This window comes from Coregonus clupeaformis, chromosome 5 (genome assembly GCF_020615455.1).
Source record: "Coregonus clupeaformis isolate EN_2021a chromosome 5, ASM2061545v1, whole genome shotgun sequence".
Lineage (NCBI taxonomy): Eukaryota > Metazoa > Chordata > Actinopteri > Salmoniformes > Salmonidae > Coregonus > Coregonus clupeaformis.
Genome location: NC_059196.1, coordinates 4,942,846 through 5,013,796, shown reverse-complemented (window position 1 = coordinate 5,013,796; position 70,951 = coordinate 4,942,846). Strand labels below are relative to the sequence as shown.

The 70,951-nt window shown below is 42.1% G+C and overlaps 1 protein-coding gene across 5 annotated transcripts; it reads left to right on the top strand.

Annotated features, from left to right (window-relative positions):
• Positions 1-15,524: 15,524 nt before the first annotated feature.
• Positions 15,525-70,355, top strand: LOC121559201 (CD166 antigen homolog A). 5 transcript variants are annotated; one of them, XM_041872492.2, is made up of 16 exons: positions 15,525-15,784; positions 58,366-58,472; positions 60,017-60,218; positions 60,338-60,402; positions 60,854-60,941; positions 61,227-61,385; positions 62,332-62,456; positions 62,710-62,842; positions 63,406-63,518; positions 63,851-63,977; positions 64,256-64,377; positions 65,864-65,996; positions 66,598-66,627; positions 68,558-68,669; positions 68,779-68,928; positions 69,346-70,355. In XM_041872492.2, exons 1-15 carry the CDS (start codon positions 15,733-15,735, stop codon positions 68,891-68,893), a joined length of 1,683 nt encoding a protein of 560 aa, XP_041728426.1. In that variant the 5' UTR covers positions 15,525-15,732; the 3' UTR covers positions 68,894-68,928; positions 69,346-70,355. The 5 variants fall into 5 exon arrangements, with proteins under 5 accessions (XP_041728426.1, XP_041728430.1, XP_041728450.1 ...); XM_041872496.2 differs by having other exon boundaries at positions 69,036-70,355; XM_041872503.2 differs by having other exon boundaries at positions 15,526-15,784; positions 68,567-68,669.
• Positions 70,356-70,951: the final 596 nt, after the last annotated feature.

Genomic DNA, 70,951 nt, shown 5'->3' with positions numbered 1-70,951 from the left:
GAAGACTACACCTCATCCTCCATTATATTGATGTAAAGACTTGGGTGGCAGGCACACAATGCATCAGTTTGAGCACTTTACTTCACTATCATGGTGCTGGCCATGGGCCTCTTTGCTGGTATATAGACTAGGAATCAGATCCCCATGGGTACAAATATATTAAAATCACAGTAGTACCACACTCTTCAACACATTTACCAAGACCTGAGTCAGAGAATTAAAGAGGGTTCAAATAGATTTCGTTTATTTTGGGAAAGCCATCACAGTGTTTGATATTGGAATTGATAGATTCAAGTTGTTGTCATGCAGCAAACATCCTCAAATAATCGTAATCGGGAGAATATATTGGATTCCATTTCTTTGTCAGCTATTTTAATATCAGAACATATTTCCCTATGAATGAAACAAAATTGCACAAAATAACAGTTTAAAAAGAACATCAAATAAAATAAACAGTTTACCCATGTATAATACTTACAGACAATACTTTATGTGACTACAGGCTACATATAAATGATTTGATTATTTTCAGATGTCTTACACTGTCTGGTTTCCTACAACAGGCCTAGTCATCAAACATTTACATATCCTGCTTCAAAACCACTGTACCATCACAAGGCTTATCAAAGGCATTGCTATTTGGAGGAAAATATTGCCAAGATGAGCTTTACTGTTACCTGCTACTTTTTCAGAGACAAATAATCTCCTCTAGAAACAGGTCATCAATTTCATAAAGATTATGTTTCACTAGAGCCGGTTAGGTTTGAATGGCACAATTAGATAATCTACAAAGTTAAATTGTTTCAAATAGGCCATTGAGGGAGGCAGTGTAGGGCGTGGTGAGTGAGAAGGCACCAGAGCAGGAACATAGGGCTCGCTCAGTCAAGTTCTGAATTACTTAGAACCCCCCCCACATAAGCACCATTTTAAGGATTACATGAACTGCAGCTTCAACAATTTTTTTCTATGATGAATCAATAACCGAAAGGCAAGATGATTCATTCAAGTCAATAGGATCTTAGCTCTGTCTGCTGACGTCACACACAGTTCTTCATCGGGGGGGGTTAACATATGTGGCTCAGGATCTCAAAATATGTTTGTGCTAGAAGGCACTGCACTCTAATAAATTCCCAGGTTTTCTAGAATAACACAAACAATGAGCTTCAAAGTATATCTCCAGGCTTATATGATGCTAAGTTTCAAAGTGTAACCTGCAGCTTGTGTTTACTCTTAAACATTAATATATCACCACACAGAACAGTTGCTGTACACACACATTATATGCACATCACCTGCTGAACAGCCTCTTTTAGGCCATATAGCAATGCTTTGTCATGGGCTCTCCGCATGAGTCTGGGGCGCATTTGTTTCCAAACAGTATTCATTGCCATGCTAATCTTAGTTTGTTTGGAGCAGAGCTGTGAAAGAGGCCCTCCTAATTGTGTTCTCATAGGTTGTAAGAGGGCAGTCAGAGCATGAAGGTACTGGCCATCATGTTGTTATTCAGCGCCCAGGGGTGTCAGAGAGAAAGAGATAATGTCAGCCTGGCCGGGGCCATCTTTAAAGCCAAACAGACTCCGGCTCCTCTCTTCCACATGACTGTTGTAGAAAAACAAAACTGGTATTTCTACTAGTAACAGGCCCTTGGGGCTTAAGCCACACAAATCCCCCAGATTCAAATGTCACGGGGCTTACATTCTCTGCTGTTCTGCTCTGCCCCTTAGGCCAACCATCAGTGGCATGTATTCATGGATGTCAAGGGAACCCAGGCTTCCCCAAAAAATTGGCCAAGAATTTTCCTTCGATTCCCAAGAGGCTGAATGTATTTCACCGGAGAAAGCATCCGAGCAAGCGAAACAGCACCCCTCTGTCTCTGTATGTGTAGGCCATCTATCTGATGCTGTCTGGTTCTGAAGAGTATGACATTGTTACCGCCCGTAGCATTGAACGCAAGAGAAGCCAGTGAGCATTTGGCCTCACTTGATAAAAAAAGAATAAAATAATAGCAAATCAGCGTTGAGCTAAACTGAGTGAGCTCAACTGTGAATGGTCCACCAAAAAAGGTGTCAAGGGAAGCCAGTTTGGATTTGGCTTCACTCCTATCACATCGCATCAAGAGAAATACATCATTGACAGAAACAACTTGAATTGTTGCATTTCGTTGTGTTGTTGTCCTCCAGTGGCTAGCTAGCTAGCTAGCTAAAATGGGCCCTTTCCTAAATTAGGCATGGATGGAGATAGGGATTTGGACTTTTAGTTTTACTTAATTCTCCGTACTGGCCAATGATTATAACGGTGATTCTGATCCAATCATAAATTCATACATTGTACCCAGGGGCGGCCTGTTCAATAGGGCGATATGGGCGACGCACTGCCAAACGGGAAAAGGAAGGGATTTTTTTTCTAATCAATTATATCACGGCAACAGTAGTTATCAGTGTTGTAATCTATACGTCTGATCTGCCACAGTGCCACACTGCCACTAAATGTCGAATCAGGCTAAAGTCGTGCTTCAAATGGCTCCCCCCTTTTGGGGCGATTTCAGTCAGGTTGAAAATCGCCCAGAAGTCTGTAATAGACTCCCATGTAAAATCTATTTTTTTCAAATTTCAGAGCCTTCAATACAATCTCAATGGGTGTCTGTGGGCTTGCACTTACGCCTTTCGTCATACGTTACGTAACCATGAACGTAACTGAGAAAAGAGTGGATTGTTTGAAAGAAGTTCCTTTTTGTCGGCGATTCGCGAACAAATGAAGATAAATTGGCAACGAAACAATTAGGACCTCCCAGACCAAATTTAATAATTCAACAGGTTTCTACTAAAGGCGGAAAGTCCTACACCCGAGGATTTTCCAAAAATTGGTACGAACGAAAAAGACATTGCCACTCACTCAACTGGATGACGAGGGATACAGGCTAGCTGTCCGCCGCCACAACGATGAGGTTAGTGTTGATAATCACAAGTTTACTGGATGTGGATATGGTGTAATAAAGGCAGTTTATTCAGAGGTAAATATATCTGGAATCGCGTTCACGGACCCGTTCGTCAAACTCTTAGGGAGCTATAAATTAAGCCCCATTACTTACCATATCAGATAAGAGAAATTGCTGAAGCTACATATATTTTACATCCTGGCCCTACATAGTTCACTATTTGCATCACTTACCAAAATATTACATGTGGTCATATATGCTTGGAAAGTGGAGATGCCATAGAACGTCAAAAAAGTAAACATTGCTGGAGACACATTGCCGTTTTGGAGAAGACATCGCGTTTGCTAGCGAAGAGATTTGTTGTGGCAAATGAACTTGGGCTGGGAATTGCCAGGAACCTCACGATAAGATATATGCATCAGCATTGCGAGTCTCATGATTCTATACGTATTGCGATTCGATACTGTGATTTTATTGCGCACCATATGTCTGTTGCAGAGGGATCAGAAAGCCATGAGAACGAGTTTTGATCAGTCATGGAAATAAAAGTGCTGAAAACAAATTTGCTCCCAATGTGAAAAGATTGAGAACAAGCTATGAAGGAACAATAATGGTGTTTTGGTGCAGGTACAGCCAACTAGCGCTAAAATATTGCGATATTGTCAATACAGTATATCGTAAAGTATCACTATGTAACTCGATTTCTTTCACCCCAATCCCTCAAATTAACGGTAAATAACTGAATTGTTTTCCCCACATTTAGCTAAAATGATTAGCTAGCCAGCTAAAATGTTTTATTTAGTTAGCAGTCGCATCTACAATAGTTTACTGTCAATAACATGTCTCCAAAAATGACGTGGTGTCTCCAATTGTGTTGACATTTTACAATTGCAATGCGCATCCATGAGTATCCACTTTCTGTAGCTCAGCTGGTAGAGCATGGTGCTTGTAACGCCAAGGTAGTGGGTTCGATCCCCGGGACCACCCATACACAAAAATGTATGCACGCATGACTGTAAGTCGCTTTGGATAAAAGCGTCTGCTAAATGGCATATTATTATTATTATTATTATTATTATTATTATTATTATGTGAAGAGAGCCCCGAAACATTGTGTGCAGACATTTTATGCAATAAATGAAGTAGGTTCAATCTAGTAGTTCTGATCTTCTGATTGGTCCTGATGAGTTGGGCGAGGTCCCCTGCAGGCTACTGTCACTGTTGCATTGGCTCTGAGTCGGGTTCTCTGTCTTCAAATGTTCAGCCTAAGAGAGGGGATTTTTGTGTGTGTGTGTGTGTGTGTGTGTTTAACAGTGATGATGTGTGTGTGTGTGTGTGTGTGTTTAACAGTGATGATGTGTGTGTGTGTGTGTGTGTGTGTTTGTGTGTGTGTGTGTCCTCAGAGCAAGAACTCGTGAGTTGGAAGAACTGAGAGGCCTATGGCGTGGGTGTTGTCCTTGGCCACCTGCTGACAAGGCTGACAAGATAGGACCCTTTTGTCCATTGTTATTGGATAGGAACAGAACTTATAACCAGCTCCTGACCTAAATAGATCTTAGCACAACATTTTACTCAACATATCATATTCCATATTCACTATAACAAATATATTTACTACGACATTAGCAAGAACCGCCACATCCTCAGCCGGCTAATCCAGTGTGTGAAGTTTTGCGGAGTGTTTGAGTTAGCTTTGCGAGGCAAAGATGAAACTGAGGGCTCCACCAACCCTGGTAAGCCAACACTTTTGAGATCAGTCAATAAATGCTTCTGGTATTGACTTATATGCTGCCCCTGTCTTCATGTTGTTGCTGGACATATCTTTTTTTAAATGTGTGTAGGTCACCTAAATCATCAGAAAAATTGCCCCTCCTGAGAATTTTTTCAGGAGCCGCCACTGATTGTACCCCTGGACTGAGAGGATGGAAGTTCAATATGTAGCTAGATGTAAAGGCTAACGTTAACTAGCTAACGTTGCCCGTGAAAGGAAGTTAGGCTAGCGAGCAAGCATTTTAGCCAGGTAGCCTAGGACAACAAAAAATAAAAGTGTGTACTGTATGACAGAGTCATAGACCGTTTCGTTAACATGAAAGAGAAGAGGATGGCATTGGCGTTTCTCTACAAGTAAGGTGAGTGAGTCAACATGTATTTTTCTACTTGCACAAACGCACGCACACACACACACACACACACACAAATCAGAACCATGGACAGCCACATCATATTTAGCTTACGTTGATTGGACTAAATCGTTTTTGGTATCTTTTAGTTGTCACTGTATAAGACTAAGCATAGGTGATTTGATGATGTTGAAATGGTGCTGGAATAGTGGAGGCAGCTCCTGTTTTCTTTGCGACTTGCGGTAACTCTCCTCGGTTCTAAATCAATAGTTGTTGAGTAGTCCGAAAATGTTGGAAACATTAACTTGCTTGACCATGCTGTAGGTCATGTAACTGTTTGTTAAATGCAATATGCTTTGTGGACTTCACCGGACAGTGTTTGTTCTCCGGTTTTGTGATGAAACAAAGATGCGGTTGAATTTGTTCTGCCACTGTGTCTTCTTATTGTCTCAACCTTAGGCCTATATATCACGGTCGCAAGGCATATGAATTAACAGGTTATTTTACCCACGCACCGCTACTGTCAACCATAGAGTGAACTGCCTCTGTTGAACCAATCTATCAATCAGTTATGTTTGATTGAGCCATTGACAGAAAGTTGAACTGGATCAGGTGTTACCTGGCTATAAATTGAGAGAGGGGGTTGGAGGACAGGAGTTCTGTACAGTCATCCCCTCTGGCGCTGGACAACATGTTCTCCACAGGTTCTCATAACACCTCTTGTCATGACAGTAACAGATTACTTTTGACTTTGCAACTTTGGAATTCCTGTTACCTAACCATTACATAACTTCAGTTGTTCCATGAGAGCTAAAATACTTAATTAGCTAAAATTAGCTTAATTGCCTTTCACATATGTTTTCTTGCCCACACCATCATGGTACAGTAGTCCACTTATATGGCAAGAATGTTAATCAACTAAATCATATAAATACTTTGGTGCTATTTTCACAAGTATGTGGTGAATTTCAAAACAGCAAGTCTCATATTCAAACTTTTTATTGTGCATTAATTTTGTTAGAAGACATCTTTCACCACACAACCATTGATGCAAAATATACATTTACTGTGAAATACCATGAGAACATTGATTTAATCGCCAAAACACAACACAATGATATCTTCTCAATTTTGTTATTTTAACAACCAGTTAATCCAATAGCAAAAAATGCAAGATGTTTCAAAATTGCCCTTTGAATGTAATATGCTAAAGTACTGTAAATGACAGTAGATTACACAATTTTCACATTAGGCAGTACACTTGCACTACCCATTAAAATTGACTGAAAATCACATTTCCATCATTTATATCCCATTTCTGATCAAAGGTGTGATCATTGACGACATCTTTCACAATCATTGATGCAAAAAATAAATGTATTGTTCAGATATAATTACAACATAGGTGTACTGTAATCAAATGAAAGAAATGAAAGAAACATCATGTTTAGCAGGCACTAGTTTGCATAAAGCCTGTGTTGAGCATTTGGCCATAGGTTCTCATCGACATCGTAGTAAATTGCCTCATTGTTCATGCACATCGGGAAAAACCTTTGTGCATGAACAACCTGACATAGGTTTGGATTGATGTCATTGCATGCATTGGGGCGGCAGGTAGCTTAGTGGTTAAGAGTGTTGTGCCAGTAACTGAAAGGTCGCTGGTTCTAATCCCCGAGCCGACTAGGTGAAAAATCTGTCGATGTGCCCTTGAGCAAGGCACTTAACCTTAATTACTCCTGTAAGTCGCTCTGGATAAGAGTGTCTGCTAAATGACAAAAAAAATAAAAATGCCTCATCCATGGCCTGAAGGAGGGTGGTATGCTCATGGGGATGGCAGTCTTACACCTGTATTGTATTGCACTTATGTATTGTAGTGGTCCTGTACTTGGCCCAGTTCGTAAGAGCATGTCACAAGCAACGCCAGAGTTGTGGGTTCGATTCCTTACTGTTGTCACTTTGGATAAAAGCGTCTGTAGTGGCAATTTTAGCATGTAAATCTTGGTGGGGCAAAACAAATGTTTATGTGGGATGCATGCCAGCAAAGCCACAACACAATACATTAATTGCACTATAACGGTGACAAACGGTGCCCACAAACTGTTAGGGCCTACATAAAGCTGTCCCAACAGCAGTCCCAATACCTTACCACTGCTACACCTGGCTATCAGCGGAGCCTTGTCTGGCAGCGAAACAGTTCATTCAGCCTCATTTACTGCCTTTAAAAAAAACATAGCTGATTTGCTTAAACAAATGTGGTTTCTACTGACAATTGAGATGTACAAACAATGGCATAAGGGGATGACAAGCGTATAAGAGGCAATCCGTAATTTCGATTAAGGCATTAATGAGCGAGCTAGCATGGACGTAGTCAATGTAACTATTTGTCCAGCACTTTTGAAATGTACAGCGACAGAATTCAGAACATGGGCCGTTCTTACGGTGTTCTCCCTGTACACCAAGTCAGAACCAGAGGATAAGTAAAGGGGGCATATAAGCAGACAATGAAAGCTCTTACAATATTCAATGATTACCTTTCTCTAAAACAGGTTATAGGCTACATGTGCACCACCAAGTCAGAACAGTAGGCGAAATTAAGAGGGAAAAATAGACCAAATTATTAGGGTGAGGCACATGGGCTACTAACAGTTTACACAACATACACTTAGTGTTACCTTCTTAGCTACAGTATACATATCTCCCTGGCATATTACATCATTTATGCAGCAGCATACAATACATTTTTGGACTCACCTTGTTGTGCTGTGCTCACTTGAACAGGAAGGTGGCGCGGCGGTCCTCCGTGGGCAAATTTTGTCATCAAACTTTGTTATCAAAGTCTGCCATTCTCTGGATTTATGTTACTTTCAAGACAACTGGGAACTCTGAAAAAAACAAGGTCGAATCATGATGACGTCAGTGATCTTCAGGTCGTAGCTCTAGAAAGAGGCCCGAGTTCCGGATTTACAATTCCGAATTGGGTGACCGTTCAAAATGTATTCTCCCAGTCGGAGCTTGTTTTTCCCAAGTTCCCAGTTGTCTTGAACTCACTGAAGTCAGATTTCGCAGTTCCGAGTTAACAGTTGTTTGGATCGCGGCACAAATCATGCTTCATTGACAGCATGGCCAATGTTGAATGTTTATCATTTTAAACTTGGAAAATAGACCCTTAATCCCAGACTTGGGACCACACAGCCACTCCACTGAATAGCAGGCTAGTGATTGCTTTGCAACCTTGCAGTTTGCCACTGATTCCTTCCAAACCACTCATTGAATTTGCGATATCCATCTTGTTGTGTAATGTTTATGTCCAATGGCCGATGAGCACCGAAACGTTTTATCTATCATTTCTCTTCATTAGTTCTCTTCATATGGCAAGGATTAAAAAGGATTTGCCAGTAGATTGTCGACTTGATTAATGATGATGACTGCTAGCTAAGATTTTGAAAGTATGATGTTGACATGATCAGTCCAATCAAAGCTAGTGTAGATATAACATGACCAACACCTATGCTCCGTATTTTCTGCTGGCTGACCCACCACCACAGAAAGCACTGAGCTAGGCTGAAACACCTGCATTTTGGAGCTGCCTTACTCAATAAAGCAAAATGTATTAACTCAATGATTTTCTGATTGTGTTTTTTATATTGTTTGCAAACTGATATGTGACACATATTAATGGCAAAATAACATGCAAAACAGGCAGGCCCCCCCCCCTTTCAATATCAGATTTTTTTGAACTTACTTTGAAGTAAAATCATAATAGTCATCATCATAATAGTACATTGCAGTATATATCATACTTTATACAGTATGTTTTTACAAACAAACATTTTCATTATGTACAATAGTTCTCAAAGTCTGTAGTAGACAAACCTGTTTAAAATCTATAGGTTTACCAAACAGTTAAGTGATTATCAGTTAAGAGCAGTCAGATTAAGTAATAGTAATATGATTTTAACAAATGAGAAGAGAATCGTATTAAAAGTAGAGTGAACATTGCATTGTGAAAGGCAATTACTTTATATAAACATGTATTGCAATTTCTAGATGAAATACAGGAGGTTGGTGGCACCTTAATTGGGGAGGACGGGCTCCTGGTAATGGCTGGAGTGGGATCAGTGGAATGGTATCAAATACATCAAACACATGGTTTGATGCCATTCCATTTGCTCCATTCCAGCCATTATTATGAGCCGTCCTCCCCTCAGCAGCCTCCACTGAGATGAAACACTGATTAAGTTTGGTGAAAAAGTGACTGTATGATTTTGTGTGTTGTACTTAGTCAATTGAAAATGTGCTTAGAGTTTTGAAACAACTGCCTTTTTGATGATCTGTTTTGAATTTTGAACTAATATTTGTGAAAATGTACCACATACTTGTGAAAATTGCACTAAAGCAATAAAAAAAATAGTAATTTCTTGCTTTGAGGCAAGAAATTATAGACTACCCTTGCCTAACATTTCTTGTATGGATTCCCTGTCTACAGAATTCAGTACATTGTAATTTGTAAGGGATTATTCTAATTTATGTAAAGCCTAAAAATATGGGAATGTACAGGCATAAAAAGTGGTAAAAAAACTACTCCACAGAAAATACTTTTTGATGTAATGACAGCTCTTTCATCCCCAGCCCAAAAATGGTATCTGTAGATTCAGCTGCTTGGTCTGTGGTTGAAAAATAGTGTATTTAATGTCGGATTTCTGTGTCATCTCTTTGATATTCTTGACATGCCCTTTTCCCTCAAATATATCAGGGTTTGCCTTGCTTTGTCTGCTATCTATCTCCAGCATTTGCTTTAGAGATTAAATGGCTAATAGAATGTCAACCTGCTTTCTTTCTCCCAAAGATTTCTATTTTGTTTGGATTTGGATCTGTAGTGAATGATGGTGAACAGAAAGAGAGACTATTTCAACAGCTTTACCTCTGAAGTCAAACACAGCTGGGTCAGAGGATTAGCAGGCAAATGTTTTCCAATGCTTTCAATTGTTATAAAGCTACACTACAGTTAATAATTATGATGAAGCAGTGAAACCTTGATTTTCTAACTAAAGTGTAGTAAGTAAAGTAGTAGTAAAGTAATACATTATTATTGGTAGCAAACATCTTTCACTACATTTGGGAAGTCCACTGTCTTCTGCGACTGAGTAAAATGAATCAGCAAAAGAGTCCACAGGCCCAGACTTGTTAGAGGCAAGACAACACATTAGCAAAGTTGGAGAGGAATACAAGTCAAACCTTAGAAAGATCCATACTCTTTGGCAGCTTGGCAGATGCCGAGGTTATTGCAGGTCTGTGAGCATGCCCAAACCATCCCCATGATAGACACAATGTTTATAATTACATATCAAAATCCAATAATCAAGATACTGTAGTGTTCCACTGCAATAACGATAAATTGGACTATTCTCCTAAATTAATGTGGGATTTGATCTGGCCTCACATTAAAGCAAGGAAAGTTAAACATTTAATGATTTTCCTGTTTGCCTGTTTTTCTAAAAAACTGATTAAAATGTAAACACAATGCAGAATTGAACTGCACCATGCCTGCATCCATTGCATGAGTTTGTGCTGTTATACAGTTGGATTAATTTAATGCTTTGGACCATTGTTGCACATTGGGAGAAAAGCGTAATTAGGCATACATAAATCACACCTCATTAAACACACCATTTTCAAAAGCTATCATTTGTGTCTTTTCTGGGTTTGCTTTCTGAATGTAAGCCAGCAGGCAAAGAAAACATAAATACAGTTGATTCCAGAGGCATTGTGCCATCATTAGCTGACAAACCAACAAATAATTGTAGGTTTGGGTGAAGCATAAACATTAGTGACAGCTGACAGCTGCCTGAAGCCTAGCAGACAGGCCTATGTCTTTATGAATAATTTATCCACCTCTCTAGCTACCAGTGAGTAACATTTAGGGATATAACAGGTAGCAAGCCAACAGCACAACATAGCACAGCACAGCAGCATGTATGGCAGACTACACAGGGAATGACACAGACTGAGTAATAGAGGCTGGGAGTAATTAGCCCATATGATGGGCCTAACTACAATAAAGATGCAGCCTGCCTTGTTGCTTTAATAGATAGCATCAACAACCCATTTTTATTGATTACCTTAATATAATTATGGAGGACTTGAACTGGATCATACACAGAGCTCCAGCTCCTGTTTTTCTGTAACTATGAGGAGGATGAGTTCTGAGAAAAAGTTGCGCTCTACAGAGAACAATAACATTGATTCCGACACAGACTCTTCGCAGAGGCAGAGCTAACCTGCCATCGACCACTGGCCGCTCGCACACTCAGTCAGATTAACTAATGAAGCAATCATTGATTGGAGGCTCTGCTGCTGGCTGACACAGGGCCGGCCATTAAGTGGATCCCAATTTCCCATGGCCACAGCACAGACAGAATGTCAGGGTCACTGTGTTTTCCGTCCGCTCCGTTCCACGGCCTTGTCACAGAGCCTATTCACTGGGAGACTAATCACTCCACCACTGGCCCCTGGAGGAGATGTGGACTAGGCCACCTGCTTCATGGGACCTGCAATCTCATGTCCCCAAGGCCCAGTCAGGGGACAGCATGCCCTGTGTCATATCATACATGCTGCTTCTCCACAATGGAGCACAGAGACAGAAGCAGGATTAGTATCTAGGCTGTAATGGTGTAATTAATGCACCATGTCACTCTGCTGAAAGTCCTGCTCATTGCCTTAAATAGCCTATTCAGAGCAAGAGATGATAAAATGCACTTAGGTAATCAATATATCATTATGTTACAGTCACTTAAGACCCTTGAAATAAGTAATACAAACGCATCAGTAATGTAATGATTTCAACCCATGAAAGATTCACTGTGTAGGTATGTGGACTGCCCCTTAGTTTTATTCTACAAATCCATAGCAACGCAAGGTTCTTTGTATTCACCCTGATAGCAAGGGCAATGTCACAAGATGTCTCAAAAGATGTCAAGGCGAGAACATTCTCTTTCATCAAATAAAAGATGTGAGCACTGGTACAGTGGCCTAGATATGACATGATATACTGTAATACATTATTCCCTGTGAAACCTTATTATTCAGCTCAGTGGATATCAAATGCTTTCCAGTGAAAACTAAATATGACTGTGTATTCACCATCATTCTTTCCCTCCTAAACAAGAATACATTTTTTCCTAGCCACTGTGCTTCTACATCTGCATTGCTTGCTCTTTGGGGTTTTAGGCTGAGTATTTGTATAAGCACTTTGTGACAACTGATGATGTAAAAAGGGCTTTATAAATACATTTGATTGATTTTGTATTGTACTATTTTGTGTGCACCTTTCACAACTAACAAAGCTACATTTGCTAGGATTTGCATAATATGTCATTTGTCATCCATAACACAAGAAAAAATGCTGCATTATCTTGCAATCTTGTACAGTATGTGGAGTTAGAGACTCTTAAAGATTAAGTTTTAAATGTTCCTGTTCAACTATCTCAACTATTTATGTTGGCCATCCATTCTTTCAGACGTTCAGTCTTGGAGTTATTTGCTTTAGCCTTGCCTACCCTAGCTAGCCTATGGGTCTCCTGAGATGTCAGCTCAAGTGCCAATTATACCAACCTGTTTTTGTTTGGTAATTGAATGCCGAAGTCTAAGGCTTTGTCACCATTCCCGACCCAATCATTCTCACCCGTGTGGAAGAAAATAAATAGTTATCTTTTTCTTCCTGTGCAGTCAGGCATATCACTCTCACAGAATATTGCTTTGTGGTTCACTCCTAATCGAATTGCATTTAGTTTTTCACCACCAGCGCACTCAATACAAAACTATTGTACTTGAAATCCTTCCCCAGTTAGATATATTTTCACCCCCACAAATCGGCTTTTTACCCAAGCATGGCCACTCAGTTAACAGCACAGTGAGAGCTAAATTCACAATGTCTGGTTTTGTCAAACGCAAACTCCATAATCTCACTCACTTCTGATTCTAGCTCCAACCAGAGCATGTGAGCAGAGCGTGCCCAATTTGACTGGAGCGTGGAGCGAGATTCCCAAAGGCTGGAGCTTCGGCCTTCTCGCCGGCTCCAAATTTCGCTCCAAGTAGCGCTCACTTCACGAGCTCAGGGCATGCCCGCCCAGCATGCATTTGTAGTCTAACTGTGTGCTGCTATAGCCCCTTGCTTTAGCTACTGGCATGGAGTTCGCTAAATATTTTCATAAAGAAACGGATAAAACACACAGGTGCTAAATCAAGGTGACTTACAAAGATGAGGACCAATAGGAAGAAATGGAGTGCGGTGATAAAAAATCATTTTGAAATCTGAAAATACACATATCCTAAAAGCATGCTACATACACATGCTAAAAGAAAGGAACAAGGTGGGTAGATAACTAAGTGTATCATTGTAGTAAAGTATTTATAAACTAAAAATCTGATCTCATTCATTTTCGTTCTATTATCTATACAATAGGCCATAATTGATTTTGGCCCAATAGGCCTTGCATATTCCCACGTTCAAGGAGGTTTCCATTTTGATTGGGTTATTTTGCCTAAAAACCTTTAGGCCTACCTATTTAAAAAAACTACTAAAAACTGCATCTCTGCCCAGCCTGGCAAGAGTGGCCAAAAGGGTGTTTAGCAGTGGCTCTGCAAGTGTGGAGAGGATATTCTCTGCTGCTGGCCGGCTCTCCAGGCACCATAGCATGAACATCAAGCCACAGACTGGCCAAACTCTGTTTCTAAAAATGATTTCTAAAAATGAATTCAAAGGCACTAATAAGTCATTTTTCGTTTCATTTGTATAATTCTAAGTAAGTCACAGCCTATATGGGCAATTTATAGACTATAATTATTTTATACAACAAAATGTGGTTTAAATGCTGAGGGCTTTATGTGTTGCACTCACAAATGCTTCACAATGTATTTCTTTGTAGGCTCTAGCCTTGAAATAATTGAAATAATATAGCCTAAATAATTCATTTTCGTTCCTTCTTAGGCTCCTGACCTATTTAGAGTGTTTATATGCTGTTTAATATGACATGTAGCCTATTTGAAATGATGTTTGCTTCTTACATTCACCTTTTCATGTTTATTCAAATACTTTTTATTCAAATCCATATGGTTTGGTTTCAATACTTAGAAACCAATTGGTAGGTCCAGGTTATGTTGCAAACCTAGATGGGTGTTGGTTCAATTGTGATTTTAATGAATGGAGCGAATTTGGAGCGGCAGATTTTTTTCCTGTGAACCCGAAGCGGTAGGAAAGCACATGGAGCGCTGAGCAGGATTTCCAACCGCTCAACTCCGCTCACATGCTCTGTCTCCAACACCGCTGAATGTCTAAGCAGCATTATAAAATATGCTCTGCTCATCTGATCAGAGCACAACCTCATGAAGTTGATGCTTTGGTGATGTCACTGGCAGAGGCTTCAAGGTAAGATATGACACTCAACATAAATAAACTCTGAGTAATAGAAATCATCAAAAAACCACTGCCATCTCAGTTAACTGCAGCCACAACAAGTAAAGCCAGCAGCAGCAGAGTCTAGGAGTATTTACTGTATAGTACTACCTACCCAAAACACAAGTACTGACAGCTCACATCCACAACTTTTTAAGACACCTTTGTCCTCATTTTAATCAACACAGGATTAAAGTTTAACACCTGACATTGCACAATTCTGAGCCTCTAATCAGGATGTTAGTGAGGCGCTAGTTTGAACAACTACTGTCTCTCTCTGCCATCACCAACTGAAATCAGGATTCAGTTTTACATTTTAGTCATTTAGCAGACACTCTTATCCAGAGCGACTTCGAGGAGCAATTTGGGTTAAGTGCCTTGCTTAAGGGCACATCAGCAGATTTTTCACCTTGTGGCTGCTACAGTCGAAAGGTTGCAAATTCCACTGGTATTATATTCGAACTTGCAATGCAAATAGGAAAGGTAAGATAACACAGTGCACTGCAGTTATGAATTTAAACTATGAAGAGCCACCTTGAGCCTTTCCACTGGGCAAAAACTGGTTGAATAAATGTTGTTTGCACATCATCTCAAACAAAAAAGTAAATGTGATGACGTTGAATCAACGTGGAAAACTGATTGGTAAGGGAAATTCTTATTTTTTTAACCCGACTTAATCCAATTATATGGTGACATTTTTTTTTCATGTTCGTTGACAACTCAACCAAATGTAAATCAAAACTAGAAGTTAAATTGACGTCTGTGCCCAGTGGGTTATTTTGCCATTATCAACGGCGACCCTGGAGCAATTAGGATTAAGTGCCTTACTCAAGAGCACATCGACCGATTTGTCACATTATCGGCTCCATGATTCGAACTAGCGACCATTTAGTTACTGTGTGTGTGTGTGTGTGTGTGTGTGTGTGTGTGCATGTGTGTTTGTATAATGCAGTGCGGAGTGGGGTCAACAAGATCCTGGGCGGAGTTGCTGTAAAACCCAACCCTACATAGCTTCCCGTCGTCGCTCACTCGACCCGCTCCCGCATTTCACCTGTTAGCCAAGGCAAGTGAGAGAGCACATGTTATACAGCTGTAACTGAACACAGTTAGTGAATATCTCAGTATTTAACCCTGACGTTTACGGAAGGAAGTTAACTGATCGATAACAACGAACATATTATCAAACTTTAGGAACAGCTTGACAAGGATATCTGACATTCGCCAGGATGCACTTTTCCAGCTGTCTGTATGCACTCCTCGTCGCGCTTGTCTACCAAGGTACTGTAGCCTAACATGCATCATATCTTACATTGTTTCAAAGAAAACTGTTACATTTTATCAACATTTTTAATTAACACTTCATGCGAACTGCATGGTGATGATACGTTTGTAGACGATAAATCTAAAGTGAAAACGCTTGTCATTCGATTAGCAATATTGATTTCCACTGAGGTTTGTGAAGACAAAGTTGCAGCTAGTTATAGTCATGGTTAGAAGGTTATTTTGCCACTGTACCATTATTGCGCATAGCATGACTACTGCGTAACTACAAGTTGTATATGGCATTAAGTGTGTACAACCTCTGGCCACACTTCGTGGGAGTGTAGAATAGGTTTCGCCAGGTGATAGTCATGTGCTCTCAATTTGGGAGAGCTGTCCTCTCATTTTATTACAATAATTACAACAGTAAACCGACTTTTCACAATCATTTGTGCGGTAAACTTGTGTGGTAAACGTTCATCCCCAAACATGTACATTATGCACTCAAAAGCGCACACTTACCAGTGTTTCCCCACGAGGCAGGCAAGCCTTGCATCCCCAGTCTAATGCAACATGATGTACTGCTTCAATAATAGCAATTTATGGCTTTCAAATTAGGAATGTGAGTGAATTACTATTTGAGATTGGGACCTGATTTGGTGCATAACCTAGTTGGAGTCAGAGAACCTGCTATCTGACATATCTCATAATTTAAAAAAATTCCACATACCCTTTTGAACATGAACATGATGGATATGTGTTGTGTTCCTTCCATGGGACCCCATCCCTTGTATATTATACAGTCTATTGACCCAATAGTAGCGGAAAATATTTTAAGCCCCTAAGAGCTAATATAATTTCAGTGTTTTTGTCATGCTGAATGGGATCAATTGAATGAATGCTGGAGAGGGGTGGGGTGGTGTAATGGGGTGATTTTGTGGTGAGTCAGTTCTAGGGACTGGTGACTGGGGGCAGGGATGATGGGGTATTACAGGAATGAGAGTGCCGTGTGTTGGGGGGCGGGGGGGGCTGGCTAACTACATCAGATGAGGAAACAGATTGAAATTTGGTTTTTTACTTTCTGTACATTTCTTTAAAGAAAGCATTTTCCCAAGCCAACAGGTACACACCATGTGTTTAAGCATTCAGTTTCAACATTTAACCAAACTGCAGTGGAGCTCTGAATAGTCCCTTGGGAGAGGGAACGGAAACCTGGTCTCAGAGCATTTCATATTATTTTGTATGTAAATCCGTACACACCATTTAGTATGATATGTTATATTTCGTATGGTATGTATTAATTTCTGTATGTCCATCACCCATTTCGTATGATATGTTTTACGAATTACATTTTTTAAAACATTTTTAGTCATTTAGCAGACGCTCTTATCCAGAGCGACTTACAGTTAGTGAATACATATCTTTTTTTTTATACTGGCCCCCCGTGGGAATTACAATTAGTATTATATGTTATGAATTTGCAAAACGTGCAATATGTTATGAATTTGCAAAACGCATGATATGTTACGAATTCTAGCCAGGTGGCTAGGTGCCTAATGTTAGCTGGCTCATTAACATTAGCTAGGCTAGGGGTTAGGGTTAAGGTTAGGGTTTGGATTAAGAGTTAGGTTAAAGGATTAAGGTTAGGGGAAGGGTTAGCTAAAAGGGTTAAGGTTAGGGGAACGGTTAGCTAACATGCTAAGTAGTTGCAAAGTAGCTAAAAAATAGTAAGTAGTTGAAAAGTTGCTAATTAGCTAAAATTCAAAAGTTGTCCGTGATGAGATTTGAACTCGGAAACCTTTGGGTTGCTAGACATTTGAGTTATACGCCCGACCAACCACCCTCCTTTCGTTTTAGTCTTAAGTAACTATGTGTCTTATGTAACCATACCAAACGTAACATATCATACTAATGGAGTGTCTCAGATTTACGTACAGAATAATACAAAATGCTCTGAGACAAGGTTGGGAAGGGAAGTGGGTGATCTGACTTAGGTCCTCCTCTGTCTGACACTGTCACATGACATGCCTCTCATTGTAAATTACAGTGTGCCTCACTTGTCACTGTCACCTACTCTCAGGCATTTTTATTTGAACTGGGTGGAAAAAAGAGCCTCCCCTATGATAATGGTTTTAAAACAGTGGAGTTTGAAGGCCTTTAGGGTGGACCTGTAATTTAGGTTTATAGCCCTCCACACCAACATTTGATGAGTAAACATGATGCTGGCAGACAGACCGTCCTCCATAAATGGTGAAACCATGTGTCTGTTTGCTTGTTCCATGGAGGATTGATGATGACTTTTCCATGTGCTGGTTACTCATTACAACTTCATATGCTGTGTCATTTTAAGAACCACTAGGCAACCATCTAGTTATATATCTTCATCAAATCACAAAATCCCTCAGTCTAAACACCACACGTTTCATCTATCACCACATGCCTCATTGTAAATGTTGAATTGGAGGTTTTAAACTAAGTGCTCTGTTTGTGTAGGTAGTTTTCAGAATAGACACCATCAGTCAGTAATTATTGATCTTTTATTCCAAAAATTCTCCTCTGGCAGGCGGTTCAGGTCAATCATGACCAAAACCTCCCGCCACCTGAACAGTTTCTTTCCCTGGGCTGTGGCCTTCACCAACCGGCCATCTGGCCCATAGAGACGAAAGGACTATGCACTCTATGCTGCACTCCATGCTGCACTCTATGCTGCACACAGCAACCAGCTACTGTATCTTTGAACTGTACACAGAATAACTGCACTATTACTGCATTTAGATACAGTGGGGAAAAAAAGTATTTAGTCAGCCACCAATTCTGCAAGTTCTCCCACTTAAAAAGATGAGAGAGGCCTGTAATTTTCATAATAGGTACACGTCAACTATGAGAGACAAATTGAGAAAAAAAATTCCAGAAAATCACATTGTAGGATTTTTAATGAATTTATTTGCAAATTATGGTGGAAAATAAGTATTTGGTCACCTACAAACAAGCAAGATTTCTGGCTCTCACAGACCTGTAACTTCTTCTTTAAGAGGCTCCTCTGTCCTCCACTCGTTACCTGTATTAATGGCACCTGTTTGAACTTGTTATCAGTATAAAAGACACCTGTCCACAACCTCAAACAGTCACACTCCAAACTCCACTATGGCCAAGACCAAAGAGCTGTCAAAGGACACCAGAAACAAAATTGTAGACCTGCACCAGGCTGGGAAGACTGAATCTGCAATAGGTAAGCATCTTGGTTTGAAGAAATCAACTGTGGGAGCAATTATTAGGAAATGGAAGACATACAAGACCACTGATAATCTCCCTCGATCTGGGGCTCCACGCAAGATCTCACCCCGTGGGGTTAAAATGATCACAAGAACCGTGAGCAAAAATCCCAGAACCACACGGGGGGACCTAGTGAATGACCTGCAGAGAGCTGGGACCAAAGTAACAAAGCCTACCATCAGTAACACACTACGCCGCCAGGGACTCAAATCCTGCAGTGCCAGACGTGTCCCTCTGCTTAAGCCAGTACATGTCCAGGCCCATCTGAAGTTTGCTAGAGTGCATTTGGATGATCCAGAAGAGGATTTGGTTGAATGTCATATGGTCAGATGAAACCAAAATAGAACTTTTTGGTAAAAACTCAACTCGTCGTGTTTGGAGGACAAAGAATGCTGAGTTGCATCCAAAGAACACCATACCTACTGTGAAGCATGGGGGTGGAAACATCATGCTTTGGGGCTGTTTTTCTGCAAAGGGACCAGGACGACTGATCTGTGTAAAGGAAAGAATGAATGGGGCCATGTATCGTGAGATTTTGAGTGAAAACCTCCTTCCATCAGCAAGGGCATTGAAGATGAAACGTGGCTGGGTCTTTCAGCATGACAATGATCCCAAACACACCACCCGGGCAACGAAGGAGTGGCTTCGTAAGAAGCATTTCAAGGTCCTGGAGTGGCCTAGCCAGACTCCAGATCTCAACCCCATAGAAAATCTTTGGAGGGAGTTGAAAGTCCGTGTTGCCCAGCGACAGCCCAAAAACATCACTGCTCTAGAGGAGATCTGCATGGAGGAATGGGCCAAAATACCAGCAACAGTGTGTGAAAACCTTGTGAAGACTGACAGAAAACGTTTGACCTGTGTCATTGCCAACAAAGGGTATATAACAAAGTATTGAGAAACTTTTGTTATTGACCAAATACTTATTTTCCACCATAATTTGCAAATAAATTCATAAAAAATCCTACAATGTGATTTTCTGGATTTTTTTTCCTCATTTTGTCTGTCATAGTTGACGTGTACCTATGATGAAAATTACAGGCCTCTCTCATCTTTTTAAGTGGGAGAACTTGCACAATTGGTGGCTGACTAAATACTTTTTTCCCCCACTGTACACTATATATACACAATTATGTGGACCCCTTCAAATTAGTGGATTTGGCTGTTTCAGCCACACCCGTTGCTGACAAGTGTATAAAATTGATCACACAGCCATGCAATCTCCATAGACAAACATTGGCAGTATAATGGCCTTACTGAAGAGCTCATAGGATGCCACCTTTCCAACAAGTCAGTTGGTCAAACTTCTGCCCTGCCAGAGCTGCCCCGGTCAACTGTAAGTACTGTTATTGTGAAGTGGAAACGTCTAGGAGCAACAACGGCTCAGCCGCGAAGTGGTAGGCCACACAAGCTCACAGAACGGGACCGCTGAGTGCTGAAACGTGTAGCGTGTAAAAATATTTTGTCCTCGGTTGCAACACTCACTACCGAGTTCCAAAATGCCTCTGGAAGCAACGTCAGCACAATAACTGTTTGTCAGGAGCTTTATGAAATGGGTTTCCATGGCTGAGCAGCCACACACAAGCCTAAGATCACCATGTGCAATGCCAAGCGTGGGCTGGAGTGGTGTAAAGCTCGCCCCCACTGGACTCTTGAGCAGTGTAAACGCATTCTCTTGAGTGATGAATCACGCTTCACCATATGGCAGTCCGATGGACAAATCTGGGTTTGGCGGATGCCAGGAGAACGCTACCTACCCCAATGCATAGTGCCAACTGTAAAGTTTGGTGGAGGAGGAATAATGGTCTGGGGCTGTTTTTCATGGTTCGGGCTAGGCCCCTTAGTTCCAGTGAAGGGAAATCTTAACGCTACAGCATACAATGACATTCTAGACGATTCTGTGCTTCCAACTTTGTGGCAATAGTTTGGGGAAGGCCCTTTCCTGTTTCAGCATGACAATGCCCCCGTGCACAAAGCAAGGTCCATACAGAAATTGTTTGTTGAGATCGGTGTGGAAGAACTTGACTGGCCTGCACAGAGCCCTGACCTCAACCCCATCGAACACCTTTAGGATGAATTGGAACGCCGACTGCGAGCCAGGCCTAATCGCCCAACATCAGTGCCCGACCTCACTAATGCTCTTGTGGCTGAATGGAAGCAACTCCCCGCAACAATGTTCCAACATCTAGTGGAAAGCCTTCCCAGAAGAGTAGAGGCTGTTATAGCAGCAAAGGGGGGACCAACTCCATATTAATGCCCATGATTTTGGAATGAGATGTTCAACAAGCAGGTGTCCACATACTTTTGGTCCTGTAGTGTTCATTCTGATTCATTCTGATACTGTAAATATTATTTGTATATTTGTTTACCCACTGCTCATTCTCTTATAGCTCTATGCTCACTCTACCTAGTTGTATACAATACAATGTATGTACACTTTGTGTAAATTCCTCTGTCTCTAAATGTTGTCAATCACTAGCAGCACCAAATCACCAAGTCAAATTCTGAGTATATGTCAATGTACTTGGCGAATAAAGGTGATTCTGATTCTGTTGTTTTAGAAGGAAACGGATGCTAGAAAAAACAAAACCTCCTGTTCAGGTTGTTAAAAGCAGTTCCTCCAGCTCAAACACTGAGAGCTGTGACCCTCGGTCTAGACCACATAGTGCTGAAAAACAGGGCCCTGAAAGTCTTTTAGAACAAATAGTCTGTATAGATGCATTTGTTTTTTGGTTCCCAGTTTTCCCTCCACCCCTCCCCCATACTCCCCCTACCCCCCCTGGAATAGACACCACTCAGTGTCACACCTGGTATTACACGTCAAGCAAGTGGGGCTTTTCATTTGCTAATGGTCTAATCTGGCCCCTGTTCTCGTGGGGACCACACGGTTTCATTGTCTGAGTGAAACCTCCTTGAAATGTATTCATCCACTTTCTCACTCTCCGTAACCAGTTTTTGTCCTGACATGATAGATACATGTTCAGATGATTGGTGCAGAGAAAGACTGGGGCGATCTGTATTCTCAGTTTGCACTTGGGATTTTGTGCCTGTTCATTTGAATGACTGTGCATGTCACCTCTTGTTTATTAGGCGGGTTTGTCTAGATGTTTGTGGTTGTTCTATCTCCCATTGACTCCTTATGCAATGTGACCCTTCATGCAACATTTTGTGTCATGGATGGAAAGCACAATAACATGAATCTATTCATCCTTAATCGTAGATGTTTATGATCCAGATCCTATTTACAAAGGAAATTGTATGCGGGTGGGGCAAGACAGTGATATCAGATAATACAATTTAAATATCATTATTAACTAGATGTCCTACAGTGATATGATAATTACATATTTTATGACAGTATTACAGGGCGGTGACATATTAGAATATAAATAATGTGCTATTGCCATGAGGAAAATGTCACTCTTCTTAGCTCTGAACAGAGAGGATGTCATTCATGATGACATCATCATTTTGTGTGTTCTACAGTACACTTAAATTTACAGTCCTTCAATCTGAAAATCATGATATGATGTGAGAATTCCTGTAGTATCTTTACACAAAATGTCACTATCCTACTTCATGATACTGAAAATATGGATGTTTTTAGTTAGTTATTTGCGCATTGCATGACAGTATCGCCAGTTTGGTATACAAGACTATAGACTTATTCCGATGAGTGTCTTTCTCTCCTTTTCTGAATTCATTTCCTACATTTAGATATTAATTATTGAAAAGGGCCTCAATCACACATCAGTGTTCTGTTTGAACTGACATTTTATGTATGTCATAGGAAATTGCCATGAGCAACGTGTTAGAGTTTAAATGGTTTCATTCTCTGAGGGTATCTCTTGCTTTTCTCAGTCTTCCCAAAGTATCATTCAAGTGCTAGAAACTAACTGGGGAAAAAAGAAAATAACATGTATATTTTGATAAGGGGCTTCTCGCTTTTGGAAATCTGGGAATGGGAGGACATATTCATTCTAGTAAAGCAATTGCACTATTGTGGCTCTGCCTCTTTTTCATTTAATTCAGATTAGGGTCACAGAGACTAATTTAGTTTTAATCCACTTTGAGGCCTCTCGAGAAAAGGGGTGGGTGAACGATAGAACCTACCTTTTACCCAAATGCAGTGGATGAGGGTGAGCTAGCCAATAGGGCAGGGTTCCCCAACTGGCATCCCACAGGCCGAATCGGCTGTCCCCATATGAGAACCCGTTTTGGTTCCATTGAACCCAAAAGGGTTCTACTCGAAACCAAAAAGGGTTCTTCAAAGGGTTCTCCTATGGGTACAGCCGTAGAACCCTTTTAGGTTCTAGATAGCACCTTTTTTTCTAAGAGTGTACCTGAGTGAGAATATGCTGTGATATGCACACATCTAGCATACTAGATTAATTCACTCTGGTTCAATCTCTGATTTCTACCCTGAAATGTTCAATTCTCAGTATTCACTTAGTTTAGAGAAAAGTATGGGCACTTTCTGTTAAGAGCTCAGGATTCACTGACATAGATGAATTGTAGTGAGAAAATGTTTCAGCCCTACCGAGCTGTAGTCAGGCAGCAATGAGAACATGTAAGCCAGCACAGAAAACAGTGTACAAGAGAATATTCACAGACTGGACACACACAGCGATAAGATGTACAGCTTTGCTTAGAGAAAATGAAAGGGCTTGTGTGGCCAATGTAATCAGTCCCAAGCAATGACTCACCGGAAAAAAAGTATTTTGTCTGCCTGTGACAGTTGTACACACAAGGGTATCAGTAAAACAGCCAAGTGAGTCTCAATTACACTAGCTAGTGTGATTGGCTCGTCCCAGTTTTAGAGAGGAGCAGGAGATACGTTCTGTTTTAACAGTCACGATTGAGATTTCCCCTTAATCCCCCCCTTATCCAGAAAACTCACAACTCGGCTTGTATTGTCACTGGTTAGACAGGTTATAAAGGCCTGGGTGGGTTTTCATTAGACAGCTTAAAATATAGGACGTGTTTTACATATAGATTACATTTCCAGTCACACATTCCTGTGTGAAAGCCAACATTTTATACAATTTTGTAGAATGGCACAGAACACCCTGGGATTTATTTGAATGGAGATGCCAGCCTTAGAGTCTCTATCTATTTCACTCCCCTTTTCTCACAACAATCTTTCTTCATCATAGCATAGCTATTCACACACAAAAAATGCTTTATTTATTATATGAAGGGAGTGACATTTTCGAGAAAGTCTTAACAATGGGAGTAAGATGACTGTGCAACAGCACTCTCTCACTAGTCCCTTATGCCGAAATGCAACCATTGAAATGCATGAGGGTATCTTTGGTTTTGGTGAAAGCCTACAGCGCACTGGAATCGGCTCTGCCCCTGTTTTGGGACAAGAAAGTGAGGTTGTTTCTCTCTTTTGTTATTCACACTATCCCCCCTGCTTTCTCTGGTTTCCTGCGGACTCCCCCCGACGGTATTGTGAAGCAGGTTTCTTTTGAAACAAATGCATGGTATGCAAATGCATGGTATGCATGGTATGATGGCTGTAGGTCCCCTGTAGCTCACTTGGTAGAGCATGGTGCTTGCAAAACCAGGGTTGTGGGTTCGTTTCCCACGGGGGGCCAGTATGAAAAATGTATGCACTCACTAACTGTAAGTCGCTCTGGATAAGAGTGTCTGCTAAATGACTAAAATGTATGGTGACTTCTCCTGCCGACTCCTCTCTTTGTCATGAAGATGGAACAGCAAACACCCCTCTGGGAGGGCATTGAGTATCTTCCCCCTGTTCTCCCACCTCTCATATGCGCAAGGCAAGCTAAGCCTACTGGGGGAAAGTAGCTCTGGTCCATATGAAAAGCTAATGACATGGCTCATCCTGAATGACACAATGATCTTAGTTGAAATATTTCATTGGAAAGCCGTAAGCTTTTTACTAGGTGTGATTGAATTAGAATAGTTAATTAGCTATACCATTAGCTGGATTGGTAGTCACACATAGTTACCCAAGGACCCGCTCTTTTGGGCACATGTGCATGAAGAGGAAGGGGAGGTGTTCCCAAGCTCTTTGTTCTCAGAACTCATAGAAGATCATTTCTCTTCTTCTTTTTTTCCTCACATTGCCTGATGTTTTCTGAAAAGAGACAAAGCTAAAATAGTGTGTCCCATTATTGAGAGCCTATTAAGAGTCAGGGGAGCCCCAAGCACTAGGAACTTAACCTGACCCACTAATGGTCAATGGGGAAACTGCCAAGATTTACACTCCCCATAAAATGATTATATTGCCATCTATTTACATGGGGTCAGGGCTGAAGCAGATGGTACTATTGTACCACACCCAATTTTGACTCTCTCTCTGCAGTCCAGAGTGGCCTATTGTGATGACAATGGCATTGTCCAAAAGATAAAGCAGAAATTCAAAGCGGTGGGCAATAAAATGTCATGCAATTTTCCTTTTAAATCAAATCGCTTTCTGTTTGGTCAGTAGTGTCAGTAGTGACTGGTCTCTATTCATTCAAACTTTATTTAGCAATTTTCAGCCATGAAAAGACAGTGTCATATTTAGTGTTGCTCCATGAAGTATCCTGCCCCAGGGATCCAAACAGAAGTACTTTGTGTCTGCATTTGACCTCAGTAGTCCCCCATTCTAGCCTTTATAAAAGCTAGTTCTTTGTGTACTGCTGATGTCCCTCATCTATCCTTCTGAGAAGGCGGCACACTGTAGAGCCTGGAGCTATCTATGATTACATGCTGCTTCAGATGAACTTGCAGGAGTTCTCATTCAATCCCAAAGAGTGCCTCACTTTCAACAAGGGACAGACACGCAGTCACTGCATATCTCTGCTTTCTGGAGATTAAACGCCTGTCATTTTTGCATGCCAGGATATGTAAACTGGTAAAAATACAGAATATAATATTCAGCCCTTTTACTTCGGCACATTCACATGTCAAGAGTGCAGAGTGTACTCTTCCTTAGTTGCTTTGAAGCATTCTTCAAGGTCCTAAACATGTTGCTCATGAAGTTTCAAATGCATGCTTCCTCTCATGCATTGGATTCCTGGCTGTAAATCCCAGGTGGTAAAGGGCTTTGTAAAAGAGTGGTAGTTATGCTGATACTTATCTGGCTGTGGAGCTCTCGCTGCCTGGAATTCAAAGGCTTGTATTAGCCTTGGATGTATGGAGTTCCTTCACCTGATGCGTACATGAAAAAGCCAGAACCAAGGCTTTTGTGATCATTTGTAACAATACGTTTTAGTGAATATTTTATAGATTTTAAACAGAAAGCTGAATTCTTCCTTTTACCATATGATAAAAGTACTTTAAAAGGTGTCTGGTGAGGTTGAGAACTAGACATATTCACTGGTCAGTCACTGGTTGATTCTGGTCTTAAGGGGGTGATACTCATAAAACGACCTTGTGAGCGAGCGAGCACTGCAATTTACTGTTTATATAGAAGGTATATACAGTACAGTGTAGTTTTAGAATGAACTCTAAATACTCAGAATTATTCACACCAGCCCTATTATCTTAGACATTGAACCACTTCACGTTCAATGAAGTAAAGTTATGATCTTGCAAATGTGTCACTGTCTGGACGCCATTGATGATGAATGCTATGTAAAACTGTGAGGTGTTTCATTAGCTAGTTGCTACTGTGCAGTAGCTGTATTCTAACACTTCCATTGTCAGACATTAGTGGGTAGGCGAAGAACCTCTTGTGCACTAATTAGATGGATAATTAGATGGAGAACCTAATTGTCTAATGGGACCCATCTTGAGAGGTCAAGTAGCCCCATGCTCCTGCAGAGAATTCTAAAAAGTACTTTAACTCCCATCGGAGCTGGTAAACCAGGGTTTCCCAAACTCGATACTAGGGACCCCAAGGGTTTTTGCCCTTGCACTACACAGCTGATTCAAATAATCAACTAATCATCAAGCTTTGATAATTTGAATCAGACCCCTTCGGGTCCCCAGGACCGAGTTTGGAAAACACCGTGTTAAACAGTGACATTTTCCCCCTCATCTTTGGAGACAGCTTAAGATTGAGCACAGGAATTTGCAATGAAACACTAGAATTTGCTCTAAAATGATGGAGTCTTTTGCTTTAGAAAAACCCTTCATGTTAGAGAGAAGGAATAATGTTTTATAAAAGAATCACAAACAAATTCAGATGCATAGTTCCGTGTCAAATAAATGCTGCATTATTCGAAGTGCCAGCCCAGTATATGAGAGCGAAGGCATTGTAAAATAAACTTCCAGGCGTTTCATTTTGAGTAATGAATTTGTTTGCTTTCTCACCTGCAGTAGATACAGTGAGGAGAGGATATCGCTTTTCCTAATGTAATGATAGTGATTTCATTTCAATCCTAATGCAATAAGAGATTCTCACAATGGAAAATGTATAACAATTGACTAGTCATATTAGTTTATGTGTTGTAGGGATGAATGGGTATGGCATTCCCCCTCTCTCTCTGAGGAAATCTCTGGATTACCTGTCCCATACTCCAGGCCTTGCCACTGTGTGTTTGCCTATAAACAGATCTGACACAAGCAATGTATCACAGTGGAGAGCATCACTACCCCTGTCTGCCATTACATGCACATTTGCCCAGACAGTAATGTCTCAAGATGTCCTCGCCAGTACGTAATTGGATCGCTTTGTCACCCTTCGGCACAGACAGCACTTTTCCAGGTTCTCATATACATACATTCTTTATTGATGTTCATGCTTCATACAGTGTTGTCTCATATTGTGTGATCCCTACACAGAATGTTGTCGTTGCTTGTTCTTCTTCCGTGTGGACTGTTGAGAGGCTGTTGTTCTATACGTACGGAATGTTCGAGAGCAGGTTATTCATTTGACTATTCAAAGTGTGAGGATCCAGCCCAAGGACTCTCCAAGCCAACATACTCTTTAATCAGGAGAAGTTTTCTGCGTGGATTCATTCTGTTGGAATTATATGAGTCATACAGCTGAAATGTTGCTTATCAACAGGCTCCTGTGAAGTTATTGTGTCTTTCTGCTGCTGGTGATAGTGAAGGCAAAACAGCTCATTATCAGGAGAATCTGCAAAGCTCCTGTTCAAAAGCACCAGTGTTGGAAATTGTTCTCTACAGACAGACAGGAGGGGATAATAGTGAAAGACGCATGGCATGGCGCCAGGCTAAATGGTTTAAAGCACTTATGTTGATATATGACTGCTCCGCTTGTGTGATGATGGCAGGAGAAAATGTAATGGCCATCGAGTCATTTGTAGTAAAACTAATGAAAATATGTTACGCCTGAGAATGAATGCTCATAAGCAAGAGACATCTAAGTGAATGGTAATACTCAATGTGAGGTGACAGTTCCAACAATTGATTGATTTGAAATTAAAATACAAGTGTTCAACTTCCAGATTTTATGTTCTCTATCCCACACAGTGTATAAAGTGTATTAATAGTAGTTTTATAATACCCTCTGTGTTTTCAAGCCTTTGAAAAAGGTATAATTTGTCGGCAGTACACAGTGAACTTACATAAGCAATTTTGCCTTGTAATTGTGAAGGGAAGTGTCGCTGAAGTATGCCATTTTCTTGAAGAGCTTGAATGTCATTTGAATATATGCAATTTCTCATATGCATTTTTGTGGCATTGCCACGTTTTATAATAATGGGTCAAAGGCAAACATGTATTACTCTTTTTGTGTACTGTACGTAGTAGACTTACCGTTTTATGCTTACTGTAATCCCGACAAAATCACTGCACAGAAATGCTTATTACATTTACATTCTAGCAGATGCTCTTATCCAGAGCGACGTACTTTTTCTTTTTCATACTGGCCCCCCGTGGGAATCGAACCCACAACCCTGGCGTTGCAAACGCCATGCTCTACCAACTGAGCTACACGGGGCCAGTATGAATACAGCTTCTTTTTTAATCACATCTTATGAAGGTTGATAGTAAATTAATTATATTTTCTGTACAGTTGCCTGTTGGGGAACAGCTTTGCATTGCACACTTTAATTGACTGAAAGCCTACTTAAATTGAAAAATACATCTGCATGTTGTGATTATGTTGGTAGAGCACTCAAGCACTGCAATGTGGTGGTTAGAAAACAACAGTTATTAAAACCTACTGCCCCCCGAGCTTTACAGCCTGTATCCTGCTCAACCAGTTAGAAAAAAAAATATTGTATTTTTTGTCAGAAGTTGTACAATTGTAACTGTCGCCCTTTGCCAGCGAGGCCAGGCGTGGAGACAGTGATAGTAGTATAGTAACAGTTGAGTTCAGCAGGGCATTGGGTTTTCAACTTGTGCTGTCCTGGAGGGATCCATGTTAGTCACTGGACTGTGTGCTCAGTCTGTTATTGGACCTGCACAGCGTTCCCTGTCTCCCTCTCACCATAATATCTGTGTTTATCTCTCTGTGGGGGGGGATCACTGCACTCTACTCTAGATCCACGGCTCAACATTGACCTCAGGGTCAATAGGCAGAACCTTTGGCAGCCTAGCCCAGAACCCTAGAATGGCTGTTTGTGACCTGGAGGGGGCTCTCCTTTGAGGAAGGTGGGTCATCATTTGGTGCTGGTGACATGCGGGGCCAGCACTGGTCTTCAGTGATGGTCGTCGGCCACACCTGTTCCAGGTGAATTACTACCACACACAAATCTCACTGCCCCAGAGGGATATCTTTCACTCATAGTCCAGCCAAAGAATAACACATTCTCGAGTGATGTTCGTTTCTCTTCCAAAGAGTGTGCCAAGTCCCAAACAGAATGCTTTCTCTGTTTTGTCCAGCACACTGGATGTTACTTTCCGTTAACACTTTATTTGGATAGTGCATCTGTAAATGCTCTACAGACTATCTAAAGACTATTAGTAACATTTAATCTAACTATCTACTAACCCTAGCTTTAACCCTAACCTTAACCCTTATCCTAACCCTAAACTTAACCCTAGCCCTAACCTTAACCCTTACCATAACCCTTATTCTAAACCTAACCCTAACCGTAACCTTAGCAAGCAGTTGCTTATCAACAGATAGTTTGTTGATAGTATGACCATCTGTAGAGCATTTATCTGTAGAGCATCTACAGATGGAAAATCTGGACTATCCAAATAAAGTGTGACCTACTTCCCTTGTTTTTTTACTAAAGCAGAGTAAACAATATTATTTCTCCAACGAAGACACTCAAGACACGACATGTTCCTTTTGGAATTGATAGCAACAGTAACTAGGAGAGTGATATCTCCCTCATAAATCAAATAAAATGTAACACAATAAAATAACAATAACGAGGCTATATACAAGGAGTACCAGTACCGAGTCAATGTGCAGGGGTACGAAGTAGTTTAGGTTAATGAGGTAATACATTATGTACATGTAGGTAGGGGTAAAAGTGACTAGGCAGTCAGGATATACAGTGGGGAAAAAAAGTATTTAGTCAGCCACCAATTGTGCAAGTTCTCCCACTTAAAAAGATGAGAGAGGCCTTTAATTTTTATCATAGGTACACGTCAACTATGACAGACAAAATGAGAAAAAAAATTCCAGAAAATCACATTGTAGGATTTTTTATGAATTTATTTGCAAATTATGGTGGAAAATAAGTATTTGGTCAATAACAAAAGTTTCTCAATACTTTGTTATATAACCTTTGTTGGCAATGAAACAGGTCAAACGTTTTCTGTAAGTCTTCACAAGGTTTTCACACACTATTTTGGCCCATTCCTCCATGCAGATCTCCTCTAGAGCAGTGATGTTTTGGGGCTGTCACTGGGCAACACGGACTTTCAACTCCCTCAAAGATTTTCTATGGGGTTGAGCTCTGGAGACTGGCTAGGCCACTCCAGGACCTTGAAATGCTTCTTACGAAGCCACTCCTTCGTTGCCCGGGCAGTGTGTTTGGGATCATTGTCATGCTGAAAGACCCAGCCACGTTTCATCTTCAATGCCCTTGCTGATGGAAGGAGGTTTTCACTCAAAATCTCACGATACATGGCCCCATTCATTCTTTCCTTTACACGGATCAGTCGTCCTGGTCCCTTTGCAGAAAAAACAGCCCCAAAGCATGGTGTTTACACCCCCATGCTTCACAGTAGGTATGGTGTTCTTTGGATGCAACTCAGCATTCTTTGTCCTCCAAACACGACAAGTTGAGTTTTTACCAAAAAGTTCTATTTTGGTTTCATCTGACCATATGACATTCTCCCAATCCTCTTCTGGATCATCCAAATGCACTCTAGCAAACTTCAGACGGGCCTGGACATGTACTGGCTTAAGCAGGGGGACACGTCTGGAACTGCAGGATTTGAGTCCCTGGCGGCGTAGTGTGTTACTGATGGTAGGCTTTGTTACTTTGGTCCCAGCTCTCTGCAGGTCATTCACTAGGTCCCCCTGTGTGGTTCTGGGATTTTTGCTCACCGTTCTTGTGATAATTTTGACCCCACGGGGTGAGATCTTGCGTGGAGCCCCAGATCGAGGGAGATTATCAGTGGACTTGTATGTCTTCCATTTCCTAATAATTGCTCCCACAGTTGATTTCTTCAAACCAAGCTGCTCACCTATTGCAGATTCAGTCTTCCCAGCCTGGTGCAGGTCTACAATTTTGTTTTTGGTGTCCTTTGACAGCTCTTTGGTCTTGGCCATAGTGGAGTTTGGAGTGTGACTGTTTGAGGTTGTGGACAGGTGTCTTTTATACTGATAACAAGTTCAAACAGGTGCTATTAATACAGGTAACGAGTGGAGGACAGAGGAGCCTCTTAAAGAAGAAGTTACAGGTCTGTGAGAGACAGAAATCTTGCTTGTTTGTAGGTGACCAAATACTTATTTTCCACCATAATTTGCAAATAAATTCATCAAAAATCCTACAGTGTGATTTTCTGGATTTTTTTTTCTTAATTTGTCTGTCATAGTTGACGTGTACCTATGATGAAAATTACAGGCCTCTCTCATCTTTTTAAGTGGGAGAACTTGCACAATTGGTGGCTGACTAAATACTTTTTTTCCCCACTGTATAATAAACAGAGTAGCAGCAGCATATGTGAAGAGTGTGAAAGTGTGTCAATGTGTGAGTGTGATTGTGTGTGCGTGTGTGTGTGGCGTCAATATGCTTGTGTGTGTGTGAGCATATGTAGTGTGTGTATGTGTGTTGGAGTGTCAGTGTAGTATGTGTGAGTGTATGGGTAGAGTCTAGTGAGTATGCATAGAACCAGTGCAAGAGAGTCAGCGATAAAAACATTAAAAAATACAAAAACATAATAAACTGTTCAGCAGTCTTACGGCTTGGGGTAGAAGCTGTTCAGGAGCTTTTTGGTCCCAGACTTGGCGCTCCGGTACCGCTTGCCGTGTGGTAGCAGATAGAACAGTCTATGACTTGGGTGGCTGGAGTCTCTGATATAGTGGAGTGCTGTAGCTCATCTTAATTTTCAACCTGTCACAGCAGTCCTCCAAAACATGTGACGTCGGTTGGTGGCCATAGCATTTTAAAATACAGTGGCTTGCAAAAGTATTCACCCCCCTTGGCATTTTTCCTATTTTGTTGCTGTCACGATCGTCGACAGATGAAGCGGACCAAGGCGCAGCGTGATAAGCGTACATTCTTTATTTGTGTACACACACGAACCAAGCAGGAACGGGCCGGACCGGGCTGGCGACGCGCACCACAGGCTTGGTGCGGGGAGCAGGAACAGGCCGGACCGGGCTGGCGATGCGCACCACAGGCTTGGTGCGGGGAGCATGAACAGGCCGGACCGGGCTGACGACGCGTACCACAGGCTTGGTGCGGGGGACAGGAACAGGTCGGGCCGGACTAGGAACACACACCACTGGCCTTGTGCGGGAATCAGGAACGGGCCGGACCGGACTGGTGACACACACCACTTGCTTGGTGCGAGGAGCGGGACTGGGTTTCCTCATAAACCTCCGCTCCCTCTGCTGCCTAACCAGTTCCTCTCGCCGTGCCTCTACACTCTCCTTCTCCCTCGTGACCAATAGCCCCCGTAACCTGGTGGCCTCCTCTCCTAGTCCGCCGATTCGCCCTGTAGCTGCCTCCAGCAGCCCCGTCGTCCACGGCGTGTGCCCCCCCAAAAAATTACTTGGGGTTGCCTCTCGCGTGTCCGTCGTCGGCACGGTTGGCGCCGTTTCTCCTCTCCTGCCTGGGCATTTACTTTTGCCCATGGCCCTCTGCCCGCGAATATGTCCTCCCAAGACCACCATTCGCCCACCTGGGACATCGCCAACTTCTCCTCCTGGGCACGCTGCTTGGTCCTCTGATGGTGGGATCTTCTGTCACGATCGTCGACAGATGAAGCGGACCAAGGCGCAGCGTGATAAGCGTACATTCTTTATTTGTGTACACACACGAACCAAAACAATAAACCAAACGATACGTGAAGTCCTAGGTTATACACAAAACCCTACGGAACAAGATCCCACAATAAACTAGTGAAAACAGGCTGCCTAAGTATGGTCCCCAATCAGAGACAACGAGCTACAGATGCCTCTGATTGGGAACCACCCTGGCCAACATAGATCTAAACGATCTAGAACGAAAACATAGAAAATGTAACAGAAATTCCACACCCTGGCTCAACATTTAAGAGTCCTCCGAGCCAGGGCGTGACAGTTGCCTTACAACCTGGAATTAAAAATTGATTTTTGGGGGGGTTGTATCATTTGATTTACACAACATGCCTACCACTTTGAAGATCCCAAATATTTTTTCTTGTGAAACAAACAAGAAATAAGACAAAGAAACTGAACTTGAGCATGCGTAACTATTCACCCCCCCAAAGTCAATACTTTGTAGAGCCAGCTTTTGCAGCAATTACAGCTGCAAGTCTCTTGGGGTATGTCTCTATAAGCTTGGCACATCTAGCCACTGGGATTCTTGCCCATTCTTCAAGGCAAAACTTCTCCAGCTCCTTCAAGTTGGATGGGTTCCGCTGGTGTACAGCAATCTTTATGTCATACCACAGATTCTCAATTGGATTGAGGTCTGGGCTTTGACTAGGCCATTCCAAGACATTTAAATGTTTCCCCTTAAACCACTCGAGTGTTGCTTTAGCAGTATGCTTAGGGTCATTTTCCTGCTGGAAGGTGAACCTCCGTCCCAGTCTCAAATCTCTGGAAGACTGAAACAGGTTTCCCTCAAGAATTTCCCTGTATTTAGCGCCATCCATCATTCCTTCAATTCTGACCAGTTTCCCAGTCCCTGCCGATGAAAAACATCCCCACAGCATGATGCTGCTACCACCATGCTTCACTGTGGGGATGGTGTTCTCAGGGTGATGAGAGGTGTTAGGTTTGCGCCAGACATAGCGTTTTCCTTGATGGCCAAAAGCTCAATTTTAGTCTCATCTGACCAGAGTACCTTCTTCCATATGTTTGGGGAGTCTCCCACATGCCTTTTGGCGAACACCAACGTGTTTGCTTATTTTTTTTCTTTAAGCAATGGCTTTTTTCTGGCCTCTCTTCCATAAAGCCCAGCTCTGTGGAGTGTACGGCTTAAAGTGGTCCTATGGACAGATACTCCAATCTCCGCTGTGGAGCTTTGCAGCTCCTTCGGGGTTATCTTTGGTGTCTTTGTTGCCTCTCTGATTAATGCCCTCCTTGCCTGGTCCGTGAGTTTTGATGGGCGGCCCTCTCTTGGCATGTTTGTTGTGGTGCCATATTCTTTCCATTTTTTTATAATGATTTAATGGTGCTCCGTGGGATGTTAAAAGTTTTGGATTTTTTTTTTTACCTAACCCTGATCTGTACTTCTCCACAACTTTGTCCCTGACCTGTTTGGAGAGCTTCTTGGTCTTCATGGTGCCGCTTGGTTGGTGGTGCCCCTTGCTTAGTGGTGTTGCAGACTCTGGGGCCTTTCAGAACAGGTGTATATATACTGAGATCATGTGACAGATCATGTGACACTTAGATTGCACACAGGTGGACTTTATTTAACAAATTATGTGACTTCTGAAGGTAATTGGTTGCACCAGATCTTATTTAGGGCTTCATAGCAAAGGGGGTGAATACACATGCACGCACCACTTTTCCGTTATTTATTTTTTAGAATTTTGTGAAAATAATTCATTTCACTTCACCAATTTGGACTATTTTGTGTATTCCAAATAAAACTCCATTTAAGTTACAGGTTGTAATGCAACAAAATAGGGAAAACGCCAAGGGGGATGAATACTTTTGCAAGGCACTGTACACAGACAGGATGCCCATGCAGGTATTTAATCCTCTGTGTGTATTATCTGCATTCCGGTTGTTCATTCATGTTATCTGGTCTGTGTTGCCTTCTGAGTGACCTCTGACCCCCCAGTGTTTAGAATGTCAAGCAGAACACAAACGCTCCGAATTCAACCGCTAATGCCCTCTTAATACCAACCAGGCTGCGTACCTTATTGGAATGGAAGACAGGCCTGGTCTGTTTCACAGTGAAAGGTTGAAAGGTCAGTTATGTCAATAGATGTTCCACAACACAGTGCACTACTTACTGGGATCATGAGGAAGCATAAAGCGCCGCTATGGCAATTACACAAGATGAAAGCCATCGCCAGCATACAGTTGAACAAATGGGAATATTTGTATTTGCTCTTTTACAACATAATAAGACATATATTATTGATAGCCAAAGTGGGCCTTGTATTAAAATCGGACAATAATGAAACTGTAGGCTCTGCTGAGTGTATACACCCATTAATCATTCATTTTGCATTGGGGAAATGTCAGCTCCTGCTTCTTACACCATCTAATGAAGCACTTTCAGATCAATAGCTGGACAGTGTTTTGTTTACACATACAGTGAGGGAAAAAAAGTATTTGATCCCCTGCTGATTTTGTACGTTTGCCCACTGACAAAAATATGATCAGTCTATAATTTTAATGGTAGGTTTATTTGAACAGTGAGAGACAGAATAACAACAACAAAATCCAGAAAGACGCATGTCAAAAATGTTCTACATTGATTTGCATTTTAATGAGGAAAATAAGTATTTGACCCCCTCTCAATCAGAAAGATTTCTGGCTCCCAGGTGTCTTTTATACAGGTAACGAGCTGAGATTAGGAGCACACTCTTAAAGGGAGTGCTCCTAATCTCAGCTTGTTACCTGTATAAAAGACACCTGTCCACAGAAGCAATCAATCAATCAGATTCCAAACTCTCCACCATGGCCAAGACCAAAGAGCTCTCCAAGGATGTCAGGGACAAGATTGTAGACCTACACAAGGCTGGAATGGGCTACAAGACCATCGCCAAGCAGCTTGGTGAGAAGGTGATAACAGTTGGTGCGATTGTTTGCAAATGGAAGAAACACAAAATAACTGTCAATCTCCCTCAGCCTGGGGCTCCATGCAAGATCTCACCTCGTGGAGTTGCAATGATCATGAGAACGGTGAGGAATCAGCCCAGAACTACACAGGAGGATCTTGTCAATGATCTCAAGGCAGCTGGGATCATAGTCACCAAGAAAACAATTGGTAACACACTACGCCGTGAAGGACTGAAATCCTGCAGCGCCCGCAAGGTCCCCCTGCTCAAGAAAGCACAAATACATGCCCATCTGAAGTTTGCCAATGAACATCTGAATGATTCAGAGGAGAACTGGGTGAAAGTGTTGTGGTCAGATGAGACCAAAATCGAGCTCTTTGGCATCAACTCAACTCGCCGTGTTTGGAGGAGGAGGAATGCTGTCTATGACCCCAAGAACACCATCCCCACCGTCAAACATGGAGGTGGAAACATTATGCTTTGGCGGTGTTTTTCTGCTAAGGGGACAGGACAACTTCACCACATCAAAGGGACGATGGACGGGGCCATGTACCGTCAAATCTTGGGTGAGAACCTCCTTCCCTCAGCCAGGGCATTGAAAATGGGTTGTGGATGGGTATTGCAGCATGACAATGACCCAAAACACACGGCCAAGGCAACAGGAGTGGCTCAAGAAGAAGCACATTAAGGTCCTGGAGTGGCCTAGCCAGTCTCCAGACCTTAATCCCATAGAACATCTGTGGAGGGAGCTGAAGGTTCGAGTTGCCAAACGTCAGCCTCAAAACCTTAATGACTTGGAGAAGATCTGCAAAGAGGAGTGGGACAAAATCCCTCCTGAGATGTGTGCAAACCTGATGGCCAACTACAAGAAACGTCTGACCTCTGTTATTGCCAACAATGGTTTTGCCACCATGTACTAAGTCATGTTTTGCAGAGGGGTCAAATACTTATTTCCCTCATTAAAATGCAAATCAATTTATAACATTTTTGACATGCGTTTTTCTTGATTTTTTTGTTGTTATTCTGTCTCTCACTGTTCAAATAAACCTACCATTAAAATTATAGACTGATCATTTCTTTGTCAGTGGGCAAACGTACAAAATCAGCAGGGTATCAAATACTTTTTTTTCCCTCACTGTAGATATAAGTGATCAGCCTTGGGGTCTTGTCACCTGACTCCCTCCACACATGCCCCCATCCACACAGACAGGGGAGGAGTGGGGCAGCTAGCATGATCCAGGCTATAGAAAAGGTTTAGTTTACCCTAAACAGAGGTATTTTGTGGCACCAAGTGTGATCGGTATCTACCGGCACTGCATGCAGAGAGAGAGAGAGAGAGAGAGAGAGAGAGAGAGAGAGAGAGAGAGAGAGAGAGAGAGAGAGAGAGAGAGAGAGAGAGAGAGAGAGAGAGAGAGAGAGAGAGAGAGAGAGAGAGAGAGAGAGAGAGAGAGAGAGAGAGAGAGAGAGAGAGAGAGAGAGAGAGAGAGAGAGAGAGAGAGAGAGAGAGAGAGAGAGAGAGAGAGAGAGAGAGAGAGGGGGGAGAGGGAGAGGGGGGGGAGGGGGGGGGGAGAGAGAGAGAGAGAGAGAGAGAGAGAGAGAGAGAGAGAGAGAGAGGAGAGAGAGAGAGAGAGAGAGAGAGAGAGAGAGAGAGAGAGAGAGAGAGAGAGAGAGAGAGAGAGAGAGAGAGAGAGAGAGAAGAGAGAGAGAGAGAGAGAGAGAGAGAGAGAGAGAGAGGTTCTCTGTTTTAATCTGACTACTCCAAAGGTCCTTTCCTTGTCATTGTTGACATAATAGGCTAGCCACGAGGGTTTTGGGGGTCCAGGTTTACTTGTGAAGTGGTTTGTTACAGGGATATTGTTAGAAACCCCCAGGGCTACTAATGAAATTGAACTGAATGGTAAATTGAATGTCAAACGAACCCAGTCTGAGAGAGAGGACAGATACTGGCCCTAGAAATTGTGCTCATGCTCTGCTGCTTGTGTGCTAGCTTTGCCTCAGGCAGGGAATGATAGGATAAGAATTCTATGGCTGGCCGTATGCAAAAAAAAACGGACACCTCCGGTCTGATGCAATAAGTGTTGAAGATGTGTGTAGGAACACTTTGATGTCAAGAATGTTGTCTTCAAGTGCTAAGACCATTTTGAAGTTGCCTTAATAATAACACTTTTGTCAGAGCGCAGTCAGACCCAGCCTGTCAGAATGGACCAGGGTGCTATGTAATGATTTATCTGTGAGGAGGCTAATGTCTTTGTAAAGAATAGAAAGGCCAGCACACTGTTTATGCTCCCAATTCACCTCTTTGTCTTTTCCATAGACATGGCGGAATCAATTCCATTTCTGCAGCAATTAGGAGAAACATGTTCTTTAAAGGTCACATATCGACACAGCTGTTGAGCAGAAATAACACTTTCCCTCCTGTTGTAAGAATGTCTGATTTGTCATCAAGTTCATTCAAAGTCAGACTCCAAAACGTGGTTCTGACTTCGTAATCAAGAAGCTCCATTAGCCCTCCCACACTGTTCTTTCACTCTGTAGTCTGACTAGTTCAAAGTTACATTAAGTGCTTCCGTAATATACAGTATGTAACCCGTAGACTACTAGACTGAGGTAATCTCAGCTTCTGCAGAAGCAGCAGAATTAAGTCATTGCTAAAAACCTGCAGGCAGTGAATTGGGCTCCCGAGTGGCGCAGCGGTCTAAGGCACTGCATTTCTAGTGCTTGAGACCCCCTGGTTCGATTCCAGGCTGTATCACAACTGGCCGTGATTGGGAGTCCCATAGGGCGGTGCACAATTGGCCCAGCGGCATCTGGGTTTGGCCGGTGTAGGCTGTCATTTTGAATAAGAATTTGTTCTTAACTGACTTGCCTAGTTAAATAAAGGTAAAATATATTATAATTTTTTTGTTTAGGAGTTAATGGACCACAGGAGAAGCAGTGTGGCTGTGCAATGTTGGCTTTAATGGCATGCCATTAATGGGAGATGTTGGTGGATCTTTGGGGTTAGTACTGCGAGCCTCCCATGATCCGGCCCTCCCTTGTCTGGAGAGACGTCCCATAACCACCCCTCCCCTGGGGTCCCCTCCCCGGCTGCACCCCTCAAATACATAATTCACAACATAATGGATGTGATTTCAGGGTGCACTTATCTTGTAACCCAACAGAAGGCTGCTGTTTCTGAAAGCAGTTCCTGTACCCTCCCTGCTCATCCACGGACGTAATTTATTAGGTTTTTTAAGAGGCTTTACCGGAGCTTGCATCAGGGTTTGAGTGCATAGAAGAGGACATTTGAAAGACTAATGATGCCCACAAGATCAATTTCAGGCCAGCCAGCCTCATGCTGGTCTTTCTAAATTGGTGACTTTTCTTTTTTCTTATAATGTACTTTGTCTCTTCCTGTCTGTCTCGTCCACATACATACATACACTAACACACCCTCATTCACCCTAATGGCTACTGACCATCCTCTCTTCTGTACTTCAGTATGGCCCATCAGTCCTCAGATATAATGGCACAGCACAGCATAGATATAGCTTTGTAGTGTCCCAAATCTGAACTCTGTCTGTATTCTTACATAAATCCAGCTATACTAATATAGGTAGCTGACAAACTTTCATTTGGGAGTGAACTTTCCACCATATAAAAAACGATCAAACTACACTGTAAAAAAAACAAATTAAATGTAATGTTTTTGTTTCAGCTTTATGGTAAACATTTATTCCTACTTAATCTCAGCACCAAGGTAAACAGCATCCCCAGATATTCCTCTTTCTAAGTGAGTACTCTGCTCAAGCATGTGTTCATTTTTAATTAAACAATTTCAGTTAATTAGAAGTTAGAGATACAAGATTTTCTCTCTTGATTGCGCTGTCAGCAAGATTCAAAGCCTTCTTTAAGTGAGCATAGGATAGATTGCAGGTTGCAAATGGAAAATTAAAGTATTAATAATTTACTGAAATGATCTGCCAATGCTTTCCTCGTTTCATCACTGTAAAATCGACTGAACTATTTTAGGCATTTACTGTTGGCAGCAAAGATCAGTAACCTACATTTTTTCTGTTCAGTGACTCCTGAGCTTGAATGCTATTGAGCAGGAACCTGTGTGAATATCAAGGCCTGTTTTCTTCTCTGTGACACTGGGATGTGGAAAGCTTCTCTCATGGGAGGGCAGGTGGAGGAAAATGAGGCACCTGTTCACAAACAATGCACAGACTGCTGGGTAATTTGTTTGCCTCACCTGGCAATGGCTTAGGGCTCAGAGGAGACAAGAAACAGAGAGAGGCTTCATATTGTCTGCCTCTGTGTGTTTACTCTTCTAAATAAACTCTGGTGATGGAGAATCTAGAATAGACCTTTCAGCAGGTGTTGCTGGTGCCTGTGTTGTCGGGTGAAAGAAGAAATGTGTAAAGGAAAATTCCAGCACTTTTCAACATCATTTTCATTAGCTCCAGTGCCATACCAGTGTCACTGTCTACATATGTGAAAATGGCGCATTTCTACGCTTTGTAGAAACAAATATAAAGTTAAAAAGTTCTACCCGATAACATCATCAAAAGTTAAAACATTTTAAAAACAGTTATTTTCAAACACTATGAGATTCGCGGTGACATGGGGAGCAAGAAGACACCCTCCCTTTGGCTAGAAACTCGTTGAAGGTTTTGAAAATCAACCGTTTTTTAAACTTTTAATCCTACCCTGTGATGTAACAGGAACTTTCTTCTTATCATTTTAACCACAGATCATAGAAACACGTTGTTTTTGGTGCTGGACATAATGCATGAGGTTGAAAAGTGGCGGAATTGCCCTTTAACCTTAGTAGTGGAACCCTGTTGGGTGTCTTTTCAAGGCCACATCCTAGAGAGTAGTATCATTATGCACCGGTCAAACAAGCATAGATAACTGTGTATCGTGCACATTTTACATTTACATTTTTGTCATTTAGCAGACGCTCTTACCCAGAGTGAGTGCATACATTTTTTTTTTTTTTTTCATACTGGCCCCCCGTGGGAATCGAACCCACAACCCTGGCGTTGCAAGCGCCATGCTCTACCAACTGAGCTACACGGGGCCCACACCACAACATTATTTTATTGACATTGAGCAGTTGAAAGACAACTAGTTTCTACTCTCTCATGTTCCTTGGTCTTTCTTCTCCTTTCCTGAGTATTCCCTGCTACCAGAAAGAGAGGGGAAATGGGGGACCTGATCCTGTCTAGTGGCAAGTCTGCACAGGTAATGACTGAGCTCTCCTCATGAACTGTCTTGGACAGAGATGACAGGAGAGGGAATTTCAGTCATTAGATGACAATGGAAGCAGGGCAGGTGGGACTGCAGGCTAGGTATGGTATGAGCCCTTAGACTTAAGGTGTTGACTTCTTTACATTAAGCTCTCACCAGTCATCACAAACAGGTACGGAGGCTCAGCTCAGGAGAAGTCCCTTTTCAGCTGAGGTAGAGAACTCACTTTATATTGTCCCTGCTCCTCTCAGAGCTTCATGTTTAATATGTCTTTTCTGGAGTGACTGTCAGTGTAACACAACCATTTTTTGGTGTGGTCAGTGAATAGAGTATTCACTATAGCTGCATCTTTCCTTTGTGGTCTTTTCTTCTTCTGGTACACAGGTGGAAGCATTTACAGGAACTCACAAGGACTGTGTTTCTTACAATGCCCTTTCGTGCATCAAGCCAATGTTCCAGATAGATTGCACTCTGCACAGTATATTTTTACTTTTTATCACATGACCCCTCTGTGTTCATCCAGACCCCACAGCCATTACAATCACTACACAAGGTCATAGCCACGGGAAGTAGTTTGGGGGTGGGGGTCCTGAAGAAATCATGTTGCCCTCGCTACAGACGGCTATATCGGTCCGCTAATACAGGACTAGTAAAGGCCCAGTGCACTACTTTTTTTTAAATATATGTTTTTCCTGACTTTTCAGGGGGTGCTGCAGCACCCTCAGCACCCTTACTTCCCACGGCTATGCACGGTTTTATTTCATAGTCAGTGAAAGACGGCCAGATATTTATCTAACATATGTTATCCACCTGGAGGTTTTGTCACCATACGTGATTGACTCTAATATCTGGGGAATCTACAGTAAGTCACATCTCCTATAGAGGACTGATTTATCATTGCACAGTTCAACAGAGCCCTGGAAAACGCTAGTTTTGATCTCAGTGTTAAAGAAACTATATGAACATTTAAATTGACCTTTTTCAATAAACAATTGATCGCAAAATATATAGCCTAGCTTTGAAAGTGAGAAAGAAACCTTGGGTTCCTCCTAATTTTTCTGCTTCTCAGACTCTCAGTACAAAATGTTTCAGTCATAATTGCCCTCAGACATAGAAGTGTTGACCTGAATAGATAAGAACCCAGCTTAAACCAGTCTATAAAAATCTCCATGTGTGTGCTTTCTGTTTCCCCGCTTATTTCAGTTGCATTTACCCTGTGTGTCGTGTCTAATCATTAACCTAGCTGGACTGGAGCTAGGCTGCAGAACAACATGTAGCTTGTCAGGGGACAGCATCAGGCAGAACAACATGTAGCTTGTCAGGGGACAGCATCAAGCAGAACAACATGTAGCTTGTCAGAGGACAGCATCAGGCAGAACAACATGTAGCTTGTCAGAGGACAGCATCAGGCAGAACAACATGTAGCTTGTCAGGGGACAGCATCATGTAGAACAACATGTAGCTTGTCAGGGGACAGCATCAGGCAGAACAACATGTAGCTTGTCAGGGGACAGCATCAGGCAGAACAACATGTAGCTTGTCAGGGGACAGCATCATGTAGAACAACATGTAGCTTGTCAGGGGACAGCATCAGGCAGAACAACATGTAGCTTGTCAGGGGACAGCATCAGGCAGAACAACATGTAGCTTGTCAGGGGACAGCATCAGGCAGAACAACATGTAGCTTGTCAGGGGACACTATCAGACAGGAAGAATGGACACTAAAGAGCACAACACAGATGGCCGGGTGCTCCCATGGTATAGCCTGCATGGTACGCTGAACAAAAAGGGCCCTGTGGGATAAGGTTGTTGTGCAAGTGTGCTGTCAGTCATCCATCAGCGAGATGATTTCACCCCTTCCTCAGAGCGAGAGAGAGACAGAGAGAGGGAGATAGATAGAAAGAGAGCAAGAGATGTGCAGCTGTGTGTCACAAACCTGTTAAACTGGTAGCTCTATGCATGTCAAAAAGTTGAATAACATGGTTTACTTGGAATCATTATGCAAATTAAGATATGAAACATCGCAGCTGTAGCCCTGCCATTGTAAATTGGCTTACAATGAGCTTGATTAATCATTGACTGAACCTCATTGATACAGTATGGACAAGACAAACATACAGTAGCTCAGCTTTTATCTTCAGCCTCACATTCCAATCTAGTTACATTAGTTAGCTCATAGTACTGAACAGCTGTGAGGAAATGGTAGGCTAGGCTATACTGCTCTGTATTGCTTAGTTTTTTCAGATTCTAGATGAAAAAGATTTAGTTTGTTAAATTACTGTTCTCTGTGCTCACTCAAGAGACACTAGGGATATGGGAATCAAAATGCTGTGCTTCTTGGTTAATAATTCAAGAATAGATGGAAGGAAAAGAAAAATGTCATGCAGAGTTAAGTTTCCTTTGATTTCTGCTGCCTATACAAGTAGTGTTCACTGTAGGAGTCTGGCCATTCTGCAACCAGTATTGATCTAGTTAGAGTGGTTCTCCTAGCTGCTCTCTAACCCCTGCATTCCCAGCTATTTGCTATGGTGACTTTGTGGACATGCACCACGGGATCACCATTCATTGCACAGCCCGTCAGTTTCAGCACTTAATAAGTGTGGGCTTATTTTTTTAGTATCTCTCTCCAAAGAGGTGTGTGGCACAGAAAGAGAGAGAGATAGAGAGGAAGAGGAACAACAGGGAGAGGCAGAGGAGAGTAGTGCAGACAGGGTTTTGTTGTTGGGGGGGTGGGGCTGATTTCCCCAGCGATCGCGTATCAAAGCTGTCTTCAGCTGTCTCTCCTCAGGGACTGAGCCACCTTAATCAGGAACATGAAAGTATCTCCTGCCCTGTGGTGCCGGTGCCTATGTCTCTGTCTGTCTGTCTGTCTTTCTCTCTCTCTCTCTGTCTTTCTTTTATTTGATTTCCCATTTCCACTGTATGCAGTATTAACTCATTTCACATTGAACCTGAGGATTTGACTTTGATAAGTGCAGATGATTTCACATCAGAACTGTTGATCTGATCTGAACTTATTAAAAGGTCCGATGCAGCTGTTTTTATCTCAATATCAAATCATTTCTGGGTAACAGTTAAGTAACTTTGAATGTTTTCAATAAAAATGGTCAAAAATAAACAAAAATAGCTTCTTAGCAAAGAGAAATGTCTCACTCAATAATTTTGCTAGGACTGTCTGGGAGTGGTCTGAGTGGGGAGGGGGAAACTGAAAATGAGCTGTTATTTGCAGAGGTTTGGAACTCTATTTGTTATTGGTCTATTAACTTATTTACGGCATATTGATGTCACCAGGTAGGCCAAAACGCTATCCCACCAAAACAGGCAGAAATTTCAGGCAGTCTTTTCAAACAACTCTTACACTAAAAGGGCATTAACAGCATTTTCACCATGTCACAGTATTATTCCAATCTCATAGTGTGGAAATATATATAAAACACCGGACAATCATGTTTTTGACTGCAATGGGCCTTTAAAGCTTCAGAGGACTTAGTTTGATAGGATAATGTGTTACAGAATGGTTGTGACACTGTACTCATGTAACAGATGTCCCACGAAGACAAGAAGACTGGTCACAGCACCAGTATAACGGATGTCCCACGAAGACAAGAAGACTGGTCACAGCACCAGTATAACGGATGTCCCACGCAGACAAGAAGACTGGTCACAGCACCAGTATAACGGATGTCCCACGAAGACAAGAAGACTGGTCACAGCACCAGTATAACGGATGTCCCACGAAGACAAGAAGACTGGTCACAGCACCAGTATAACGGATGTCCCACGAAGACAAGAAGACTGGTCACAGCACCAGTATAACAGATGTCCCACGAAGACAAGAAGACTGGTCACAGCACCAGTATAACGGATGTCCCACGAAGACAAGAAGACTGGTCACAGCACCAGTATAACGGATGTCCCACGAAGACAAGAAGACTGGTCACAGCACCAGTATAACAGATGTCCCACGCAGACAAGAAGACTGGTCACAGCACCAGTATAACAGATGTCCCACGAAGACAAGAAGACTGGTCACAGCACCAGTATAACAGATGTCCCACGCAGACAAGAAGACTGGTCACAGCACCAGTATAACGGATGTCCCACGCAGACAAGAAGACTGGTCACAGCACCAGTATAACAGATGTCCCACGAAGACAAGAAGACTGGTCACAGCACCAGTATAACAGATGTCCCACGAAGACAAGAAGACTGGTCACAGCACCAGTATAACAGATGTCCCACGCAGACAAGAAGACTGGTCACAGCACCAGTATAACGGATGTCCCACGAAGACAAGAAGACTGGTCACAGCACCAGTATAACGGATGTCCCACGCAGACAAGAAGACTGGCCTCGGCACCAGTGTAACAGATGTGACCGTACTTCTTCACTCTCTTGCTTTGTGTTTTTAAAGAAAAGACTGTCCAGCCAGCGATCCCAGTTGATTAGTGTTTATTCTGACGATAGACACAAGGAAGCACATTAGATGTTGCAGGACAACAGTATGTTGATGGCCGTAGATGCGGGAACTAACAGTAAATTGGCAGTTGAATATGTGTGGTTATTAGGCATACTGAGGGTCAATACTGAAAGTGGCTAATATTTAACCTGATAGAAATAGGAAACAGAGAAAGTCAGGGTAGCCTATAATTAAGACATTCGATAATGCCCATCCCTGCCATCAAGCCCTATGATGAAACTGGCTCTCATGAGGACCGCCACAGGAAAGGAAGACCCAGAGTTACCTCTGCTGCAGAGGATAGAGTTAACTGCACCTCAGATTGCAGCCCAAATAAATGCTTCACAGAGTTCAAGTAACAGACACATCTCAACATCAACTGTTCTGAGGAGACTGCGTGAATCAGGACTTCATTGTCGAATTGCTGCAAAGAAACCACTACTAAAGGACACCAATAAAAATAAGAGACTTGCTTGGGCCAAGAAACACGAACAATTGACATTAGACCGGTGGAAATCTGTCCTTTGGTCTGATGAGTCCAAATTTGAGATTTTTGGTTCCATCCGATGTGTCTGTGAGACGCAGAGTAGGTGAACGGATGATCTCCGCATTTGTGGTTCCCACCGCGAAGCATGGAGGAGGAGGTGTGATGGTGTGGGGGTGCTTTGCTGGTGACACTGTCTGTGATTTATTTAGAATTCAAGGCACACTTAACCAGCATGGCTACCACAGCATTCTGCAGCGATACGCCATCCCATCTGGTTTGCGCTTACTGGGACTATCATTTGTTTTTCAACAGGACAATGACCCAAAACACACCTCCAGGCTGTGTAAGGGCTATTTTACCAAGAAGGAGAGTGATGGAGTGCTACATCAGATGACCTGGCCTCCACAATCACCCGACCTCAACCGAATTGAGATGGTTTGGGATGAGTTGGACCGCAGAGTGAAGGAAAAGCAGCCAACAAGTGCTCAGCATATGTGGGAACTCCTTCAAGACTGTTGGAAAAGCATTCCTCATGAAGCTGGTTGAGAGAATGCCAAGAGTGTGCAAAGCTGTCATCAGGGCAAAGGGTGGCTACTTTGAAAAATCTAAAATCTAAAATATATTTTGATTTGTTTAACACCTTTTTGTTTACTAAATGATTCCATATGTGTTATTTAATAGTTTTGATGTTCACTATTATTCTACAATGTAGAAAATAGTAAAACAAATAAAGAAAAACCCTTGAATGAGTAGGTGTGTCCAAACTTTTGACCGGTACTCTATACATATATACACTGCTCAAAAAAATAAAGGGAACACTAAAAGAACACATCCTAGATCTGAATGAATGAAATAATCTTATTAAATACTTTTTTCTTTACATAGTTGAATGTGCTGACAATAAAATCACACAAAAATTATCAATGGAAATCAAATTTATCAACCCATGGAGGTCTGGATTTGGAGTCACCCTCAAAATTAAAGTGGAAAACCACACTACAGGCTGATCCAACTTTGATGTAATGTCCTTAAAACAAGTCAAAATGAGTCTCAGTAGTGTGTGTGGCCTCCACATGCCTGTATGACCTCCCTACAACCCCTGGGCATGCTCCTGATGAGGTGGCGGATGGTCTCCTGAGGGATCTCCTCCCAGACCTGGACTAAAGCATCCGCCAACTCCTGGACAGTCTGTGGTGCAACGTGGCGTTGGTGGATGGAGCGAGACATGATGTCCCAGATGTGCTCAATTGGATTCAGGTCTGGGGAACGGGCGGGCCAGTCCATAGCATCAATGCCTTCCTCTTGCAGGAACTGCTGACACACTCCAGCCACATGAGGTCTAGCATTGTCTTGCATTAGGAGGAACCCAGGGCCAACCGCACCAGCATATGGTCTCACAAGGGGTCTGAGGATCTCATCTCGGTACCTAATGGCAGTCAGGCTACCTCTGGCGAGCACAAGGAGGGCTGTGCGGCCCCCCAAAGAAATGCCACCCCACACCATGACTGACCCACCGCCAAACCGGTCATGCTGGAGGATGTTGCAGGCAGCAGAACGTTCTCCACGGCGTCTCCAGACTCTGTCACGTCTGTCACGTGCTCAGTGTAAACCTGCTTTCATCTGTGAAGAGCACAGGGCGCCAGTGGCGAATTTGCCAATCTTGGTGTTCTCTGGCAAATGCCAAACGTCCTGCACGGTGTTGGGCTGTAAGCACAACCCCCACCTGTGGACGTCGGGCCCTCATACCACCCTCATGGAGTCTGTTTCTGACCATTTGAGCAGACACATGCACATTTGTGGCCTGCTGGAGGTCATTTTGCAGGGCTCTGGCAGTGCTCCTCCTGCTCCTCCTTGCACAAAGGCGGAGGTAGCAGTCCTGCTGCTGGGTTGTTGCCCTCCTACGACCTCCTCCACGTCTCCTGATGTACTGGCCTCTCTCCTGGTAGCACCTCCATGCTCTGGACACTACACTGACAGACACAGCAAACCTTCTTGCCACAGCTCGCATTGATGTGCCATCCTGGATGAGCTGCACTACCTGAGCCACTTGTGTGGGTTGTAGACTCCGTCTCATGCTACCACTAGAGTGAAAGCACCGCCAGCATTCAAAAGTGACCAAAACATCAGCCAGGAAGCATAGGAACTGAGAAGTGGTCTGTGGTCACCACCTGCAAAACCAGTCCTTTATTGGGGGTGTCTTGCTAATTGCCTATAATTTCCACCTGTTGTCTATTCCATTTGCACAACAGCATGTGACATTTATTGTCAATCAGTGTTGCTTCCTAAGTGGACAGTTTGATTTCACAGAAGTGTGATTGACTTGGAGTTACATTGTGTTGTTTAAGTGTTCCCTTTATTTTTTTGAGCAGTGTAGATTATATATCTCAGTGTCTGTCGCCTAGTGAACTCGTACGTACACATTGTAAATATTATTTCAGAACGTGGCCTACTGCTTGCATGTCAATATCAGACTGGGAAGAATTACCGTTCATGATCTCCCACTATCTGCAAGCATGACCAATAGCATAACACCTTATTGATATGCAAATTCAGCCAACCAATAGGAATACATAAACATCGAATACATACAGTGTTTCTGCAGTGGCAAGTGGAAACATAACCAACCCTGTTACACTCATTATAGACCTGACATTTTAAATATATTTCACTATTTAATACACTGATTATCATTTATAATAAAACAGGTTGTTCGGATCCTGGATGCTGATTGGATTTGTGGGACAACAACTCCCGCAAAATACCATGACGTGTTAATGTCATAATTCCACGGTAGGAAATTCATCAACTTTATCTCCCTTGGGAAAACGGTGTCTAAACATTATTATTCCATGCTACTATTTGGTTTGCAACAGTTGGGGGTTGTATAAACCTACCTGTGCAACAATGTATCATTTTACAAATGCGATCTCTCCCGTGCCAGTAGGGTAGCTAGCCCAAGAATGAACATGAAACTAATAATTAACCATGGAAACCGTAAACTCTCCAAATTCCAAAATAAGTTAATGAGTAAGAATTTGCTTAACAAATCACATATTAAGTTGCATGGACTCACTCTGTGTGCAGTAATAGTGCTTAACGTGATTTTTGAATGACTACCTCATCTCTGTACCCCACACATACAATTATCTGTAAGGTCCCTCAGTCGAGCAGCGAATTTTAAATACAGATTCAACCATAAAGACCAGGGAGGTTTCCAATGCCTCGCAAAGAATGGCACCTATTGGTAAATGGGTAAAAATAAAAAAAGCAGACATTGAATGTCCCTTTGAGCATGGTGAAGTTATTAATTACATGTTGGATGGTCTATCAATACACCCAGCCACTACAAAGATACAGGTGTCCTTCCTAACTGAGTTGCCGGAAAGGAAGGAAACTACTCAGGGATTTAACCATGAGGCCAATGGTGACTTTACAACAGTTACAGAGTTGAATTACTGTGATAGGAGAAAACTGAGGATGGATCAACCACATTGTAGTTACTCCACAATAATAACCTAATTGACAGAGTGAAAAGAAGGAAGCCTATACAGAATACAAATATTCCAAAACATGCATCCTGTTTGCAACAAGGCACTAAAGTAATACTGCAAACAAATTGTCAAAGAAATTCACTTTTTGTCCTGAATACAAAGTGTTATGTTTGGGGCAAATCCAATACAACACATTATTGAGTAGCACTCTCCATATTTTAAATTCAAGCATAGGGGTGGCTGCATCATGCTATGGGTATGCTTGTAATCATTAAGGACTGGGGAGTTTTTCAGGATAAAAAAGAAGCGGAATGGAGCTAAGCAAAGGCAAAATCCTATAGGAAAACCTGGATCAGTCTGCTTTCCACCAGACACTAGGAGATTAATTCACCTTTCAGCAGGACAAGAACCTAAAACCCAAGGCCAAATCTACACTGGAGTTGCTTACTAAGAAGACAGTGAATGTTCCTGAGTGGCAGAGTTACAGTTTTGACTTACAGTGCCTTGTAAAAGTATTCATTCCCCTTGGCGTTTTTCCTATTTTGTTGCATTACAACCTGTAACTTAAATGGATTTTTATTTGGATTTCATGTAATGGACATACACAAAATAGTCCAAATTGGTGAAGTGAAATGAAAAAACTTACTTATTTCAAGAAATTCTAAAAAATAAATATGTATTCACCCCCTTTGCTATGAAGCCCCTAAGTAAGATATGGTGCAACCAATTACCTTCAGAAGTCACATAATTAGTTAAATAAAGTCCACCTGTGTGCAATCTAAGTGTCACATGATCTGTCACATGATCTCAGTATATATACACCTGTTCTGAAAGGCCCCAGAGTCTGCAACACCACTAAGCAAGGGGCACCACCAACCAAGCGGCACCATGAAGACCAAGGAGCTCTCCAAACAGGTCAGGGACAAAGTTGTGGAGAAGTACAGATCAGGGTTGGGTAATAAAAAAATATCCGAAACTTTGAACATCCCACGGAGCACCATTAAATCCATTATTAGAAAATGGAAAGAATATGGCACCACAACAAACATGCCAAGAGAGGGCTGCCCACCAAAACTCACGGACAAGGAGGGCATTAATCAGAGAGGCAACAAAGACACCAAAGATAACCCTGAAGGAGCTGCAAAGCTCCACAGTGGCGCTTGGAGTATCTGTCCATAGGACCACTTTAAGCCGTACATGCCACAGAGCTGGGCTTTACGGAAGAGTGGCCAGAAAAAAGCCATTGCTTAAAGAAAAAAATAAGCAAACACGTTTGGTGTTCGCCAAAAGCCACGTGGGAGACTCCCCAAACATATAGAAGAAGGTGCTCTGGTCAGATGAGACTAAAATTTAGCTTTTTGGCCATCAAGGAAAATGCTATGTCTGGCGCAAACCCAACACCTCTCATCACCCCGAGAACACCATCCCTACAGTGGAGCATGGTGGTGGCAGCATCATGCTGTGGGGAGGTTTTTCATCGGCAGGGACTGGGAAACTGGTCAGAATTGAAGGAATGATCGATGGCACTAAATACAGGGAAATTCTTGAGGGAAACCTGTTTCAGTCTTCACCTTCCAGCAGGACAATGACCCTAAGCATACTGCTAAAGCAACACTCGAGTGGTTTAAGGGGAAACATTTAAATGTCTTGGAATGGCCTAGTCAAAGCCCAGACCTCAATCCAATTGAGAATATGTGGTATGACTTAAAGATTGCTGTACACCAGCAGAACCCATCCAACTTGATGGAGCTGGAGCAGTTTTGCCTTGAAGAATGGGCAAAAATCCCAGTGGCTAGATGTGCCAAGCTTATAGAGACATACCCCAAGAGACTTGCAGCTGTAATTGCTGCATGAGGTGGCTCTACAAAGTATTGACTTTGGGGGGGGGGGTGAATAGTTATGCAAGCTCAAGTTTTCTGTTTTATTTCTTGTATGTTTTACAAAAAAAAATATTTTGCATCTTCAAAGTGGTAGGCATGTTGTGTAAATGAAATGAGACAAACCCCCCCAAAATCAATTTTAATTCCAGGTTGTAAGGCAACAAAATAGGAAAAATGCCAAGGGGGGTGAATACTTTCACAAGCCACTGTAAATCTGCTTGAAAATCTATGGCAAGACATGAAAATAGTTGTCTAGCAATGATCAACAACCAATTTGACAGATCTTGAAGAATAATGGACAAATATTGTACAATCCAGGTGTGCGAAGCTCTTAGAGACTTACCCAGATAGACTCACAGCTATAATCGCTGCCTAACGTGCTTCTACAAAGTATTGACTTAGGGGTGTGAATATTGCTGTATTTCATTTTCAATAAATTTGCAAAAATGTCTAAAAACATGTTTTCACTTTGTCATTAAAGAGTGTTGTGTGTAGATGGTTGAGAAAATGTTTATATTTAATCAATTTTGAATTCAGGCTGTAACACAACAAAATGTGGAATAAGTCTAGCGGTATGAATACTTTCTGAAGGCACTGTACATGCCAATGATTTGTATAGCATAGCAACGTTGAATGAATAGAATGATTAGAATTAACGACTGGGTCAAAATATGAGAAAAGAACTAACGACCAGCCCGCTTGGGTAGCAACTTCAGAATGCGAACACAAATGTACTCGTTAAAATAATGTTTTTAATGAAAATTGATTAATATGTTGGCAACCATTTTATAAAAGCAATAAGGCCCTCGAACCCGGGTACTATTGTGTGATAACTCCCTACTAAGGGCTGTTCTTAGGCCCGAGGCGATAATCCCTGGGTTCTTATGCCTTATTGCTTGAGTAGTTCTACACACCGTTCTACTACTAATGTTCTGTTTTTGACACTGAACATTAAATGGAGTGCACACATCATTTGTAATTAAAAATACAGTGGGGTGTTAAGGCTAGTCATTTAAATGGCTGATTATTCAGTTCATGGTTAACATTGTGTCATGTTGATGGTCACCTACTCCTGTTGCTGAGGATTACCTTATCTGAACAGGCAGCAGGAGCTTTATCCTCTGTAATCGTGTAATTTAGCACATTATGATTTGTTCCCATTGTGGTCCATTGCACTCTGGACAGTCATTTTCTAAATACAAACTCATTTAAAGTTCTCCAGGCTTACCTGGTTAAATAAAGGTGAAATAAAAAAAAATAAAAATAAAGTTCTCCAAGAGGGTGAACACAGCTTTATTTGACTATTCAAAATACCTATTTGAATATGAAATACAATGAGTAGCTAATATCCAATGGAAATAGGATAACTTCAGAACTGATTTGTTTGAGATTTTACTGTATGGTTTAGTGTTTTTGGGGGTGTAAGGTTTAGAACTTGGATTTCAGACTTTTGGTGAAACATTTATATTGAATAATGTTGTGTTCTTTTTGTAAATCCTTGTAACAATCCTTGTAACTCCTTTTGTCACTGTCCAGTATTTGCAGGTCTACTAGGTTCTACTACTGTGTTCAGTTTGATGTGTATTGAGTGTAGAAAATCACATGTTGGGCTATTAGATCCATTGTGCACATACAGTACAGGCTGCAGGATGCCACTGGTCATTCTGGACAGATCTGTGTGGAAGCGATGGTAACCATGGTAAAAGCATTTATTCCCATTCAAAAGGGATTCAAATTCAATGGAGCACGGGAAGCAAATGAAAACACTTCCAATGGTTGCTTACTACTTGCTGACAGGAACTTCAGCTCTGCCAGGAAATGTTTATATCTATACTAAATTGAAGTGGCATATGCAAGCAGCAGTGCTTGACTTGGGCCGGAGCTGTCCGGAGCTGTCCGGAGCGCTGTACCGGCACTTCAACATTTTTGGGAATTGTGTTCCACCTCCTCTATAGACCTTTTTAACAGCTTTTTGAGGAGGAGCGGAAGTTAACCCTGGAACCCCAGAGAACTTCCGGTGTGTTTGTCAACAACAGATGTTCTGTTGCGGCTGTAAATAGCTAGCTAGCTAAGATAACTTAGTCTAGTTGTTTTCTCATGGTCAAATTTAGCTTTTTTTTACCATTGCATTCGCAGGTGCGATGGTCCTTACACCCTGGGAAGATTTAAGTTTATAGCTAGATTTCCCAAAGAAGCATCGCAGTGGGCTGCATTGCCTGCATGGATAGTAACATTAGCAGCAGCAGGAGGTGGAGTGCCAGGATGATGTGTAGCACACAGATAAGTTGTTTATCAAATAAACCCTCTATTCTAGGTCATGTCAGGTAGCTAGCTAGCTACAAACAAATAGGATATACAGCCATCCAATATTAGTTTTTTTAATGACACAAAGGATAGCTTGATCTGCTAAAAACTACAAGTTAGCTACCTAGCTAGTAGCTAAGATAACTAGCTAGCTAATGAACAGCTTTCCAGTCCCAAAGAGAGAACTATGACAATACAAAAACTCAATTGCAACGAAATATCAAATGTTATATCGCTTGAAAATACTGAAGCATGTCCTGGTCTAATTTATATGTTTTCTAACCTCAGATACAGAGACCTGTGAAAGCTGATAAACCCTGTCTGCGGATGAAGGTCCCTAAAAATGTTCCAAATCCTGGAGAGACTGAAGGGTACAGTGAGGGAAAAAAGTATTTGATCCCCTGCTGATTTTGTACGTTTGCCCACTGACAAACAAATGATCAGTCTATAATTTTAATGGTAGGTTTATTTGAACAGTGAGAGACAGAATAACAACAAAAAAATCCAGAAAAACGCATGTCAAAAATGTTATAAATTGATTTGCATTTTAATGAGGGAAATAAGTATTTGACCCCTCTGCAAAACATGACTTAGTACTTGGTGGCAAAACCCTTGTTGGCAATCACAGAGGTCAGACGTTTCTTGTAGTTGGCCACCAGGTTTGCACACATCTCAGGAGGGATTTTGTCCCAATCCTCTTTGCAGATCTTCTCCAAGTCATTAAGGTTTCGAGGCTGACGTTTGGCACCTCGAACCTTCAGGTCCCTCCACAGATTTTCTATGGGATTAAGGTCTGGAGACTGGCTAGGCCACTCCAGGACCTTAATGTGCTTCTTCTTGAGCCACGCCTTTTTTGCCTTGGCCGTGTGTTTTGGGTCATTGTCATGCTGGAATACCCATCCATGACCCATTTTCAATGCCCTGGCTGAGGGAAGGAGGTTCTCACCCAAGATTTGACGGTACATGGCCCCGTCCATCGTCCCTTTGATGCGGTGAAGTTGTCCTGTCCCCTTAGCAGAAAAACACCCCCAAAGCATAATGTTTCCACCTCCATGTTTGACGGTGGGGATGGTGTTCTTGGGGTCATAGGCAGCATTCCTCCTCCTCCAAACACGGCGAGTTGAGTTGATGCCAAAGAGCTCAATTTTGGTCTCATCTGACCACAACACTTTCATCCAGTTTTTCTGGATTTTTTTGTTGTTATTCTGTCTCTCACTGTTCAAATAAACCTACCATTAAAATCATAGACTGATTATTTATTTGTCAGTGGGCAAACGTACAAAATCAGCAGGGGATCAAATACTTTTTTCCCTCACTGTAGCTAAACAATGTGGCCGTCAAACATTGGACTCGTATGCTAGCTACATTTAGTTTAGTTGTTGGCTTTCGTGAGAGAAATTCATCTATCTAGCTCGCTAACAAGGAAAGCTGATCTTTCTCTACCTTCACAACGCTAGCTCTGGTTATTTGCTGTGCTAGCCAAATGTAACACCACCAGAGCAAACAGATAATAAAAGGGAAATAAATGTTGTCTGATGATTTTGTTTAGTGGATCTGGTAGCAACAAGTCAATGTGTGTTAAATAATTTAGTGCTAGCTAGCTAGCCAACTAACTAGCTAGCTAGTTAGCAATTATGGCGCACTGCAGGACCAGATGTTTACTGGGGAACCTCTTGAGTGCACGTGCATATAAAACTTGTTATTGTTTTGACAGTTGAAAAGGTCTGTAATACAAAGTAGCCTATCCCGGCCCAGATTCACACACTGAGGCAAAAAATGTATATCAAAGCTGAATAAAGGCGGGATCTGCATTGAATAGCAATGAGTGGGTTTCATTTCCTGATTTCGCTTTGTTCAAGTTTATTTGCCGCTAGTCTGTGAATCTGTGCGTGACAGTAAACAGTTTGAGATTGCATAGATTGAAAATGCGCCAGCCTGATTGCACATGATGCGCTGTTCCAAGTTGTCAAATGAGGGTTTGTAAGGTCTTCAAAAGTCATGGAAATTAGTTTCTGTAATTCATGATGGCACATTTTAAAATATGATAAATCACTTAAAAATCTATATATCAGCCATTATAGGAATGACCCTTCAGTGCCTGTCAGTGTGTGCCAGTGCAAGTGGGCCGTTGCCGGGGAGAGCGCGACATTTCAGCAGCAAGTAAAAAGTAATGACAGACAACAGACTAACTGGATAACTGCAACAAATTATGTTTTGAGTTGGCTATCTCGCTAGTTAACTATAGCTAAGCATTAATGTCGTTGTCGCCTATCCACCGGCACTGTGTAGCCTAAATAAATCAGCACTGTTGGAAAACTGGGATTCCCCTCTATTAAACATTTGCCATGTAATTGCGACAACATTAAAAATATTCAAAGAATAGCCTAATTGACCAATAACTTGCTGTGCATAGATCTCCCCCAAAACATGAATATTTTAGCCTTATATATAATAAACATGTCTAGTTAGATACCTAGCTTTGAAGTAGCCTACCTTATCCATTTGATCCTTAATTCATTGAATGAGGGAATAATTTTATAAAGACAAAAGTATTTGGTCGTAATGTTGCAATATTTTAAATTAAGGGTGCAAACCATCCTCCAGGATAGCTACTGGGTGTGCAGACTTTTGTTCAAGCCCTGTTCTAACCACATTGTAGCCTAAACATCCGCTGCTCAACAGGACCTTGATAAGCAGACTTTCAGGGCTGGATCAATAGCCAAGCCTGCACACCCAGGAGCTCTCCAGATGGAGGGTTGACCACATTTTGACAACATGTGACTAACAGTGCAGTTCTACTTTGTGGGGGGTTAAGTGCCTTGATCAAGGGCACAACGACAGGAGATGGTAGGTCTACATGGGATCAGACACATCAGCCTTCCAGTGTAAATAATGCTTACTTTTTAATGTAGGTTATAATAATAGTGATGGAAATTTGGTTAAATGTCATGGAAGAGGGTCTCCCGAGTGACGCAGCGGTCTAAGGCACTGCATCGCAGTGCTAGAAGGCGTCACTGCAGACCCGGGTTCGATCCCGGGCTTTGTCGCAGCCGGCCGCGACCGGGAGACCCATGAGGCGGCGCACAATTGGCCCAGTGTTGTTTGGGTTAGGGGAGGGTTGGGCCGGCTGGGATGTCCTTGTCCCATCGCGCTCTAGCGACTCCTGTGGCGGGCCGGGCACATGCACGCTGACTTCGGTCACCAGTTGTACGGAATATGTCTGGCTTCAGGGTTAAGCGGGCAGTGCGGCTTGGCAGGGTCGTGGCTTTCGACCTTCGCCTCTCCCGAGTCCGTACGGAAGTTACAGCGATGGGACAAGACTTTAACTACCAATTGGGGAGAAAAAAGGGTAAATAAATAAATAATTATAAACCCTTGACAGTGAATATGACTATAGCATATAGTCATTTGTGAATTTCGGTGAACATAGTCTAATGGACCACTTTCATCCCAAGTCAAGCACTGGCAAGCAGTGTAGCGCCTGTAGAGATAGCATACTCTGCTGCTGCTGCTATTGTTGGGGAGATTAGATCCCCTGATGTTGCAATGGAGGCGATTAATTTAATGTAAAATTGGTCAGAACAGTTGAGTACTTTGTTTATTGTTTACGTATGGGGTTAAGGCTTTTTACCAGTAAATCTAGCAGGTACAGTATGTTAATTGCCGTCCTTTAGCCTCCAGTCAAGGTATTTTATTGGTTCCATGGCTCTGCTATGTCATTTCCTTTCCTAACCACCCCCTAACCCCGACCTGAACTCTGAAAAGGCTGAAATGTGAGTGCTGTTGAAGGCTAGCTGAGCAACACCTTGTAATCAGTTGCTCCATGAGGACCTCTTTTTTCCCCCTTCTCTATGTGACTATCCCTCCCGTCAGTCTCTCTCTATCTCATGCTGGACTTTGCCCCTGTTTTCTCTTTCTCTCTCATGCTGGACTTTGTCTACACAGCAACATATTGTGCAGATTGGGGGTGGGAAAGGTTGTGAAGTAAAGTAGCTGTAAATAAGCAATTTCAAATGTTGGCTACCCTTGTGCATTTCGTTAATGTGCTATAAGGTAGACTGACACCTGTCAATTAACAACCTGTTGGATTAGAGATATTTATGAAGATGAGTTGGCATTCCCCACAAAAATCAGTAAGACCTGATTTCATTTGAAAGTCAATAGATCTCGGGCTGTGTTAAATATAATCAGATTTTCCCACTGACTGAGTAAATGTAAATGACCATGTGTTTTTCTCTCTCTCTCAGTCAGCGGTATGGATACTGTTATCGGCCTGTATGGAGAGACCGTTGAGGTGCCATGCAACAATGGAGCACCCAAACCAAAGGACCTGTTCATTACCAAATGGAAATATGTAAGTTGTTCATATACACTGAGTGTACAAAACATTAGGAGCACCTTCCTAATATTGAGTTGCTCCCCCTTTTGCCCTCAGAACAGCCTAAATTCGTCAGGGCATGGACTCTACAAGGTGTCCCACAGGGATGCTGGCCATTGTTGACTCCAATGCTTCCCACAGTTTAGTCAGGTTGGCTGGATATCCTTTGGGTGGTGGACCATTCTTGATACACACAGGAAACTGTTGTGTGAAAACCCCAGCAGCGTTGCAGTTCTTGACACACTCAAACCGGCAGTTCTTGACACACTGTGCCTGGAACCTACTACCATATCCTGTTCAAAGGCACTTAAATACTTTGTCTTGTCCATTCACCCTCTGAATGGCACACATACACAATCCATGTCTCAAGGTTTAAAAATCCTAATTTTGGCCTCCCGAGTGGCGCAGTGGTCTAAGGCACTGCATCGCAGTGCTGAGGCGCCACTATAGCCTCGGGTTCGATCCCAGGCTGTGTCACAGCCGGCCGTCAGTTGGCTTGCTGACTGCAGGAATGTACATCCAGAGCTGTTTCCAGATAATTTAATGTTTATTTCTCTACCATAAGCCGCCTCCAACATAATTTTAGAGAATTTGGCAGTAAGTTCAACCGGCCTCACAACTGCAGACCACGTGTATGGTGTCATGTGGGCAAGCGGTTTGCTGATGTCAACGTTGTGAACAGAGTGCACCATGGTGGAGGTGGGGTTATGGTATGGGCAGGCATAAGCTACGGACAACAAACACAATTGCATTTTATCGATGGCAATTTGAATTGAATTGTCGTGCCATTCATCCGCCGCCATCACCTCATGATTCAGCATGAAAATGCACAGCCCCATGTCGCAAGGATCTGTGCACAATTTCTGGAAGCTGAAAATGTCCCAGTTTTTCCATGGCCTGCATACTCACCAGACATGTCACCCATTGAGCATGTTTGTGATGCTCTGAATCGACGTGTACGACAGCGTGTTCCAGTTCCCGCCAATATCCAGCAGCTTCGTACAGCAATTGACGAGGAGTGGGACAACATTCCACAGGCCACAATCAACAGCCTGATCAACTCTATGCGAAGGTGATGTCACGCTGCATGAGGCAAATGGTGGTCACACCAGAAACTGACTGGTTTTCTGATCCACGCCCCTACCTGCATATCTGTATTCCAAGTCATGTGAAATCCATAGATTAGGGCCTAATGAATTTATTTCAATTGACTGATTTCCTTATATGAACTGTAACTCAGTAAAATCTTAGAAATTGTTGCATATTTCATTTATATTTTTGTTCAGTATATATGTATACACGTCCTCTTTATGCCTTCAAGCTTCCAGAGTAGCAACAGTGTAAAAATAATGATTAGATATTCTAAAATAGCTATTAATAAGTCATAAACTAAGTCTATTTAGCTCCTTCACCATTAGTGGGTGCATGCGTTGTTCAATGGTTTTCATACCAAGACAGTCCTACAGTACTGCAGCTCAGTTAGCTAAATTTTTAAAACCCAAACTGTTTTATATTTCCAGGACAATGGAGACCTGCTAACCCAGCTTAAAGACCAGGACGCCTCTGTCATAGCCACCGACAAGTACAAGGACCGTGTCAGCATGGCCGAAAACTCCAGCTTGCTGATTGCAGCAGCAACACTGAAGGACGAGAAGACTTTCACCTGCATGGTGGTGGCTGGGGCTGACATCTCAGAATACCCTGTCAAACTCCTTATCCACAGTGGGTACATAAGGGCAATATTGCAGCCATACTAATGCATGCTATGGAATGGGCCTTTGAGGTACAATTCAATGCTGAGATGCCTACAGTTTGTTAATGTTATTAACTGTGTTCTACAGAGGCTCCAACCGGAGTGGAGATCACAGCCCTAGCCACGGAGCTGGAGATTGGCAAACCAACCCAGGTAGGTTCATCATATGCTTTGCTTATGCCTACATTATATTAAGCAGGAATATCAAGGGAAATTCATCACTGGAGATTAAGTATCTTGAGGCAAACTAAAGAAGGACGGTGCTGCTGGAATGATGAGTGCTTTGAAGTGATCCTGATGAATTTGTAAACAGCAGAATATCCCTCCTCCAATTAAAACAACCATGGGATCTAAGAGGAGATTTAAAATGCTTTGGGCATTTCATGCTAAATAGGGGGAGGGGGAGGGGAGGGGAGGGGGGGGGGGGGCTAGATGAGAGCTAGTTTGCGCAGATATTTGATCAATTAAGCAACAAAACATATTGGAATTTTATTGGGCTACTTTCATAATGTAAGGATTTTCCAACCTTTCGTATGCCCTTGTGGATTGTTCTAAAATAGGATATTGCAGCTTTTTTCCTCACTTTGTTTTATCGTCTGCACAGCTAGGGCAGTGCAGCACCCCTGATGCGCACCCAGCTGCCAACATCACATGGTTCAAGAACAAGAAACCTCTGGTAGCTGGTGAGAAAGGTACGTTATTGAAGTTTTGATGGATTATTTACAAGTGGTAAACAACTGCAGAGGGCTGAAGATTGCACATTCACACATTTCACTTGTTTGGTGTGAGATTCCACAAGAAGTGAGTAGTGAAATATCACCTCTAGAGCTACATATTTTCTTAAATTGTCATAAATGTGTCTGTTTCTACAGGATCCAAAATGTCAGTAACTTGGTGATCATATTATTGTTATCTGTGTGTCTGTAGGCTACTCTGTAACCCATACCATTTCTAATCAGTATGGTTGTGATTTGTAGGCATTATAATCAGTTCCAAAGTGAAGGTGGACGAAGTCACTGGCCTCACCACCACCTCCTCCACTCTGCAGTACACAGCTGAGAAGGGAGACACAGGTGCTCTGTTCACCTGCGGGGCCCTGAACGCCTTGTCCTCCCCAGTCTCCTTCACTGTCACCTGTAAGTAACCAGAGAGCCACCAAACTACTCCAACTACCCAAACTAGCCCAACTACCTAAACTGCCCCAACTAACTACCTAAACTGCCCAAACCAACCTCAAACTCCCTCAACTACCCTTACTACCTAAACTACCCAATAAATCCCAACTACCTTAACTGCCTCAACTATCCTAACTGCCTGTAACTTCCCTAACCGACACAACTTCCCTAACCGCTGTCTGTCCTAGGAAGGCTATTGATCTGCTATCAGCCTCAGCAGCCAGCAGTAAGTGTATCGACAACCAGATTGATGGCTGTTTTATTTTCAAGTTATAGTCGAATAATTTGTGCCTCGATGGCTCTTTTCTTGCAGCCCAGACAGACAACAATAATGACACCATAATGGCACTCATTTAAAAATGAGGTGTCCATGAGTCTGTTGTGGGAGTGATTCGGAGCGTAGCGTTCGAGGAATAGCATAGTTGATGTTATTCACACAAAATGGCCCTTTAAATAAGACCTATCAGGGCTCAGAGGCTGTTTGAATCCTGTTTTTAAAGAAATGTCGGCAATTTGGCTTGTCTGGAACAGCACCATTGACGTTTTAAAGGAGCTTTTTGTCTAGAGCCTCGGGGTGTGGCTGCCTTTCGAACAGCTCCGCCGCTGCATTCAAAAGCAGCCATCACCACAGGAACAAACTCAGAAATGGAGGGTACAGCCCTGAGGACCACTAGCTTGGCTAGTCTGCTTACTGTGATGGTCTCAGAAGCCCTGTCTGCCCAGGGTCACTGTGATGGTCTCAGAAGCCCTGTCTGCCCAGGGTCACTGTGTTTCAGGTCTCAGCCTGACTGTGTCCTCCTCCTCTCTGACCCCTGTTCTCACTCTCTTTCTCTCCTCTCTCTCCATTTCTGCTGTTCTCTTGCTCCTGTTCTCTCTCTCCTGTTCTTTCTCTCTCCTCTCCCTACAGACCCCACAGAGAGGGTCAGTCTGCATGTCATTTCTAAAGGGCCCCTTATGGAAGGAGACAACGTGACTCTGAAGTGCAAGGCCGACGGGAACCCACCTCCCACCAGCTTCAACTTCCACGTTCAGGCAAGCTCTCAATGATATGACTCCACTACCCTCCCACACAACCAGAAACCCCACCTGGCATATGCCCTTAGTTTCTACTCTGACCCCTTTAATTACTTGCCTTCTTCTGCCATTGTCCTCTCTAACCCAGTCAAACCCTACACCTGGTCAAACCCTACACATCCTACACCATCCACCCTGTCTGTGAAGAGCTACATTAACCTAGACTCAAGCCCATCGGAGAGTTTCAAAATGAATCCTTATGTTCCTAAAGGGAGAGGTGGTGAAGGTGGAGAACTCTGACTCCTACACTGTGACTGATGTCACACGTGACAGCACAGGGGAATACAAGTGTTCTATCATTGACAATGCCAAGATGGAAGACTCCAAGAACATTACCATCAATTGTAAGTCACTCTTTATCTACAGATATCTTGATCAATGTTTTAAGCTATCGAGTATGCGTTCTTCAATTAAGTTATGTATTATCTTCAACTGAAATACTGCCAGCAATTTATTTAACAATGCTAGCAATGGATTCATGGGAAATACCAGCCATAATGATAGCCCACATCCTGTTGCTATAGATTGCGTTTGGAATTGTGTGGGGAAATTACTCATCTAATTCATAATTCAATCTTTGTCCGGCTGTATAAAGTCATTAGGGTTATTTTTCTCAAAGGGGAACATTGTCAGAGTGTATTTCCGTTTGCAACCTCATCCCTCAGCAGGAAAGGACATACGGTTTGTTAGAGAGAATAGAAGCCGAGCATCTCGTCTCACACTGTGAGGTGAAAATGCTTAGAGGGCTCAGGTCCTTTAATGCGTTAAATAAGCTGGATCAATGAGGACGTGCAGGGGCTTCTGTAGGTAGCTGATATGGTTTTCAACAGGAGTGCTGTGGCCCCTTCTCCTCCAGGCTGTTAAACTGCCTGTTTACAGTGTGTGCTCCTCCCTTCCTCCCTTTCAGACCTGGATATGAGTTTGAGCCCCTCAGGGAAGGTTTTGAAGAGCGTCGGAGAAAGCTTGGCTCTGACCCTGCAGACCGATGCATCTGGAGAACTCAAGGTGTCCTGGACTAAGGTAAGACTAAACAGTACCAAAGTTATTATAAGGCCTAGATTTATGTTTTTGGTTGGAAATGGGTGATAAAACCTTATCAAAGCAATAAGATGACTTCAGTGTGTTTTTCATAATTTTTATTTATGTAAAGGGAGCCTAGCAGTTAAGAGCATTAGGCCAGAAACCGACAGGTCACTGGTTCAAATCCCCGAGCTGACTACATGAAAAATCTGTAGATGCGTCCTTGAGCAAGGCACTTAACCCTAATTGCTCCTGTAAGTCGCTCTGGATAAGAGCATCTGCTAAATGACCAAAATGTAAATGTAATGGTTGGTCTTATTCTATCATTCCAGGACAATGGAAAGCTGGACAAAAGGCCCAAATTTGACAAGCTGACCTACTCTGATTCTGGAAAGTATGAGGTTGTGGTCACCATGGGCGCTCTCATCAAGAAAGCCTCTTTCGAGCTGGTCGTTGAAGGTAAATACTTTGTGACATTTACTCAGTTAAGGCTTTTGTGCTGTTACTGGGCACATTCAACACTGTTTTTCAAAGATAGATTTTTGTACTTGTTCCTAGTGATATATTTTTATTCAAAGATCCAGATTCCCCAGTGGATGGCTGTTTCACTTCAGGGAGAGGCTTTCACCATATTTGTTTGTTTTGTCCATACCTCATGTGGTGTTGTTGTGTGGCATGGTGCGATCATTTTCTTGTTCGTTCTGGTGTAGCTGAGGAGGCCGTGCATCTTCTTGCAGGTATTCCAGTCATCAGGCGGTTGGCCAAGCAGCGTGGCGAGGACGGCCAGCACAAGGTACTGACCTGCGAGGCTGAGGGCTCCCCCAAACCCACCGTGGCCTGGAGCGTCAACGGCACCTCGGTATGAACAAACACAGACATCTTCACTAAGGCGCCAGGACAATCCACTGACACACAGGAGGGGCCATTAGACTTCACATCCACAGGGACACTCATTATACAGACCACACATACTGTATTTATCCATCAGTTACTGTAAAACACCCGTATCTATCCTGGAATAGCAGCAAAGACTCACAAAACCATTAGTCTATCTGGAATTCTCTCAAAGCAACAGCTTGTGCCATGCACCCATTTTCTGTGGCATGTCACCACATGAACGGAACGGAACACACAAATCCTCGCCATCTTTCCGGATGTGTTACTGCTAATATGAAAGCAGCTCCTGACCTTATAAAAATAGTCCATTTAAGCTTCCTTTTATTGGAATCTGTCAGGAAGCCAGGGAACTCTAAATCTGGGAGGTTTACAGTCAATTAACCTTTGGATGTCTTTGTAGTGAATCAGTGCTTGTGGTATTTTACTGTCCACACTCTATTTCAGACAGACAGAAACTTCCCCCATAATGCCTTTCACTATGTTACTATTTTGTGACTTCCTAAGTAACTTATTTTCTTGAAACTTTTCTGACTGACACTTCCCAAACGGATGGGCTCAGTGTTTTTGTAGATAGGTTTCCTTCTCTCAGATGCACACCATGTTTATTATGCATTGGTCTGTCATGAAGACAAAGGCTTTTTGTTCTTGGCATACCTGTGTGTGCACTGATAGCACAGCTACACAATGAGCCAGCGTGAGATGGTGTGTGTGTGTGTGTGTGTGTGTGTGTGTGTGTGTGTGTGTGTGTGTGTGTGTGTGTGTGTGTGTGTGTGTGTGTGTGTGTGTCATGTGCATGTGCGTGGTCATGGCCCATGACCACGCACACACCCATTGGGTCTGCATGATTAATCCACTCCAAAGCTGCACTGACCTCTTTCAATGACTATTCTATGGCTGAGTCACTCACACACAGTAATTTAGTCACAGCTCACATTGCTGCGCATCTGGGGACAAACACACCAGTGCATTCAAAGTTTAGTCTTTTGTCTCTTATTGTGTGATAAAGAGTTCTTTAAAACCTGTTCACAGTAAATATGATAAGAGATCAAATATAAGCTTAGTGCTGGCTCTTTTCATAGCAGACTCACCATATTGTATTCTTAGAAGATGTGAAAAGGGTGTTGCCTGTTTGTCTGGGGGTTTCTCTAGTCCCCTGCCTCTATGCCCTGAAGGTACTCCTTATCAGGAGTAGGTTGAGCCTCACGAAAATACAACACCACCTCCTAGTGGTAGTACATGAAATGCACATCTTTTATTTGATTCTAGCAACGTTCATTATGCCATGGAATAATATAAGATTCCATAGATTCCTCGCAATAAATGTATATGATATGCATCTTTGTGCTATTACTGAAGAGGAAGCAGCTATGTTCTGCATGGCATTTAAATCTCCATCAGATATAAGATAAGCCATTGTACACTAACAACTGTGTCTTTTTAATTTTCAGGCTGATGAAAGTCCCTACGTCAATGGGAAGATCTCACACAAGCTGACCATTGTGCCTACAGTCAACCTGACAGTCGTCTGCACTGTGTCCAATGAGCTTGGCCAGGACACCAGGGCTATTAACGTGTTGACCTGTAAGTACAGTGTGGTGGTATGGCCTATAATTCGCTGTCCTATCCCCTTCCTTCCTCTCTAAAGGGTAACTCACTAATCCATGTGTGGGTCTGGTCTATCACCCTCTCCCGACGCTAACAAATTCACCCACTGTCTGTATGCATGATGATTAGTCAAAAAGTATGGAAATGTTTTATGGAGGGAACCTTGGCCATGGGGACCTAGTTCTTGTCTCTAGTCAACCTAAAACATGCTACTATGCATACTATGCATGCTCCTTGGCAATAATCTCCCTTTGGTTTATGCGGTATTTGATTAGATAAATCGGTACAGACAGCCATATCTCACTCATCTTTGTGTTTTTTGGAAAAGCATTTGTCCCTTTCTCATTGTTCTCCCTCACTTTTGGTCTGTTTGTCGGGATGCTGGACTCTATCCTTTCCCCTCTCTGACGTCACGTTCTCAGTTTGCATGCGACAGGAAAATCTACACCTCACAGCGTATTACACTCAATCTAGAGACTAACATAGCCAATAACACACTGTCTGACCAATTACATTATACAGTATACTTAATTGATTTCTGGGTTGGACGTTAATATCACTTTATATCTGATTTCAGTATTTGAGGAGGTGAGAATGGATAAACAAGGTAAGTTGTGATGGTCTTCTTTATCATTTCCTGTAGAAAGAGAGAGGAGAGGAGGGATTCTGTAGAAAAATATATAAGATTCCCAGAGAAAGTGGAATCTGCTATTGTGCATTATACCCTCCAGAGCACAATCTCAGATTAACAGCATCCAGAAATTGCCCCACTGCTGAAACGCTGTTGAACGACAAGATGTGGTGCTGGGGATGTAGGAAATATTTGTTAAGATAAACATACAAATTCTGAGGATCAGAAGGAGTGGAGCCACCAGCATCCTGACAATCTCTCAATGTTATCCATCCTTTCATTTGCCAAAATGTTATTGAATACACGTTCACAAGGAACTGATCACATTTTTACACATGGCTTAGGGGTAAACTGGGTTTGCATACTGTATGTATGTAGTCAGTGATACATTTATCTAAATCATAATACAAAAGGTTACAAACTCTATAGCAACCATTGAATTTTGCGGCATGAATGTGTATACTGTATTCATTCATTCATATGTATTCATTGACATTTATACACAGGTTTGGGGAGTGTCATCTGATTACACTTCTTTTTTTTTGCTGTAATCCGTTACGTTACCAGCAAACATATTGTAATCAGATTACAGATACTTTAGAAAAACTAGATGATTACCTCTTGGTTTACTTTTAAATGTAGAAAGGATGTTTGTGAAAAAATACATTATGACACCTTTCTATTTTCTTAATGACATTCAATTCAGCATTGAAAAAAGGCACAAGTTTAACTCCATTGGTCCCAGGCCTCCCACAGTGAAAAAACTGAAATTCACTACTTTCAGTAATCTGCTTGCTCTGCCCTCATATTTATCCTCACATTGAAGTGTTTTCTTTTCAGGACAACCAGTGCTACAAGTAGAACACAAAACAATGGCTTGTGAGCGTCATAGAGCAAAACATGTGTTACTGAGAGTCTCAGCATTATATAGATGGGCCATAATAGTTTGTAGCTCAAACCGTTCTGACTTTATAGACGTTTTTGTGAGAAGAACCGTTTCCGGGATCTGCCCTTGTCTCACAAACACCGCGCTAGCTCAGTCCCTGTTAATCACACAGACTAATGGTTAGTATCAGCGGATGCAGAAGAAATAGATGATGCAACAGCAGTCTGTAGCTCAAACACACAATGTTTAAAAGGGGTTAGAAGTCCAAAACGCACAGGAATGACCGTGGGACTCAAGTTTGTTCCACCTGAGCATTTTACTTGCCATTACTGTGATATGTTGTTGTTGTTTATCTACCTTAGTTGAATGCACTGACTGTAAGTCGCTCTGGATAAGTGTGTCTGATAAATGACTAAAATGTAAATGTTTTGCAAGTGTTCATTTTTACATGTACATTTTGGTCATTTATCAGACACTCTTATCACACCATTGTGCCAGCAGACTTCTAATACCAATGCAGGGTGAAAGGGGGACACAAAATTGTGAACCGCTATAAAAAATGGTATAGAAAAGTATTTAGTATGTTATTCTTTTTTTTTTATACAAGTTACAGGTCTCGAAAGTATATTGTTACCAAATACATTGGATGTAGTAGTTCAGGCTGGTGAAATACAAAATACTCAAAAGTCATTTAAATACGTCCATCTCTGGTCAGAGACCACTATGATGACACACCAAATGCGTTTGATCGATCCTTTTTGTCTTCTTCTAATGCCGCTTAAAAGGAAAGTAATCCAAAAGTAAGTAATAAGATTACATGACTGAGTTTGGGTAATCCAAAAGTTACGTTACCGATTACAGTTTTGGACAGGTAAGTAGTAACTAACAGATTACATTCCGAAAGTGACCTACCTAACCCTGTTTATACATAGGCAAATGTCTTTTTTGCAGTCTCTTCATTTGCAGAATGTTCTCTCTCCTAGTTTCTGATGTTACTCCTCTCTCTCTGTGCCTTTACGGGCTCATCAGATGACGGTGACATGACAAAGTTGGTGGTGGGAGTTATTGTGGGTCTGCTCCTGGCCACTGTAGTTGTGGGTCTAGCATACTGGCTGTACATGAAGAAATCCAAGTAAGTGCATTAAATCAAAATGCCATTCATATATAGCATGTTATGGTGATGTATGTATTATTATTGGAGGGCTATGATTTGTGTTAAACAATCTGATTTGTGTTAAAAGGCAAGGCAGCTGGAAGACTGGTGAGAAGGAGGATGGATCCACTGAGGAGAGCAAAAAACTGGAGGAGAAAATAGAGGAGAAGCTGGAGGAGAACAGCCAGAAAGTTGAGGTGTAAAGAAAAGGAATGTTTAAAGAATGAGAGAAAAAAAGGTAAAGAACATGTCTTGAAAAACACATCTACAACTGTATATTAGAATATTTACTTCTTATGTTTTAGATTAAAAGATGCCGTTAACATCATTACTGTTTTTCTGCAGTGCGGAAGCGGCAACTAGAAGCTTTTGCACACTTCTGTTAAAATTTGAAAAGGGGGCATTGAACTGGATTTGGACTTATATTGAAAGAAAATAACTGCCTAAATGAAAGGATATGTGTTGTACATAAGCCTAAATTGTCTGCAGTATGGATAAAATGTGTTAACTTTCCTACTGTAATCGTTTTTGTTTCAAGTGTTGGTTAAGAGGGATTTGGTCAAATTGAGAAAAATGCCAATTTGAGTGTTTGGCTTGGATTTAATTAACGTTATTGCTATTAGAATAACTACTGGACCCGTTGCCTTTTCTGTAGGGATGTGTACATTGGCCTATAACTCCCTGACCCTCAATGCATCCGGAGGATCTGAAGGTCTTCACCGCTGTTATGTCTCAGTATCATCAACACAACCAAACACAGTCAATACACTTTGTCAATTTTTAATGTCACATACACTGCCATTTTGTGTAGTCTCCATTGGAAAAATAAACTATATACAATTTTAATGGAAGGGCTAAAGGTATAGGCTACATAACCAGCTTTGGTTGTAAGGTAATATGAGTTAAGCATTATAGCGATGCATCGCTTTGCATTGCAGGAAGTAGAAGATCTGTTGTACAAATTATTTCATGACATGTTACATGGTTCCTGTTTGTTTTTTGAAAAATGTTGCCATCAAAAGTATCAGGAGATTGAGTGATGCTGTTAGCACACTCTGACCATCTGTTTGTGTATCAGTGGGTCGTGTTTAGTTTGGACATAACCACTACATTACAAAATATGACTTATCTCAGTTGTGTTCATAGTGTTAATTTCTGTGCTTTTATGTCATTTTTTATGTGGAAAGAGACAAGTTGTCCAGCAGTTGTATACTTCACAACTTAGGTCAGGGTTATGAGTAGCATTTACTGAACCTGTAAATATATCAGACCTGGATGTAATTGTGATTTGTTTTGGTTATTTTTCACTATTTATATTGTTCAAGATTACAAGGTTAGCATCTCTGTTAGTTATATTCAATTATTCTCACAAATTTCACCACTTAGCTTTAAAGGTACTGAACAATTGATAGGAATTTCTTGCAGGTATTTGACAATAATAATTATAATGTAAGCCTTCTGTGGATTTTGAGCCTTCTGTGGATTTCTATGAGATTTACCACATTATATCTCATACTGTCAGCTTGCTGTTTGTTTCCTACGTTGTAGTTAATGTAAAACCATCAAATTGGAAATAAGACCAAAGAGGGTAAATATTGCCATGCAAGTATTGTAAATACTGACTTTTGTTTTTGTACTTTTGTTTAAAATAAAGTGTAGCCTACATTTTGAAGAATCATGTTAAATAATGTTTTGTTGGCTCTGTCATTCTACTCACAATACATCCTAAAAATGATCGCCCATCGGATATCTTCAAGAATAGGTACATACAGTGGGGAGAACAAGTATTTGATACACTGCCGATTTTGCAGGTTTTCCTACTTACAAAGCATGTAGAGGTCTGTAATTTTTATCATAGGTACACTTCAACTGTGAGAGACGGAATCTAAAACAAAAATCCAGAAAATCCCATTGTATGATTTTTAAGTAATTAATTTGCATTTTATTGCATGACATAAGTATTTGATCACCTACCAACCAGTAAGAATTCCGGCTCTCACAGACCTGTTAGTTTTTCTTTAAGAAGCCCTCCTGATCTCCACTCATTACCTGTATTAACTGCACCTGTTTGAAGTCGTTACCTGTATAAAAGACACCTGTCCACACACTCAATCAAACAGACTCCAACCTCTCCCAATGGCCATGACCAGAGAGCTGTGTAAGGACATCAGGGATAAAATTGTAGACCGCACAAGGCTGGGATGGGCTACAGGACAATAGGCAAGCAGCTTGGTGAGAAGGCAACAACTGTTGGCGCAATT

What these genes read in the sequence shown, in the direction of transcription:
- LOC121559201 (XM_041872492.2), top strand. Translation starts at nt 15,733, where the DNA reads ATGCACTTTTCCAGCTGTCTGTATGCACTCCTCGTCGCGCTTGTCTAC. An exon ending in AGTCTCCTTCACTGTCACCT is followed by an intron (nt 61,386 to 62,331) that starts GTAAGTAACCAG and finishes CTCTCCCTACAG; the next exon opens with ACCCCACAGAGAGGGTCAGT. An exon ending in TCAAGGTGTCCTGGACTAAG is followed by an intron (nt 63,519 to 63,850) that starts GTAAGACTAAAC and finishes CTATCATTCCAG; the next exon opens with GACAATGGAAAGCTGGACAA.